General features: G+C 49.9%; 1 protein-coding gene across 1 annotated transcript; it reads right to left on the reverse strand.

The window, feature by feature from the left end:
* Positions 1-1,286: 1,286 nt before the first annotated feature.
* DUSP5 (dual specificity phosphatase 5) lies at positions 1,287-14,707 on the reverse strand. Its single transcript, XM_070432308.1, has 4 exons — positions 14,133-14,707; positions 9,448-9,596; positions 5,524-5,743; positions 1,287-2,786 (listed from the first exon to the last, which is right to left on the reverse strand). The coding sequence occupies exons 1-4, from the start codon at positions 14,509-14,511 to the stop codon at positions 2,380-2,382; spliced, it is 1,155 nt and encodes a 384-aa protein (XP_070288409.1). The 5' UTR covers positions 14,512-14,707; the 3' UTR covers positions 1,287-2,379.
* Positions 14,708-71,018: the final 56,311 nt, after the last annotated feature.

Genomic DNA, 71,018 nt, shown 5'->3' on the forward strand with positions numbered 1-71,018 from the left:
CAGCCTGCACCCAGCTTCCCACTCCCTGGCTCTCTCAGCTTGAGGCCCCTGCCGCCACTCAGCACCTGGACAGTCCCGAACAATGGGCAGGCTTCCTGGACAGGTTCCAAGGCTGAGCACAGGCTCAGAGATATGAAAACGAGGCCGGACCTCAGGCATCAGCTAGACCAAGCCTCGGAGAAGTTTGGTCCGGAGAGGCTGGAGATGAGCTCCAATGCCCTGGAGTTAGGGGTGTGTGAGGGCTGGAATCCAGGACTTCCCCCTCCCTGTCTAGTGTTCTTCAGCCCCCTTTCCTCCCATGGAAGCCCTGCGTGGACTGTGCAGATGAGATACAGTCCGAGTGGCATGCTTATCTTAGGGCTTTCCAAGGAAACTGGGAAGGAAAGACATGTGGAGAGCAAAGCCTCAAGCAAAGCCTTTGAGGTGAGATGCTTAGAAAGAGCTGGGCTACCTGGGCTTGGCCACCATCTTGGTATTTGCCGACATGGTGCCTGTGGGAGAGCGGGAGGCCTTCTTGGGCCTTGCAGAATCTAGGGGTACCAGCTCACTGAGATGGCATAAATTCCAGCCAGTTCCTGGTTCCCCCTTCTTAGGAAACAGGCCCCAAAGAGTTGGCATAGCCAGCTGTGGGAAGACGTTTAATACAGAGGAATACTCAGAAGGCAAGTCAACGCAGCCTTGGGTTTGAACCCACTCCTGAGTAAATTACCTGGAAGAATTAGTTCCAAGGGTAAAAAAGGCGGAGGCAGGCACTTAAGGTGAACCTTCATCTAGTTTGCTTCCCCATTCCTTGGCTATTTTCCCAACCTTTTCTGAGTGTCTGCCACATGCCAGGCACTGGAAGAAGGCTGACTACAAGCATGGCGCTCTGGTTTGCTGGAATCCAGGGTCTTAAGCTTTAAGAGACTTTTGGGATCATCTAGTTCCGTTTGCTCATTTTATAGATGAAGAATCTGAGGTTCAAGTCAAATTCCTTGCCTGGGCTCATGGAAGTGAGGAGCCCAGAGTGAGTGGACATGCTGATCACCTCACCGTGTGGCAGGCACCCAAGGACTTCTCTTGCAAGTGAGTTTAGGGAAGCCTCTCAAATGGAAAGCATCATATTCTGTATTATGACCGCTAGCTCGTGAGTGGATGCACAGAGTCACGTCTACAGCTACAATCCACCACCATCACCTTCGAGTTTCTTTGGAAATCAACCCAGTGAGGGCAGGCTCGTTGCCCCCTAAATGTATTTATTCCTCCCTTAACCCAATTCATCAACACAGAGAAGTTTTTCTTTTTACTATTTTTATTTAACACTATAAAAAAACGACGACAATGACGACCAATTACATACTGCTTTTCTTCACATTTGTATGGATTTTAGGAAATTATTGCCTTTTCCCCTGGAGAAATAACCTAGACAAAATATAAAGTAGTACCACACTACGAAATCTACAAATCCTAGAAGTCAACATCTTGAAGACAATCTCCAGGGGTAGGGGGGGAAAAAACAAGTGTCACAAGAGACGAGACAAGCACATATAAGGACGGCAAGCTGGGGAAAAAGACCGTGTCAATGACACTCACCCAGACAGTAGGTACCCTCTTCTCCTGGCACCCACGCCACCACCTCAAATGGGTGATTTTTGGTCTATGGTCTAAGGAACTCTCTTCAAAATGACACAAGAGTTGCTTTGAGTAGAGGTGTAACAAGGAAGGTTCAAGTATGAGTAAGAGTCATGCCGAAATCCAAAGTCAGGGAAGAACCCACAGTGAAAAGGCAACTCAGAAGTGTCAACATCTCGCTACTTAAACAAACTGCCTCTATGGGACCCAAGAGGGAATCTCAAGAAGATATGAGGGTTCAAATCAGCATATATATGGGGTCCCTACAAACCCTATAGGGTTACTTTCCTGACGAGATGATGAGCTTATTCCCTGAAGCGACAGAGACAGACACGGAGACTGCCAAAGTTCAAAAAGTAAGGTGGAAATTGTGCTTCCTTCAGAATGAATTGGCTTCTTGACTGCCTTTTCTCCAGGTCTAGCAGCTGCTTTCTCCCATGTTGCTGCAGGTGTTTATTGCCTTACGCTTGAAATGAAAAGGCGAACTTTGAGGTGCCAGGACTGGGCAGTCCTGAGAGGGCAGGGGAGTCTGGAAGTACAGTAGTCAGCACAAGCTGTGCTCTCATAATGGCTTGGCCTTCCTTCGGTCCCGAGAACCTACCCCGAGGTCAGTCTGAAGTTCGTTTGCAAGCCTGGGGACCCTTCGCTATCCCACTGGAGCAGGGGGACAGAGCGGGTCTTCAGTATTGCACAGGTATGAAATGTCCACCAGTTTAAAAAACAAAATCACAGTTGTTCTTGGGGCTGGGCAGGTTCTCCCATCCAGTTTTAGCAGGATGTGGCTGTGGCCATGGCGCTCCTGCTGAGCTCTGAGACCGTCGAGTGGGTGGGCACTGGCGCCAGCACCGAGGTAGGGAATGTGTAGTAGGAACCCTGTACATCAGGGCTCAGTGTCTGCAAATGGGCTCTGAAGGAAGAGCTGGCTGCCTCCCCTTGGCAAGAGGGAACCTGGGGGGTGGGCGTGGAAGGCAGGATCTCAGATTCATACTGCAGAAGCTGGCCCATGAAGCCAAAGTTGGGCGAGACCACACTCCTCCTCTGCTTGATGTAATCGAAGGCATCCTTTAGGCGAAACTGCCTGGTCTTCATGAGGTAAGCCATGCAGATGGTGGGTGAACGGGAGATCCCAGCCTCACAGTGGACCAGGACCTTGCCTCCCTTTTCCCTGACACAGTCTGGAAGAAAAGACAGTGGGATTGAGTTGGGATTAGAACCCAAAGGCAATGCCAAACACAAGAATTAAACACAGAAGTGACCTAGTTCTCAAACCATCATGACTGTGCAATAGCTGTAGTCCTACATCAGACTTCTGCCAGTCTTTAATCCCCACTGGTGAGGACAGAGCTTCTGGGGCCCCACCAATGTCTTTCCCAATGTAGGGCCTTTCCAATCCTTAGAGCTGCTTCCCAGTGCCCTGGGATACTTGCACAGATTCTACCACTGAAGGTTCTAGACCTGGAGTAATCCCTTCCTGAGGATGGCACCCTAACATGGATGGGTTTCAAGAGGGCATTGGAAAAGCCTTGAAATTGCAAGCCAATTTTCATCAGGTATGCACACATTTTTTTCTGAGAGAGTCCCAGGTTCAAAGACTGACTTAGAGAAGCAATTCCTGCCTCTCAGGGCCTGAGTGTAATGGTGATGACCTAGTCCCCCCCATCTTGGTAGACGCCTTCCGGCCTCCCAGGCACCCTGTCTGGCTATGCCAGGGCAGGATGCTTGGCTCAGCTCCCAGGGTTCCCACTTCCAAACATACAATATATAGTGCAGAACCACTAATTATAGCCCTGGTTAAGTGACGCTTACTAGATGGATATAAATGGCTTTTCGCAAACTCCATCTTGCACAACAATGGGAGTCATTGCTATAAAGCTACCACCATCAGTTAGAATTCTTTTAGCTCAATGACAAAAGGGAGGGTAGGGTGCCCTCCTCTTCTGTTCCACTCCTGCCCCCAAAGAGCTACAACTGTTAAAAATGGGAAGGGGTCAAAGGTTAAACATAAATACACATCAAAGAAAAATAAAAACCACTAAAAATATAGTCTTTCCAAGTCCCTCTCTTGCTACTAAAAAAACAGTTACATCACCGGAAGTTAGATGTACGTGGCACTATGTAAAGCCATGGTATGCAAAAACATTTAAGATTTTGAAGGACAAATAAAAAAATCAGCCCTCTCACCCACCTCCCTCCTCAAATTCAAGGAGTTTGCAAATGAATCTGCAAGAGCTGAAAGATCAAATTTCTGAGGAGTCAAAGAGGAACCCTGGAGTTTCCCCATTTAAGAACACCCCGCTGTAGCTTATCAGAGGTGCCCCCAATTCAGTCTCTGACTCAAAAGGAAAAAGACCTGCAAATTAGTTCAAAGGGGACCCCAAGTCCCTAGCATTACAGGGTCATGACTCTCATTTTTCCTTTGCTCCTTTGTTGGCCTCCTTGTAGTCTAGTTTTCAATTGGCCCAATACCACATCCAAAGAAAGCAAAAGGCCTTCTGGATCCCACTCTACCCCTCGGGGCTTGTCTTCCACGTAGCACTCCTGTGGCATTCCCCTTGGAAGGGGTCAGGACATGGCTCAGCCTCAGTCTCTCCTTCCACGAGCAGGGCAAGGAGGCTGGGGACAAGCATCCTGTGCTCTCATAAAGTTGTGGGTGTGTATGTTTGTGTATACAAACGGACACAATACACACCCAGGATGGGGAGGGAGCCTTCTGAGAAATGGATGGGGGCGGATTTCATGACCTCACTGAGTAGCTATCAGGCCGAGAAGGGCAAGGCATTCCCAGGGGCAGGGGGAACAAGTCAAGGCTTTCCCACCCTGAACCCACGACTGAGGCTGCCTCTCTGAGACTCCAAAGGAACCATCTCAGCCGAGTCGCTCAGGGGACAGGCTTAGCCTTTTGCCTCTGGTCAGTTTCTGGATGGTTTCACATGAAGCAGAAATAATGTGTGACGAGCAGAGGGGGCCATCATGTGGCTGCGGGGGGCCCTTTAATTGCTACCTACACTAAGAATTACTGCTGTGCCCGACACCTGCCTTTTCCCCGCCAAGATCCTTCCAAACAAGATACAGGAAAATCACATCTCAGCTGCAATAGCTATGCATGCTCAAGGGAAAGGAGGACCCTGGAACCGAGAAGGCAAGGCCACAAGGTTGGAGAGTGGGGCTTGCAAATTTGAGACAGAAAAAAAGTCAACCCAGCCTCCAAGGAGGAGGAATAGGGGAAAGAGATGTCAAAGGGGAGAACAATCAAGCTACATGGAGGAGCTGGAAACCCAAGGCCCAAGGGAACAGAGGCTACCAGGCCTACACAGCAGAGAAAATGGGTAACTGACTCACAGAATAGAGAAAGGACGCAAAAGATGCCAACTTTTCTGTGCACAAAGCATGGAGCTTGAGTCAAGTGCTATCTTTAATCCAAAATTAGCTGGAAATGCAAAACAAATTGCCCCCCAAAGCTTGTTAAAAACTGTGGAAAGCTGCCAGGGCCCTTGGGGCTTAGTGCGTAAGTAGTGCTCTCTCAATCCTTCTGTCTGCATTTAAAAATATCCCAACCTGCGTAGAAGCACAGCGAGGATGACTCTTTCTCGCCCCTGCTTCCCTTGTGTGGAGATTTCGCACGGACACGCTGTGCTTCCCGCCCAGCTAGAAACCGTAACGAGGGCGGCAGTTGAATACTGCCATAAAATTATATTAATTTATCGTGCAAATTAAAGCTCCTATTAATAGCAACTCAAATCTTCCCCTCTGCCTTTTGGGTGGCTGTCTCTCGTCTTGGCTCCAACTCTCGATGACTGCATATAGAAGAGACTTTTCTTCTCCCTGAGGGTAGCTGCCATCAGTCCATCAAAATCCAAGACCTTACGTCCCTACAAGGCGCCCAGAACAGCAGAGGGGAATGGCTGAACCTACCAATGAAGTCTATTGCTTCTTGAAAGTGGGAGCTAATGTCAGCCGTGTGGCTGTCCTCCACAGGGATCCATTTGTAGTGTAGGTGGCTCATGCAGGCCTCGGAGGTCCGCCGCGAGACATTCAGCAGGGCCGTGATGTGCAGGTTGGCGAGGAACTCGCACTTGGATGCATGGTAGGCACTTCCAAGGTAGAGGAACGGAAGGATTTCAACTGGGCCGCCCTGGAAGCAGGGGCAAAGGACAAGCAGGAAATATTGGATTAGCCTGCTCACCTGGGAGAGGAAACAAAACAACCCTGACCTATTTGTTTTCAGGTGGGAGGTTCCCTTCCTGGTTTCCAGGTAGAGAGAGTTCAGAGCCAAGGCCGTTCAACCAAGAGTGTGGGTGAAGCCTCCATCCCGGCAGGCTCTCTACCCCTACATTACTGCTGGTGACTCAGTGACGGCAAAGCCTACATGGTGAAGATTTTCATTTTCTTACACATAGTGAGAAGGTAGGAAGTGCCAGAGCCTTCCTGTGCAAATGAGGATGAGAAGCAGTGGGTGTGATGGGGGGGATGGAGATACGTGTGTTGAAGTTCTAGCAGACCCGAGAGCACCAGCGCAAGCCCTTCAACTTGGAGAGCAGCCTTGGTTTCTTTCTAGATAAAATGGAAAGGGGTTCAATAGGTGAGCTCCCCCGGCCCCTTACAGTCCTGACGTTTTGTATAGTGTATTTCATCAAACCCAGGACACTGCTTTTATTTTTTTTCAATTAAATTTATTGGGGTGACATTGGTTCACAGGATCATAAAGGTTTCAGGTGCACATTTCTATGTTACAAGATCTGTATATTGCACTGTGTGCTCACCACCCAAATCATCTTCTGCCCCCTTCACCACTACCACCACCACCAGCACCAGCACCTGCTAGGACCAGAGATGTTAAAATGCGCTCCCTGCCCTCCAAAAAGTTGCTTCTTAGAAGTGAAAATAGTCACTATCTACCCAGAATCCTCAGACAAAGAAAAGCTGTTAGGCCATGAGCAGAGGGGCTTCCCCCACCTCTGATCACCTTCATGTGGAGCAGCAGGTTTTGGTAAGAGATGCTTAGATCCTCTTTCTTTTGGGAGACCACCCGCATATCAGGTTTCTAGTTAAGGAGGACTCCACTGGAACCAGAGATCACCTACCTACCCCCTGAGGCAAAGCTAAAAAGAACTAGCTGGTCAGACCCTGGCAGTCTTAACATTTCCAGGTCTCCCATCTCCTTTCTTCCTTTTGTTGCTGTTGGCAACTGCTGGCTCAGGAGCATCCCACCCTGGTGTCTGGGTTCCACTGCCCTAGACAAGGGCTCTAGGACCCATTCTTGCACCCATCCACAGCTGGGAGGGACAAGGCTCTGTGCTGGATATTTAAGTTTAGGGGCCAGCTTCCTGGGTGCATAAATACTCTCAGTGTATAAACAAACAAACAAAAGTCAGCGGTAGCTGGAACAATGGGATTCCCTGGAGATTTAGAGGGAAACAATGGGCTGGAGGGACAGTGGCTGTCTTTGGGAGCCTTTTCCACATCATCCATCCGCTTCCTGTGTTTCCATTTCCTGTGCTGGAACAAGCGCAGAATGGAAACTCTGCCAGAGCCATACTCGGAAAAGGAGCACGGGACGAGGGCCAGCAGCAGGCAATGCTCACACTGCCCTGCATGTGGTATTTGCCTTTTCTTTCCTGAGAAGTCAAGTGTTTAGGCAAAGACCAGTTTGGCCACTTGGAAGAAAGTTCTAGAGCAGTGATTTTCAACTGGTGTGGCACAAGCATTTTTAAAACATGCCATACCTGTCTATTTAGTCAGGGGCACTGACCTGTCTTCCCTTAGACTGTCAAATAAAAATTGACAACAGCCAACACAATAGCCGTCTGGTGTGCACGCCCTGTCTTGAACCATAACTATATAGGCCATATTGCATCATATTGGTCACATCGAATAATAAGGTTGCATCTGACTGGTTAATTCTTGGTACCAGAAATCCTTATAAAGCACCTGATTTTTTAAAAAGTCACTTTGGAGAAAAAAAAAAAAGTAGGTAATTACCATTATTATTTTGTAAAATCAAAATTATACCTGTTTTTTGTCAGATCAGCAAAAAATGTTTTTTCGTGTGCCACAGAATTTTATTAATTTATTTAATGCCATGAGATGAAAAAGGTTGAAAATCATTGTTACAGAAGATTTTGCAAAAGGTATTAATAGTAACAATGACTATTTTTATTAGGACTTATTGTGGCTGCCCTCTGGGCTTAACACTTTAGTTAGATGTACCTATAGTCTCACCTTAGTGCCTGGAAAACGCTGACAACCAGGCTGGGAATCCTATCCAATTTCTTCTGGAGCTTAGCCCAACACCGCTGAAACTGTTTCTTTTCTTTTCTGAATCTTGTTTAGAGTCAAGGGGAAGAGGCCAAGGGCCTACAGAAACCCCAAAGGTTAACAGGGCCTCGCCCGGCTTCTAGGAAGCAGTGCTAGGGGGTTCCCCAGAGGAACCTGGAGACACAGCAGGGCCTCCCCAGTCATCGGTGGGCCAAAGGTCTGTGGCACTTTTACAACATCCTGCAAATTCTTGTTTCTCTTTCATTTTCTGAGAAACAAAGATAAAAAAAACAACCCAAACAACAAAACAAAAATAGAAATCTAGCTAAGCCGGATGCCCGTGGCTTGTAAGCTGAGGGTTCATCCCAGAGTGTATTTTTTGATAAAGGAAAACAAACAAAATAAAAACCCTGGCACCACACCAAGCTAATAGGCTTCCTGACCAACGATCCCATCCAAGGAAAGGTCACCTGGCTTTACTTGGAATTTATCCCCAGGGCAGAGTTCTGCTCATGGCAGGCAGCTGGCAGGTTAGGCGGCATTTGAAATCTTCCTTTTTATGATTTTGGATATGTTCTTAAAGGGGGTGGGGGGGGGGATTTTTGAAAAGACCCTCCCACCAAATCAGAAGGACCCTTTTCCAGAAGATGTGTGGGAAACAGAACAGGGCCCTGAAAAGAACCAGGAAGGGGAGTTAAGAGAAGGGGGAGAAGGGGGTTCTGGGTCTAGTGCTGCCATGGACCCAGCTGCAGGATTTTGGCAAATCCATTACACCTCACCAGCCATGAAAGTTTCTCCATCTGTAAAATTGGGAAGGTGGGTTTTGATCTCTGGTTTCTGCCAGATTTGGGTCTTTGCCTCCCTTTTCCTCACCCTCCTCCTTTCTACTTTATGCTTCCTTTATTGAGGTGTCACCAAGTCCAATTTTTGAAGGAAAAAGAAAGCCCACACATTTATAGAAACACGCAGTCCTCTAGTATGACTTGATCTCCTCTGGTTCCAGAATTTATGGAATTATAAGCATCAGAAACCCTTAGATGAGCCTGCTTGCTTAGCCATCCAAACTGTAGTTTCACTACAACCCTTCTTCTACTTCCCTCCACTCCCACCTCATTCAGTTAAAATACCAGTAAGACACACCTTGACAGGTACTAACTAACTGGGCTGGTGTGCAGAAACTGCAGGGCATGAACAATTACAAAGAACAACAACACAGGAAGCCTGAAAGTCAGCTCTGAAACATCTTCAGGGAAACCTAAACCAGTATTTGGAAGCTTCTCTGCACCTCCCAGGCCAACTAATAACAATACATCGTTCACTTCCTCTTTTCTCCAGAAACTGTCGAGCATCCTGTGGCTCGTTTGCTCTTGTCAGCTTGTTTGCTGGAAGGAAGCCCGTTTACTCTTGGATGGAAACTCAAGTTGGCAAGCAACAGAGGCTCTCTAAAGCTAGAGGGCTCTGCCAAAACCCTGATCCGCAAAACAAGCAACCAGGGCCGCTGAGCAGGGAGAGGAAGAAGAGTCAGGGTGCCGAGGAAGGAATGGGAGCCAGGAGCCGCGACAGCACTTCCACTCCACATACCTGGTCATGAGCTGGCCTGTAGCTGATGCTGAGCACTGGTTTCCCACACTGGCTGATGAGGGCTCTCTCGGTCTCAATCTTCTCTTGGGAGATGGGTTCTACGTCCACGCAACAATCAGGATATTCTGAGTAGAAAGTCTCATATCCCCCTACAAGAAAAAGAAAACAAGACAAACAGACATAAGCATTGATTTCTCAGACTGTCGGAAAATGCCCACAATTAATCAATACCCCGAGTGTGGAACAGTCAAAAATATTAGGCTGCCCTAGCTGGTTTGGCTCAGTGGATAAAGATGTTGGCCTATGGACCAAAGGGTCTCGGGTTCAATTCCGGTTAAGGGCATGTACCTCGGTTGCAGGCTCCTCTCTGGCCCAGGCCCTTGTTGGGGCGCGTGCAGGAGGCAACCAATTGATGTGTTTCTCTCACATCTATGTTTCTCTCTGTCTTTCCCTCTCACTTCCACTCTCCCTAAAAATCTATGGAAAAATATCCTTGGATGAGAATTAATTTTTAAAAAAAGGCTAATATAGATTTTGGATGAGCCAAACCAACTAATAGCTTTATAGAATATAAATGGGATCTACACACACACACACACACACACACACACACACACTTCTAAAAAGCTATAGGTCAGAGAGGCAATGATTAACTTTTTGTGTCTATCAGAAGCAGCTTAAACTGTAAAAGGAAATATATCCGACATCTGGAAAATATTAACCAAATCCCTCCAGAAAACCAAAGCTATTTTCTCTCTTGTTTATCTAAAATGCAGGTGTGATTATGCAGAATTTCATTAATTTTCAAGAAAGAGACTCCAAAACTGGTCTGTTTCTTCCCTAGCTCATCAGCTCTAAACTGAATTATAGAGGAAACCCCCCTCCACTCATAAGGGAATGGGGGCTAATATGAGGTTTAAACTCAGGGCAATAAAACAGCCCTGGCCTTTCTCACTCCTAAGGTGCTAAGAACACTGCTGACAATTCTCTCCGTAGATCCAATTTAGAGCAATCAATCTAGGTTATTACCTTCCAAACCAAACTGCAGGAATGGGGCCTTCTGAACTTAAATCTCAGCCCCCATAAATCAAAACTGTCCCCTGGATTAACACCTACCCTCCCTTTATATTTCCTCATTACCCTTCCCTCCTGAACTTTCTGTTCCCCGCATGCCCTCAAACTGCTGTACTGACAGGTACGATTCTGTAAACATTCTTAATATTACCTTTAAACTTCTCCAAATGGGTTGCTTAAGGTAAAAAAGTACCTCTAACCAAGTCACAGAAATATGAGTGTATGCATACAGATAAGGCTTTTCAGGCCCAGTACACTCAGTGGGGAAGAACCCAGTACAATCTGGCCTCTGGAAGTCTCAGAATGCCCGGGGCTGGTGGGTGAGCAGGCTGGCCTTGCTTGGGGAAGCACTTTGCTTCCAATCCAGAGCCTAAGGCAATTCCTACAGCCTCCAAAAACCGGCTTCTGCCATCTTCTGGCCCAGAGAATTCACTTGGGGGTCAAATCATCAATTAAAACTATGCATCCTGAGGCCATGTATTTTCCAGAAGCCTCCCTTTTTCTTCTGTCTTTCCCTGTTGTGAGAGCCCCACAGTGGAGCACATGGTGGCTTTTTAAAACCCCCGCGGTAGACGGATGGTTAATGGATCACATGGCAGTCTCCAGCTCCCTCCCAGAAGCCAAAGCCAATTCCTTGAATGAGTCATCTTGCCATTACTGCTTCCTCTCAGCTTGCTGGAACTGCTCTGGCCCCCTTTAGTACACCCAAATCACCCCTGTAGTCACGTCAACAAATCGCCCGTTGGGCCGCCCCTGATGAGCTTCTGGTCCTCCACAATGACCATGTTCCTGGTCATGAAGACAGGAGACCATGTGGGAGGGGGACGGAGGCAGGTATTCCTGGCGTAGTGTACCCCTCTCCCCAACCCTAGCCCCTGGCCCCCTTCTTTCCTGGGGGCAGAGAGAAGCCAGACTTACACTGACACAGAGCTTCCTTGGAAGAGGAAGTGAGTAAATCACTTCCTGTGCCTGTGCCTCAACGTTTTGGGTTCCAGGAGACAAACTGAGTGATCAGAGATGGGAATCTGGATTAAGAGTGGCCCAGGCCCTCCCAAACTTCAGGACGAGGCTTGGGAAAGAGAAGCCTTCAGGCCACCCCATCTCTTGGCTTTAAATAGAGCACTTAAGAGGTGGCTGCCAGGAGGACCGAAAGGAGGTGCAAGGAGGTGCGGGTGTAGGCTGGGTCCTGCCTGCCAGTTGACAAAATAAGACAGGCAGACAATGAGTCTCAGTGTCACTGGGGGACAGATAAACAGGGCCCTGCCTCCTCAAGCTGGGGTCAGGAGGAGTCCTCCAGATTAGACGGTCTCTGTCTTTCACCCACTCCCATCAGAGGCAGGGAGAGACAGAACATTCCTCTCTACTGCCTCACTTGAGAGCCTTGGCAATTCTTTTGGCTGCTTCAACTCTCTTCAGAGTGATTCTGTGTTCGATCACCATCACACTGCCAGGGGAGCGGAGCCAAGTGCATGGACACTATATGTAAATAAGCACCGACAAGGCCATTTGGTCACCAACTCCTGACTGAATGTGGGTTTTTTTTAGGGGTTGGGGGGAGATGAAGGGATGCTGAAGGCACTATCCCCCCCGAGATCTGAGATGCCACTAGATTAAACCTGAACTCTTAGGTGGACATGAGTTAGGTAAGGAAATAAAAATTTTCTTCAACAACAACTTAAGCTTTAGTAGTGTTATAAGGATCACACAATTTTTACTGGAATTTAAAATGGGCATAACTTTTGACCTTGCAAATCTCCAAATTCACTGGTAGTGCACCTGCAGAAGCATTTGGATAAAAGTATATTCGACTACACTGTTTCAAATAATGAGGCTAGCAGCAACCTATTGGCTATCACCAAGAGACTGGTTAAAAAAGTGAACCAGACATGAATGCTCTGATACAAACTAATCTCCCGAGATCTAGTTGGGTGAAAGAGGGAGGGACAGGAAATACACAAAATCATTGTATTTGAAAAAGAAACTGGTGCAAAATTAACTTTAAGGTTAACAAGTAATGGTTGATGGTTGTCTCGGGGAGTAGAACTGGGTTCTAAGGGTGTCAGAAGATGCATTGTTCATTGCATAGACTTTGTGCTGTTCAAAGTTTTACTTATGTATGTTACATTCATTACAAACATTTTGAAACGTTCATTTTCTTGAGATGTAAGTCACAGAGCTGCCTACTTCCTGTGGCCACAACCCCTAAACTGTCAGCATGGCCCTCCTGGAGAGGGACAGGGGGCAGAGATGGGACCAGAAGGGGTTTCCTGGAACCTATCTTTCATGCTAATGGGGAGGGAGAAGCTTTTCCTGTAGTCACTGCTAAGAACAAAAGACAAAAGCCACATCAGGAAGAGAAATCAGGAGCCATGTGTGAAACCTTTGCAATCTTGGAGGGCTTCCCTCCTTCATGGAGGGGGGTGTGTGGGTGGGACTGAAGCTGGCTGGAAAAGGAAGATTATCATCTGCCTTTGCCATCTCCCTGGGAACCAACAGGGGACGGTCTGCCAGCGGTGCCAACAGAGGTGGGAGCTGTCTGGCCTCAGGAATCTCTTGGCCTGGAGGTGTGTGAAATTCCCCAAATTGCAAGGTTTTAAAGCCAGGCCCTCACTCTCAGCTCTCCGCACGTGAGTTCTGAACCACATCACTGTTACATCTCAAGGTCTAGGCATCAGGGTTGGCAGGGCTTCCACACGTTTGAGGTTACAAAGAACTCACATACAAGGCATGAGGGAGCGGTCATAGGAAATAAACCAGAAATCGATGCTCTGGCGTTTAGCGCATCACCCACCCACCACCAAAAGTCAAAGTCCTCTCCCCAGCAGGTGCAACGGGCAGACTGGTGCAACGGGCAGACTGGTGCAACGGGCAGACTGGTGCCACCGCTTCTGGGGTCTCAAACCAAAGGCGACAGAATCCCCTCCACCGCCACCCTGCGGCACCCCTCCCAGGTCCTGGCTCTCCAGCCACCCCCGCTTGGCTCAGGACCCAGGAGGATCCCAGGCCGGGGAGGGAGGAGGTAAAAAACAGTGGGAAGGCTGTTAACTCCAAATTAAACTAGAGAAAAGTAAGGGAGGGGAAAGGGGAAGGCCGGAGGAAAACAATAAAAAGCAATAAAATGAAAAGGAAAGGAAGGGGAGGGGCTCGCCGGGGTCAAAAAGTCAAGAGGGGTCGGCAAAGACTCAGCCTCAAGTATGTTAATTGTCCAGGCAGGAGGATCCCGCGGCGCCACGCTCCTGGGGGGGAAGGGGGCCGCGACCTGCAGATTCCGTCGGATCCGTCTATCGGGAAAGCTCAGCGCCCGCCCCCGGGCCGCCAGCCCCCAAACTGCCAAGCAGCAGCGCCCCCAGCTGCGCAACCACCTCGCCCACCCAAGGCGGCCAAGCGGTCGGGCGCTTTCGAGGAACGCGGGTGGCGAGGGGAGCGCAGCGCGCCAACCCGGGCAGTGCCCACCCCGGCGCGCGTGGAGTCCAGTGTGCAGACTCGGCAAGTGGAGACTTCCCGCGCCCCAGGGCCGCGGAGAGCGCCCTGCGCCAGGAGGGGGACCCCGGAGCCGCCCGGAGGGGGAGGGGGGGGAGAGGACGGGGCACCGGCGGCCCCGACGCGCTCACCTTTGAGGAAGTAGACCCGCGGGCCGGCGGGCAGGCAGGCGAGCAGCGAGGTGAGCACGACGCGCGCGGCACTCTCCTCGCGCAGCTTCTGCCAGTGGCGGCTGCCCTGGTCCAGCACGACCACGGCCGCCACGCCGCCGCCGCCCTCCTGCAGCAGCCGGGCGCGGGCCGCCTCGTCGGGCAGCACGTAGCGCGCCGACACCGCGCCGCCGCGCGCCCGCCGCAGCACCACCGAGTTGAGGTTGACGTTGAGGGAGCCGCGCACGCTGGAGGCGGCGAAGGCCAGGTAGGGCCGGCAGTCCAGCACCACGCAGCGCGCCGCCGCCTCCTTGCGGAGCATCTTGCGCAGCTGGCGCCCGTCGAGCGCCGTGACCTTCATGTCGCCGCCCAGCGGCTCCGCGCCGCGCAGGTGCCCACGGCCAGGGTGCCCGCCGGCGAGATACAGGAGGGCGGCCCGCGGGGCTGCGGCCTGCCGACCGAGCCTCGAGCCGGAGCCGGAACGCTCGCTCAACTCTTCTTCCCCGCCCCGCACGCTCGGCGCCCGGCCCGGCCACTCGCCGCCCCAGAAGCCGGGGATTCCGCCGGCAGCGCCGCGTCTTAAGTGGACTGCGAGGCCGGTGACGTGGCTGCCCATATAAGGCCGGAGAGGGGAGTTTCCCCGCCCCCTCGGCCGTGGCCACGCCCCCGGGGCGGGGCGGGGCGCGCGGGGCGGGCGCCGGGGGTTAGTCAGCCCGAGAAAGAGGAAGTGGCAGGCTCCGCCCCGGCGCTCTCTGAGGCTTTGCGCGCAGAGACTCGCTCGCGCATCACCCGGGGCTGCCAGGCGGGTGTCAGGCGCGCACCGGGCCGCGGTGACCCACGCTGTGCGGGAAGAGGAGGAAGCGGAGGAGGCCGGGCCGGCGCCGCGCACGCGGATTTTCAGTTTCATAGACGTAGGTTAGGCACCTGCAGGAGGCCGTGCCAGGGCCCTGCGCTGGGTAGGGCAAGGGCGGGGTCCTGGGCCGGAGCTCCCCGATGAAGCAGAAGTGAATTCCGACCCTCACAGCCTTTACGCGAGAAATGAGGTCATTGTGGGGATGTGCTTCAAGGGTGGTTTATAGATGAGTTGAGATCGGGCTTGTATTGGTATAGGACGGTGAAGCTGGGTCATGGGAACCTGGGGTTTGTCACAGTTTCTCCACTTTTCTGTCTGTAATTTTCCATAATAAAAGTATCTACACGTAAAAATGGAGAGAGAAGGGCCAGCAATTAATCTTTCCAAATGGATTCTGCCCCTCAAAGGATTGACAGTCCTTTTCTCTGTCACACTCCGATAATAATTAGAATAATTGTTTTTTGAGGAGCCGTTTTTCTGGTCCCTGGAAAGCCTGTCGTGAAATCAGCTGCTACAGCATCAACATACATCCGTGGTCAGAGGTCTCAGTCCAGCCAACTGCGCAGGTGGCTTCTGGATTTGAGGGATTATCCGTGGATCAAGTATAATCCCAGGCTGTCTGCCCCCACCGGTCCCCAGCAGCTTCAGGCCTCCCATCCTCAATCTGGGGGAACGGCCGGTTCACCCTTTCAAGTCCAGCTGCAGGGACACTTGTGAGGGAAACATACTTCCAGCCCCGCGTTCATGACCAACCACTTCATCGTTAGCTAGTGGTGGGAGGGGCTGCTTAGTGGAAGGCAGCTTGCCTCCCCTGGAGGGGCTCATCTACCACCAGCATAGGGGAATGAGGTTTTTAGAAGGAAGCAGAGATCAAATTCTGAAATCAAATGCCATCAAACTGACACCAGTGAGCGGGCACTGACTCGGGATCACAGCTGCGTTCAATCAGAGGCCCTGTCCTCGCCCTGCTAGTGGGGTCCTAATGAAGACGTGATGTGGCTCAGTGGTTAAGCCTTGATTTGTGAACTGGGAGGTCAGGGTTTGATTCCCCGTTGGGGCACATGCCCGGGTTGCAGGGGGCCTGTGGGAGGCAACTGATCAATAATTCTCTCTCATCATTGATGTTTCTATCTATCTCCCTCTCCCTTCCTCTCTGAAATCAATACATATATATATATGAAGTGGGGGTTTTCTTTCTCTTTGGCGGGTTGTGTGTGCCAGCCTTTCCTAAAATCTCTTCTGCCAGTGTCACCAGTGCCACCCACCCCCAGACATCTGAACCCAGAGCCACGTATATATGGAGCACCTACATGGGCAGGACTCCCTGTCTGCTCCAGCTGCCGCCAGCCCAGAGAGGAGGCCCAGCCCAGCCACAGACCTCTTTAAGTTCCTGTAGTCAGTATGGAAGCCCATCCAGGGTATGTGGGTAGCTGGGGGAGCAAGGGGGGGAGGCGGCTGGAGAAGCCTCAGAGAGCCGAGGAGAGCTGAGGCAAACTTGGAAGAATGAGTTGAAGTTAGGCAGGCCTTGGAGGGGGAGGGGAAGGCATTCCAAGCAGAGGAAACTGCTTGAGGTAAAGAAAAAAACACAGCATGGTATGTGCTAGAGGTGTGTGGGAGACTAAGCACTTCTGGCATTTATTAGAAAATTAAGCAGGGTCATGTGATTGGGGGCCATTTAAAGCATTTTGATTTTATCCTGTGGCTGGAGCAGCCCTGGGTGAGGGGGGTCTTACTTGGGGACTTGGTCAGGTGAGCATTAGTGGGCCTGCCTGAGGCAGCACTGCGGAGGATGGATGTTTTGTTTGAGAGGGGGTGTGGGGTCCAGACGAGAGTCGGAGGGACAGATAGGAGGCTTTTGTGGGTAATCCAGGCCTGAGCTGATAACGGCCGGCCGGAACTTGGCAGTGATAGCAGCAACTGCAAAGGCCACACAGATGGGAGAAGCATTTAGGAAGTAAATTTCCAGAAGGGGTGTGATAGAGAGAGAGAGAGAGAGGAGGAGGGGGTGACCCAGGGGTTTTAACTTGGGTGACTGGGTACATGGTGACACCTTTAGATAGGGCCCTGCAGAAACAGGTCAGGGTGGGTAGCAGGGGGAAGAAGGAGGAGGGGGTGAAGTTTAGATTTGTTAGTAAGTTAGAGTTGATCCTGGGCCCAAGGGGGTGCCCAGTGTGCAGTGGGGTGGCCTGATAACCAGTACAGGAAGGCCATCTGTCCGCTGGATTGCTCCCTCACTTCTCATATCCAATAGATTTCCAGGTCCCAGGACTCTGCCTACCAGATCTCTCTCCGGCCCTGCCCTTCCCAGCCCTGTAGTCAGAGCCTCCTGCTCGGTGGGTGTGTGACCTATGCAGTGCACAGGACCCCACATGTAGAAGGATCCCATGCCTGGTTTACTGCTCTGTCACTCTTTAAACCCCTAATACTTTTTGGATAAGGGACCCTGCATTTCCCTTTTGCACTGGAACCCACAAATTATATAGCTGGTCCTGCCCATGGATGTAGTTAAAGGGTCCCACTATCCCCCACACTGGGCCCTGCTTCCCAACCCCCCCCCCCCCCTCCCCCAAGCTCTCTCCTCACTCTCGTCCTCTGCAATGTGATCTTTCTAAGTATAGGTCTGAGCACAGAGCCCACCTGCTCTGCTCAAAAACCTTCAGCAACAACCTACGCACTATCTGATAAAACCCAAATTCCTTAGTGGAACACCAAGGTCCTTGTTCTGGCCAATTAATCATAATCCACCTCTAACCTTGTTTTTCTCCTTCCTTCCATCCCTCCCTTCCTCCCTCTCTCCCTGCCTCCTTCCCTTCCTTTCTTCCTTCCATCCTTCCCTGCCCGCATTCTCAGGCTCCTTCCGGCACAGGGAGCTGCCTGTTTCTTGCCCAGCATTTTGCTTCTCCACTCTTTCTACAGGACCTGAGTGCTTCCCCCATTCCTTTGTATAGGAGCCCCTCTTCACCTTCACACACTAGCTTGGGAGCTACTGTTGTACCTACAAGAAGCCGCCCCTTAACCCCCCTCCCCCCCTCCCAGTCTCCTGGGAGTTCTCCTCCCCCAACCTGATGCATGAATGTATCTGTCCTGCCATTAGCCCGCAGGCTCCCAGGACTTATCCCACCATCTGTGACTCCATCAAATACCTAGCACATGGTAGGAGCTTAAAGCTGGTGGAATGGAATCCAGTGCTTGCTAAGACTTGAGAGCGCTGGCTTTTTGGAAGGTGCCTGGGAAGAAAGTTGGCATAAATCAGGGCCTTAGACCCTGGGTGAGAAGGCAATAGGACCCTATGGACGCACAGACCCCAGGATCAGGAACTACAGTTCATTGGCCGCAGGCCTAGGAGGAAAGGGAGGGTGTCTGAGACTGGAATTGTGTAAATAATCATGCCTGCCCTCCCTATGGCTTTGAAATGGAGGTAAAGGTGGGTTCAGGGGGGGAAAGCAGAATTTAAATTAACATTGTGAATCCACGAGGTAGGACCTTGTTCTCTGTCATTCTTTCCCCCTGCCAGTTATTCCCAAAAGGGGACAAGAAGACTTTTAGGTTTCTTGGACCTCACTTAACCAGGCATCCTAACTCTTCATTATTGTGAATGGAGGTTCTTACCCTTTGGAGGACTTATCCTTTCAAAAATGTTCTGGGCCTGCTTCTTGGACATCTGCACACACACCATTCAGCTCCCAATGTCAGGGAGTTTCACAGACCTGGGAACTCCAGTGTCTATCCCTGCTCATCCAGCCTCAGTGGGAGCCACGGGGATTCCTCTCCAGCCCTGCTTCCCACATCCAACCAAAAGGTGGGGGGCTAGGTGGCCTGCCGGGATGGTCCAGAGGCTTCCCCCAGGGCCCTACCAGCCCCAGCCCTCTCAGAAGGATGCCCTTTGCCTCCTCTTTTCATTGGCATACTCACTGTGGGAAATGTAGAGAAGTGAAAAAGGTGCTTTTCTAAAAAAGAGCGTTGCTTGCTCTGGCTTAAGATCCCATGTCAAGATCTGGACCCAATGCCGTAACCAGTTTGGCTCAGTGGATAGAGCGTCGGCCTGCGGACTGAAGGGTCCCAGGTTCGATGTTGCGGGCACATCCCCAGTGGGAGGTGTGCAGGAGGCAACTGGTCGATGTCTCTCTCTCATCGATGTTTCTAGCTCTCTATCTCTCTCCCTTCCTCTCTGTAAAAAATTAATAAAATATATTTTTAAAAAAAGATCTGGACCCAAGACTTGCTTCTTGTCATCTTGGATAAAGGAAGGAGCCCTGGACTAGGAATCAAAGATCTGGGTTCCTGACCAGTCTCTGCTATTTCCCGATTTTTTTTTCATTTACCTAATACTTACAGCATGCCTTTTGTGCGGATAGGTATTTTTCTCCCCAAGGTCCCCCCATCTCCCTTGTTCCCAGGATCTTAGACAGGAGCAGATACAGTGTTCATTGAGGGGTACAGACAGCACATGCTGTGTGACTGTTGAAAATCACTGAGTCTCTGAGAGCTATGATGGCCTCTTCTATAAACTGGGGACATCAGTGCCTGCCTGCTAATGGTGAGTGACAATGACATCATGTACATGAAGCTGTGTCGCATGACGAAAGCATCAGGTATTTTATGGTTGTTGTTGCTATAGTATTAGCCATCAGCAAAGCATTCATTCATTTACTCATCAAATCCTGATGACACAGTCCATTCAGTTTCCTCTTCTGTACAGTGGGAGTGAAAATAGGACTTAGCTCACAGGTTATGGTCAGGATTCCTTGAATCAATACATGTAAAGTACTTAGAACAGTGCCTGGTGCATATTAAGAACTCAGTGTTAGCTAGTTAAAATTGCGGCAATATTTGTTCCAGTCAAGAAGAGACTGTTTGCTAATGGCACAGGAAAATAAGACGGGAGTAGACATAGCAGAGGAGAGGGAGTTACTGGCTGTCTGATTCAGCTGCCAGTGAGAGATAAAATTATTAAAAGCCTATGAATTGTTCTTCTGAAAGCCTGCTGAGTATAGGGGGATGTTGAAAGAGTAAAAATCACCAGGCCCACATATATAGCAAGGTAGGAGAGACAAGGAGCCATTCTCACAGCAAGTGCTACACTGGATGGTTTTGGTATGGAGAGCTGAAGAGATTTTAAAGAAGAGAGATCAATACAGGCTGAAGTATTAGAGAAGGCGAGCCTTTAGATTTCATAAATAACCCCTCCAATTCTACGAGCAAGGACTTTGGAGGGTGACACCCTGAGGTTTAAGTCCCCGGTCTGCTATTACTGATTGTGTGACCTGGGGCCAGTCATGTCACCTCTGTAAGCCACAATTCTCTCCTCTGAACATCTACTACCAATGAATTCCTACTGCCAAAACCAGAATCAGGTTATCAAAACCCAGACACTATTGTCTCGAACAGAATGAGGGTGTTTTGTTTTGTTTTGTTTTGTTTTGTTTTGTAATGAGTCTGTAAAGTCAATTTCAGGAATGACAGAGGTAGCACTCCTATATTACAAAATCCATGAAGGTGATAAAAGACTGACATCTGGGAAACATCTCCAGATAAACTCATGAGAAGAAGGGAGAGAGAGAGAGATAGAAACATCAGTGATGAGAGAGAATATTGATTGGCTGCCTCCTGCACGCCTCACAATTCAAAAAAATAAAACAAAAAAATCTTAAAGGTTCTCATTGCAAGAAAAAAAGTTTGTGACTTTTTTTGAGCCATGCCGGCAGGGAGAAAACTTTATTTGCCAGAATTCTTTTCTTGTGGTCCCTGACTGAAACGGGAGTACAGCAAAGAATGTCCATTTACTCAAAGTTCAAAGGTCCTACAAAAAGAGTGGCTGTTAAGGGCCCTGGAGAGGTTGAGCAAACATTTGAAAGCGAAGAGATGCCTTCCCTCCCTCTCTACTGAGGAGCCAAAGGCTACCCTTGAAGAATGGGTGGGGGTTTTATCCCCAGTTCCAGCCTCCCCCAGGCAGCATTCATCTCTGGTCTGGATGGTGGGGGCATCCTTGAAAGCTACAGATAGTGGGGATGAGAGGAGTTTAGGGAGCAAGCTTTCCATCTCTCCAGCCTCAGCCCTAGAGACTCTGCCCAGAAAGATATGTCTGGTGCAACCTGATCTTGATCTTTTTTTTTTTTTTTAATGGGGAGTGTGTGCCCTTGAGTAAGCATTGTATTTGCTTCTACTAAGACCCTGGGGGCAAGGAGGATGAGGGCCAAGGGAAGAAAACCACCCTTACTTGAAATGTCAACAGCCTCTGGGTAGAGCTCTTCCAGTTTCTCTCTCCTTTCCTCTCTCCCCTCCCTCCTCCTCCTCCTCTCTCCCTCTCTCCCTCTCTCACGAGGTATCTGGAGATGTTTCCCAGACTTCAGTCTTTTATCACCTTCATGGATTTTGTAATATATGAGTGCTACCTCTATCATTCCTGAAATTGACTTTACAGAGACTCATTATAAAACAAAACACCCTCATTCTGTCTTAGACAAAGGTGTCTGGGTTTTGATAATCTAATTCTATTTTTGGTAGTAGAAATTCAACTACAGGACAATTAAAAAAAAAATAAAACAAACAAAATAATCTTAAAGGTTCTCATTGCAAGAAAAAAATTTTGTGACTTTGTATAGTGAAGGATGGTAAGTAGTAACTAGACTTAATGTGGTGATCATTTTGTAGTGTATACGAATATCGAACCATTACACTGTCTACCTGAAACTAATATGTCCATGATACCTCAATACAAAAATAACAAGTAAAAATAAAACAAAATATATGATAATTCAGTGGGAGACTTTCATCTGTGTGCCACCTACAATCATCTTTCCTGCCACCTGTACTTGGGGAAACAGTAATTGATTTCTGGAGTAATAGGGAGGCCCAGTCTCAAAATGGTCAGCATGTAGCCTTGGACAAATGGCTTAAATTCTTCTCAGCTACAGTGTCCTCTTGAGAAAAGTTGGGATAAATAATGAGATGTAAAGTAGAAACAAGATAATACACATAAAATACCTTGTAAAGTGTGTGAGATTTTCTTTTTCGCCAGTAATTTCCTTGCTTCGTGGGCAGGGGTTGGGGTTGGATGGAAGGAGGTGTCTGGAATCCTTTCTCCCAGGACTAGAACTAGTGGAAAAAACATTCCTACACCTCAGCAGTTCAGAGCAAGGGCTGTGGCCCAGATTTCACCAGAGCTCTGCATCGACTTGCTGTGGAACACACAGAGTCACTTCCCCTCTCTGCACCTGTTTCCTTATCTTTAAAGTGAACATACAGTCTCAGGAGCCTATGGAAATGCAAATTCTCATTCTAGAGTCTGGGATTCTGCCATTTCCAACCAACTTTCAGGTAATACTGATACTGCCACAGACCAAGCTCTGAGTAGCAAGGAGTTATAGTACTTCACTCCTATGGGAGTGTTTTCTTTAAGTATATATCATTGATTTCAGAGTGGAAGGGAGAGAGAGAGAGAGAGAGAAAGAGAGAGAGAAACATCAATGATGAGAGAAAATCATTGATGGGCAGCCTCCTGCACGCCTCACACTGGGGATCAAGCCCACAACTTGGGCAGGAATTGAACTGTGCTGACCAGGACTTGAACTGTGACCACCTAGCTCATAGGTCAATGCTCAACCATTGAGCCACGCTGGCTGGGTACTCCTATGGGTGTTTTGAAAGGCTTAAATTAGAGAATACATCCTAGACATTTAGCTTGGTGCTTACTCAGGGACTTAGCCAATAGATAGTGGCTCCATTGCCTATATTATAGTGACTGGTGTATGTGGTGGGTAGGGATGGGTTGAGAGGTAACCCCAGATAGAGCTGAGGATGATAATAAGACTTATTGCACCTGCATGGTTTAAAGAGAGAAGTGTACCAGGAGTCAGGAGACCCAGATTCAAGTTCTAGCTTTCTAACTCATGCCATACCTGTGTGAATTTGGGCAAATTTCTCTTTTTGAGCCTCAATTTCTTCCTCTACAAAAGAGGAAGGGGGTTTAATTAGATGGTGTCTAAGGATTCACTCAGCTTTAAATCAAAACTTGAGGCTAGCAATCCCTGCTCCACCCCCAAGCACCGAAAGACACCTAACAGGCCATAAATTGGCCTTAACCTTGGCCATAACCTTGAGCCGCATCTGCTGCAGGGATGGGCCTTCTCTGAGCCTGCCTTGACTGCAGACGTGATGAATTAGCTGGAGAGCCCAGCCAGGTGCCCTTGGCGTTCCTTGAGCTGAGGGTGACATCACCCCGGAAGCCTCCATTCCTGGGCCTTGTGCGCAGTTCTCCTGTTAGGGCAGGATGATTTGCAGCCTGAACGGGAATCTTCAGCGTGCCCAGAGAAAGGATGTAAAAGGAGGCATTTTTGACATTCCATCCCACTGCTTCACTGCACTGGAGGCGAAGATGAATCACGAGTAGACTCCTTGTAAGCATACATCACACCCAGTAAATTCCAGCCCTTCTGCATGGCCCTCCAGACTCTGGACTCGAGACCCTGCGAGGAACTTGCCTCTTGGTGGAAGAAATGGGCACCAGCAACCTATCCCATAAGCCAGGGGTGGGGGACGTCCGGCCCTCGGGCGGTAGAAGGCCCACAAAGTCATGGGGTCTGGCCCTGCCAAGCCATTAGGGGTGAGTTAATGAAATGTTTGACCAATATAGCAGGCTAATTTTTTTAAAACTATAGTTTAATTATTATTTTTAAATATATTTTTATTGATTTCAGAGAGGAAGGGAGGGAGAGAGAGAGAGAGAGAGAGAGAGAGAAACATCAATGATGAGAGAGAATCCATTGATGGCTGCCTCCTGCACACCCCACACTGAGGATCGAGCCCACAACCCAGGCATGTGCCCTTGGCAGGAATCAAACCCGGGACCCCTCAGTCCGCAGGCCGATGCTCTATCCACTGAGCCAAACCAGCTAGGGCAAGCAGGCTAATTTTCAAGTTGATAATTTTGTATGGCCTGTGAATGACGTTATATAAATATTCAAATTGCCCTTCGCAGAAAAAAAGTTGCCCCACCCCTGCTGAGGCAATCAGAGCAGGCCCGCTGAGATGCATGAGTCCCGTCGCTGCCAACACACTGCCAGTGCAGCCCCAGGCAGTTTATTACAAGTCTGTACTGAGCCCTCACCATGAGCAAACATTTATTGAGTGCCTGCTGCATGCCTCTGGTTAGGCAAGTTTACTGAATAACTGATTTAACCTTATCACATCCAAGTGCAGAGAGCCTAGTACAGATGGAGGCACCCAGGTTCAGAGAGGCTAAGTGACTTGTGTAGGTTCACACAGCAAGACATTCAACAAGTAGTAACCCTTGAGCACAGCCGACCAGTTTGAGCTGATCCCTCCCTTCTCTCTCTGTTGCAAACTTGCATCAAAGCCCCTGTCCTTCATGGTTACACTTGATTATTTATGTTTTTCTCTCTCCCCCTGACCCAGGGACCAGCTTCGAAGGCCCTTGCAGCCATTGCCCCCAGCCTGGCTGACAGTTGGCCCTAGAAAGACATTGTGCCCAATGAATGTAAGAAATGGAGACTCCGTTCCTAGCACCAGGCTGCTCAGCGCTGGGATGACTGGGGAAGGAAGAGAAGCCTGGCCTCAGGGGATTACTCTCTGGTTGTTAGGGAACCAAATCTGAATCTTGGAAGGGAACTAGGGTTGGCACATCAGGCTGTGTTTGGGTGATCAGTTCTAGGGGCCGGGTTAGATCAGTGGAAGGGGAGATGGCCCAACAGTCAGGGTGGCCTGGGAAAAAGTACAAGAACCGAAATCCAGGGAGGGCTTACTCAGGCAGAGAGGAGGAGGGCTCTGCAGCCGAAGGAGACAGGCTGGAAGGAAGTACAGAGGTGGGAGGAAGGAGGCCTCCAGGTGTCTCTCCCAGTCGTGAGTGAAAGAAGGTGCCGGAGGTCAGGTCTAGGAAAGAACACCTGCTCGGTGCAGTCAGGCGGTATGTATATGAGGCCTAAAAATGTTTCTTACCCTTTGACTTAGCAATTCCACGTCTGGGAAATGATCTTAAAGAACATCTCCCAAATCCGGGGGAGGTAAAACTATATTCACAACAGTGTTCATCACAGAGCTATTTATAAGAAGGTAAAAATGGAAGCAGCCAAGACATTTCTCAGAAGAGGATGGCAAAGGAATTGGTGTATCCAACAGCCATTAAATGGGATGTTTTCAAAGGCTGCAAATAACATCCAAAATCAATTATGTAAAGATGTAAAGGGAAATGGCAGGTTACAAATAATAATAGCTGCACTTATTGAGTGGTATTTCCTGGGCATTGCTTTCCATATTGGCCTTATTGTATCAATTACAAGAGCCCTGAGCGCGTGGTATCATTTGGAGACCCAGACTCCCCCAGATGTGGCTGGAAGAGCTGAGATGAGAGAACTGGTCACACTGGTGTGTTCTGATCACCACCTTCTATAAAATGACCACATCGTCCGGGAGACCCGAGAGAAATAGATCAAATGTTAACAGTGGTTCTTTCTCAGGGTGGGAGCTGATGGAGGGATGCTTCCGCGACTTTTCAGTATTTTCCAAATTTTTCCTTATAAAGTTAATGATACGCTGTTTGCATCCTTTCCTAATTTTCAGCTATTTATTCTGCATTTTTCTTTTCATTTGCCAGCAGGTCTCCGTGATCTTACCATCTCTGGAATGCTCTGAATTCTTTTGGGAAAAGCCTCAGACCAGTAAAAAAACAAAACGGGAACATGTGGCCCGCGGGCCGTAGTTTGAGGACCCCTGCCTCAGACGATCCCGTGGTATGGATTGGGTATAAGTTATTTACCTGGTTTCCTATTGATAGATATCCTTGATTACACCCCCGTGGGCAGAGGGTTTTTTTATTATTTTTTATTTTTTTATTTTTTTAATATTTTATTGATTTTTTACAGAGAGGAAGGGAGAGAGATAGAGAGTTAGAAACATCGATGAGAGAGAAACATTGATCAGCTGCCTCCTGCACATCTCCCACTGGGGATGTGCCCGCAACCCAGGTACATGCCCTTGACTGGAATCGAACCTGGGACTCTTCAGTCCGCAGGCCGACGCTCTATCCACTGAGCCAAACCGGTTTCGGCTCTGTTTGTCTTTTAAAACAGAAAAGAATGGACTGAAAAGAAAGTGCTCTGACAGGTGGCTTTGGCAGACTGGGGTTGGAAAGATTCAATTAGGTGCTCAGGCACGATCCGTATTGTAAAACGGCTGGCTGGAGCAAGCGGGCTATTTGAGGGATCAGTTTCTCTAGCGTCTCAGGTTTCCAGTAATAATATCTGCACACCCCACGGTTCTTTCAGGGCAGCTCTAAGGGCTGACCCTCCTTGGTAGGTGTAGGGTTCTCCTTTTGGGGGGAAGTTATAGATGAGGGTTCTCTGCCCTTGATGCATATCGGCAGGCAGCTTAAATCTGTTTGCTGTGGGCAAATCCTCGTGGGGAAGTCAGTTATGTCAGTGCCTCTGGGCGTTCCCCAGCAGGCAGAACGGACTCCAAGTCATTCTGAGCATCAGTTTCTCTTCTGTGAGATGCGGGTAGTGAGGCCTACCTGATGGACTGTGCGGATTAAATGAACTATTGGCACTAGTTTGGCAACTAGCACAGGGCTACCCCTGGAAGCTGAGGGATGAGTTATGGGCCTGATCCTTAAGGATCCTAAGGATGGAAGTGCCAAACCCCCTGAAAGGGTGAGGACCACACCCTCCATCTTGCCCCAGGATAAGGGCTACGCCCTCCATCTTACCCCAGATCCTCCATTTTGGGGCAGCCATGTGCTCGGCAAGGCTTATTCCCAGAAGCCCAAGCCTCTGCTAGCCACACCCAGGACTTCTTTAAACTAACCAATGACAATCAAGGGAAGTGCGCACCATAGATATGACCACATCCTGTGTAACAAGACACCGACTTGCGCCTGGCCAATCGGCAGGGCCCACAGTCCTTTCTCCTCCCCTTACTCCAACCCCCCTATAAAACCCCTCTCCACACAGAGTTCTCTCTCTCTGCCACTTGCTGCTGCGTCAGTAAGGAGGGTAGGGGAGCCAAGCCCGGGCTTGAATAAAGACTCTTATGCTTTTGCATCGGACACGGCTGGCTCCCTGGTGTGGTTTCTTGGGGATCCTGAAATCTGGGCATAACACCCCCTCCCCTTTAGCCCAGTCTCCAAAAGGGTACCCTGGGCTGCCCAGAAAAGCTTGTCTTTCCAGGCAAGGAAGCCTATTCATTTTTCAGCCAATGGGATGGTACCCTGAAGCCACCTGAGCTAAACAACAACAACAAACGATCAAAGAGCAAACACCACTTCTTAAGGCAGCTCCCGAACTCGGAAGAGACCAACTGCTGTCTGGCCAGCACATGGTGTCTCCCATCTGGCTTCATCCTCACCTTTGCCCTCATCACTTCATCCTTAGCCCCGTAGCCAGAGCATCAACCTAAAACTTCCCAGAGAGGAGGCATCCACTTAGTGGAGTTTAAAGGTGTGGTCCAAAATGTATTATTAGAGAGTGAAAACACTAAGTGGAACAAAGAGTCTGGCACTATTCTTTTGGAAAAGAAAAGAAAAAAACAAAAAACTTATGGGGGTGCAGCTTTATGTACACGTAGACCTTTTTGTATATTTAGATGCGCTCTGCTGGTATAAGAAGTTCTCCAGTGTAAAAGCATTATCAGCTAACACCAGCTCCTTTTGGGGAGTGTGGTGGGCTCTCCCTGTTTACTGTCTTTATCGTTTGACTCTCTGCTAATGACCCCATCTTTTGGGAGAGGCTGTTACCGTAGTGGTTAGGAATGAGGGGGCATTGGGGTCAGACCATCTGGTTTGGCTTTAAACTCAGATATGTGTCTCTGGATTAGATATTGCAGCCCTTGCCGCTCCTCTGTAAACGTGGATTGACAATAATAACAAAACCGACCTCATGGGGTTGTTTAGACTCTGAGGATTTCCTTAAACCAGCAGTCGCCAACCTTTCGGACTTCACAGACCACCTGCGGACCACTGGTAGGCGACCACTGGTGTAGAGGGTTAAGCAAGGAGACACATATGCTTAACACAGTACCTGGTGTTCAGAAACATTCAGAAAAGGTCAGCTGGGATTATTCTTTTATACCTAAAAACAACATATATATTTGCAAACCCCCCCCCCCCCCCAAAAAAAAAAACTGCCCCATGGATTAGAACTGGAACAGTGACCAGGTTTGTCCAGACTCTTGACCCAGGAGCTTGTGGGACAGGAAAGAATGAGAGCTATCCAATTCATTCACTCATTCCAGGAATATTTTATTGAGTGCTTGTTGTGTGACAGTCCTATCTCTAAACCCAAGGATACAGGGGTGGGCAGAGAAGACCAAAGCAAAACATCAAACAAACAAAATCTCATCATCAGAGAGTTTACATTCTATTGGAGGCAGATAGGCACTGAAAACATGAGTAAGACTTGTGGTATGCAAGAGAGAGATAAATGCCAGGGGGAAAATTTAAGCAAGGAAGGGTTTAGGGGATCATCGAGATGGGTTGCAATTTAAAATAGGGAGGGTCTTGATAAGCTGATAACATTTGAATAAAGACCTGGGAGGTAGTTGGCCAGTGTGGCTCAGTGGTTGAGCGTCAACTTATGCATCAGGAGGTCACAATTTGATTCTGGTTAAGGGCACATGCCCGGGGTGTGGGCTCAATTCCCAGTGTGGGGCGTGCAGGGGGCAGCTGATCAATGATTCTCTCTCATCATTGAAGTTTCTATCTCTCTCTCTCTCTCCCTTCCTCTCTGAAATCAATAAAAAACAAAACAAAACAAAACAAAAAAAGACCTGGAAGACAATAGAGAGCCCTATTGCTGTCTAGGCAGAAGGCAGAGAACTTGGGGTGAAGAAAAAACAGCAAGGAGGGCAGTGGGGTAGAATGGGCTGGGGTCGGGGTGGAGGGTTGACTCTTCCCCCAAGAGACATCTGGCCGTGTCTGGAGACACTTTTTGTTGTCACTAGGGCAGGGGTCCTCAAACTACAGCCCGTGGGCCACATGCAAATACAAATATTGTATTTGTTCCCGTTTTGTTTTTTTACTTCAAAATAAGATATGTGCAGTGTGCATAGGAATTTGTTCATAGTTTTTTTTTTTTAAACTATAGTCTGGCCCTCCAACGGTCTGAGGGACAGTGAACTGGCCCCCTGTTTAAAAAGTTTGAGGACCCCTGGTCTAGGGGTAGAGAGGCCAGATAGCATCTCCCCCACCCCTCAACCCCCACCCCCACCCCCACACACAAAGAATTATCCACCCCAACTATCAATAGTCCCAAGGTAGAGGAACTCTACTCTAAGGAAAAGTTGGCTGCAGATGTGGATGAAAAAAAGGGATTCTATGGAAAGTAACCTCACAGGGTTATCTGTCCATAAATTTCTAACTGGGCAGGTGGGTAGTCACACTACAGGCCTATAACTTTTTAGTAAATGGTTTATCTTTGCCTTAAGCAAGCTCAGTCATTGTTTCTGTGCATCTAGGTTAACATACCTTTGAAATAAACAGTAACTACCCTCAAGAGAGCGCCTAATCTTAACTACCCTGTAATCCAATATGCACATGACCACTTCCAAGAGAGTGCATAATCTTTTTTTTTAAATATATTTTTTATTGATTTCAGAGAGGAAGGGAGAGGGAGATAGAAACGTCAATGATGAGAGAGGATCATTGATTGGCTGCCTCCTGCATGCCCCACACTGGGATCAAGCCCTCGACCCAGGTATGTGCCCTGACCAGGAATCAAACCATGACCTCCTGGTTCATAGGTTGATGCTCAACCACTGAGCCACGAAAGCCGATGAGCGCTCATAACTTAAATACCATTTAATTCCATCCCTGGGTTGCTTCCTCTCACCTTCATGTATTCTTCCTTATCTTAATTTCAAATGCATAAAAGAAGCTGCAAAACTGTTGTTCTCTGGAGCATTTGAGATCTTGTTCCACGGCATATGTTGGCAGTGTGGCTCAAACAAACTCATAAAAATTCCCTACAGGTTTGGACATTTCTTATGTTGACACTGATGATGTCAGAGAAATAACAAGAAGTGAAGGGCTAGGGGATGGGGGGTGGGGAGGGAGATCACCAAGATCTTTCTAGGCATGTTAGGACTTTACTCTAGGCCAGATGCAAAGCCCCTGGTTGTAGGTGTAAACATAACTACAGTGTGTAGCTGGTGGTCCTTCATCTTGGTTCTAGGTCTGGCTCTCTCTCTCTCTCTTTCTCTTAATCCTCATTCGAGGATATTTTTCCATTGATCGTTTAGAGAGAGTAGAAGAAAGAGGGAAAGACAGAAACATCAATGTGAAACACATATATTGGTTGCCTTCTGCACGCACCCCGACCAGGGCCGGGGCTGGGGAGTAGCCCTTGACCAGAATCAAACCTGGGACCCTTTGGTCTGCAGGCCAATGCTCTATCCACTGAACCAAACTGGCTAGGGCGGCACTAGCTCTTTTGACTTCCTCAGGGTAGCCCTCACCTCAGTGACTAGAAAGTGGAAGACAAGAATTTTCCAGTCATTAAGTAAGAGTGATCAGCCCATAACACCCCTGCTTTGCTAGGAAGTTGTTAATCCTGATTATGTGAGAATAGCTTAGCCTTCCTCAATTATTGGGAACCATAGGCAGTCCCAGGATTTACTGAAGGCTGGTTGTAGGGTAAGGCTGATCTTTGGATGTAAACCTTGCCTTCTAGAAAATTTTAATGTAATGAGGGATGGGAGGAAGGGAGGAAACTTAACCCGCAAATTTATTCCTGGAACAGTTATGCAGCACCTGCTAGGCGCATACTACTTGCTGAGAGCTGAGGTTAGAGGGATGAATGGATGTAAGTGTGTGAGGGAAGGGGTTTGGGGGAGATGACATACCCACAGATCCCACACTATGGTGAGCTATGTCCAGGAGGTGGTGGTCACTTTGGTATATCCATGGCTTGAGTTGAATCAGAATCTCACAGTCAGGATCCCTGAGAAGCCAGATGCAAATAAGGACATGGAGAGGTGAGAGAACCTCTCAGAGCGTTGGTTGAAATGGAAAGCCTGAGTGTTACCAGGGCAGTCTCTGTGTATCCATTCCACACATTTTTTAGGCACCACGCTAGGCTAGGCATACAGTGGAGAAGCAGGTATCTGTACTCAGTGAGCTTGTATGCCAGAGGGGAATCATATAATAAGCAAATAAAATATATAAATCCGTATCAGAGGGGAAAAATGATAGGAAGATCATAAAAGAGGACAATAGGATGGAGGGCAGGGGAGTTACTTTTTAAACTAGGGTGATCAGAGAAGGCTGCTTTGAGGGGGTGACATTTATCCTAAGCCTGGAAGAGAGGAGCCAGCCAGTAGAATTCAAGAGAAGCATATCCCACCTGTGCAAAGGCCCTGAGGGGGAAAAGTGCTCCAAGTGTAATCACAGTGCCCTCTATAGTGTCCTCAACAAGAGGTCAGTTAGCCTCTGTGTGGGTGTCTGCACTGTCCGCGGGCTCACAAGTCTCCTCTCAGGGAGCCTGTAAGTTATGAATCATGGCATAGCTATCACTATGGCTATAACATTGATGGGGAACCTCATGCCGACCATAACCTCTGCTCATCTGATTGGAACCCTGAGGCTCAGAGAGTGAAGCAAATTGCCCAGGTCACTTGTTTGTCAAATGGCAGAACAAGGATTTGAATCCCAGGCAAACTCTTAAGCCCTGGGCTTGTAATGGATACGAGGCATTGCTGATTTGAGGTGATTTGGCACCGCTTCCCCCCACTACCAACCCCCGCCCCTTCCTACTTCTCGGTAAAGCAGGAACTCTTGGGCCTGGACGTCCCTACCTCTCCTTGGGCCATGAACATGGCCTCCAGGCCTGCTGTGCCTTGGTCCCCACACCGAGGGCAGAGGACCACACTCTGACACATAATAGCACAGGATGCTGAGAACTATGGTCTGAGGCTGGTGAGCCAAATCAACCTTGCTGGAAACCATCCCTCTAGGCAACTCATTCCAGAAGGAAGAGTTCCCGGCCCAGAGCTGTGCTCTGTTCCAGCCTGCCCCCTCCATGGCCCCAGACCTCACTGAGTCAGCCCAGGCCTGCGTGGGCGCAACCTCTGGGCTTCTGCAACATCCTGTGTCTGCCCTCTGTGTACCTATTTTTCATTCTCAGGGAATCCCTCCCATCAGGGTTTGTTTTTACTCTCTGGAGCCAACCAGACCACAGAACAATTAACATGACGGCCCCAGAGGCACCCAGGAGCCACTCCTGCACTACACAGTCTTCTACCTCCTGGGTCTGTTGGGAGCCTCCTCTCCTCCCTCCCCAAGGCCTCAAATTCTCCTCCTCCTTCAACCTTCACAGTTAGAACCTTCTCTTCCAAAGGGCCTCACTGCTGTCCCCGTAACCCTGAGCTTCTATCCCTTGCTGTCTGAGTCCTAGGAGTGGACATCGTGTTTGTCCAACATCACTTCTGCTCCTTCTTCTGATGACAACACTGACTTTCCTCTGGAGAAAGGCCCCTCCTCAGATTAGATGGGGCCTCCAATCACATAGTATCCTTTCTTCTGACCATTGTGATTGGCCTAGGGATGGGCATGTGACCCAAACCAGGCCAATTGGAATCCTTGCCTGGGATTTTGTATATGGAACATAGGAAGAAACACCTCTCTCTCTCTCTGCTTTGGATTTGCTAAATGGGTGATGTGAGTCAGGCTGGCACAATCTGCATCCTTTCTTCTCCCCTAACCATATGGAAGGTCCCCATCTACAGCGGGAGGAAGTGAAGCCAGCACTCAGAGAAAGGCAGAGAGTGAGGAAATGAGTGCTCATTATTAGAATGTTTAGAGTCCCTGGTCCTGGGCTCACATCAATTAATGGGCTAGATTTACTTTCTTACTTATTATTTACCTTTTTAAAAAATATATATTTTATTGATTTTTTACAGAGAGGAAGGGAGAGGGATAGAGAGTTAGAAACATCGATGAGAGAGGAACATGGACCAGCTGCCTCCTGCACACTCCCTACTGGGGATGTGCCTGCAATCAAGGTACATGCCCTTGACCAGAATCAAACCTGGGACCCTTCAGTCCACAGGCCAATGCTCTATCCACTGAGCCAAACTGGTTAGGGCACTATTTACTTTTTTAAAAATCCTCACCCAAAGATATTATTTCCATTGATTTTTTTTAGAGATAATGAAAGGGATGGGGAGAGACACAGAGAGAGAAACACTAGTGTGAGAGAGACTGGTGTGTCTCCCGCATGCACCTCAAACAGGGTTGGGGATCAAGCCTGCAACCGAGATACATGCTCTTGACCGGAACTGAACCTGGGACCCTTCAGTCTGCTGGCCGATGCTCTAACCACTAAGTAAAACCAGTAGGGCTACCTACTATTTACTTGTGCTTGAGCAAGTTTGAATTTATTTGTTTTTGGTCACTTGCAATCAATAGTCCAAATAAGTACAGTCATTCATAAGGTTCTTTCTGGTACTATGCCATACAAAATGCCCTTTTGGGGGGTCTGTGCTTCTGTCTTCTCATGTAGATGGCAATCTCCTTCAGAGCAAGAGTTATAAAGCTAAAAAATGTTTATTATGTATTTTTTTTGTAGAAACAAATATAGGCAATTAATAAAATATAATAAAATGAACACTTGTGACCTGCTATGTGGCCAAGAGCTAGAACATGACTGAGGTCACCCACGCTACCTGTCGGCTCCTTCCTGGTTCCATAATCTGTCTGCCTCGAGAGGTAATAAGTACCCTAAATTTTATGCTTAGTATTCCCTTGCTCTAAAAAAAAAAAAATTTAAGATACATTTGTATGATTCACTTAGAAAATGTTAGTTAGCTTTGCTTGTTTTTAAGCTTTAGAAAAAAATGATATGCCATATGTATCCTCTGAAACTCACTTTTTTGATGCATCATTTGTTTCTAAGAGTCATCATCATGAAACTAGAGTTCATTCATTTTCATTGCCCCATAATATTTATTATATTGTGGGAATCGACCACAATTCACAATTAATTCCTTCTCTTGATTACGGACATCTGGATTTTCATTAGTTTTATTATTACAAACAACACTTCTTTGAGCAGCCTTGTACACATCTTTCACACAAGTGCAAGAGTTTCCAGGGTATATACGTAGGAGAGGAATTAATTGTTGCTTATTGGTGTGTTCAACTCTACAAGCGAGTGCCAAATTGTTTTCCGAAGTGGTTGTACCTATTATACTCCTCTCCACCTTGTGTAAGAGCCACCACCGCCAACATCCCAGTACCACTTGTGCCCTACTTCTGAATCCTCACAGTGCCTAGCATGCTCTCTGATTTGTCATAGAATCAAAAAATGGCTTATTTACTGACTGCCTGAGAGAGTGAAATGGTTGGGTAAGTGGCATGGAAGATGGACTGTCAGAAAATTGAAAAAGGAGTAGAGACCATCTTCACTTAGAAAGATGAGCAACTGGAACCCCAATATCTCAGAAGGTCAGTGCTGGCCACAGACCCCACCCTGGGCTTCTTTGGGCTGATACCCTGGGACCTTCTTGGAGGCCTTCATGATTGCCTGGTTCTGTCCTCAGTGCTCAGCAAGTCCTCCCCTAATTAACACAAGCTCCTAGTCTGAGCCTGCTGTGGGGGCCTCCTGCCAGGCTCCGCCCACCTTGCAGCATTCTGTAGTGGGCTTTTCAGATTGCTGCTCAGCTTTTGCCATAAGCCTGGGAGGGAGGCTTTGAACACCACCTCTCTGGGGAATCCTATCTCTCTATATAAAAGCCGAATGTGCAAATTGTCCCCTCAGGAGTTCGACTGGGAGAGCGCAAGTTCAATTGTTCACTATGACATGAGCTGACCACCAGGAGGTGGCATGGAATGAAGAAGGCCCCAGCCAGCAGCCAGAAGGCCCCCATCGGCCCTGATTGCCAGCCAGGTCTAGGCACCCTACCTGTGCATGAATTTTGTGCACCGGGCCTCTAGTCTATCAATAATACCTCTCATACCCAGATGGGCCCTAATGTCAGTTTCAAAATTCTCAGATTTCCTGGCCCTCCTTACTCTAACATTTTTTCTTAAAAGTTTTTTTTTTTAAACAGGCAAATCTTCGTAACATGGATGAACTTTTTCACCGTGCTTAGCCACACCTGAAATTCATAATCTTCATACACACACACACACACACACACACACTCACAAAGTGCACATTTCTCGCTTCAACTCTAAGGCCTACAAGAAGAGTTTTCTGTGGAAGGTCAGCAGCTCTGATTGCATTTCTTTATTTAGAACATTGTTTTTGCTGAAACTGATTCCATTACCTTTTAGTTCACGGAAGTGGAGTCCATTAGAAGAATCAAGAGGCTCCCAAACAGGCTTAGAGAGTGATGCTAAACTTAGGTTCACTTGGTTACTGTGATTTATTGACAGGGATCTCTCTCTCTCTCTCTCTGTCTCTCTCTCTCTCTCTCTCTCCCTCCCTCCCTCCCTTCCTCCCTCTCTTCTTCCCCTACCCCCAACTTTAATGGAGTCTACATTTTCCTGATTTGCAACCACCAACCTGGTTAAGGTGGAAAGAAAGAAAACTTGGGGCTTTAGTCCCAGATGTCAACAACCACACTTATCTCTGCTCCTAAATTCTCTACTCCTCCATCAAGTGACCTACTTCCCTTGGCTCTAACATTGCTCATGGATGCCCACAGCTGGGCCTCGGGCTGGCCCAGGCAGGAGAGCAGAAGAGGCAGCACTGTGCCCTGGTCCTGGTGGAGTAAGTTTACAGACCTGACCAGTGACTGTGATTGCCAGAGCCCGAGTGTCTGTGGAGGTCACTGCTCCCTTGCCTGGCCCCCGCTCCCCAGCCTTTCCTATTCTGTTCCTGGCTGTGGTTTCACAGTAGTGCTGGGACCTAGCTTTATTCCTTGGGGATGGGGGTGGGGGGGGGGGGGTGGGGGGAGGAATGGAGCTCTCTGAATTGAGCTATCTGATCTGCAAACTAGGGGAGATCACGCACTACACCAATGAAGGTGAGCTTACACTTAACACATGCAAATGGTCAGGTGTCATAGGATTGGCAAAATGAAACATTTGGTAAATGCCTTGTATTAACATTGTGATGGGGATACTGTCAAGGTCAGCTGGGAGTGGGAGCAGGAAGAGAACTGGTCCAAATGCTCCAAACAGCAAGTTGTCAATGTTTATCCAAGCAGAAAAAAAAATGTAATTATTGTTTGAGCTAGAAATTCCTCTTCTAAAAATTTATCCAACAAAAATACCAAAAACCTACATATGAAGATGTTTGTTGTGACATTGGTTATAGTAGCCAAAACCTGGAAACCATCTAAATGCCTATTTTCTCTATGAAATAGCCATGCAATGGTATACTTTGCAGCCACTAAAAAAGAATGAAATAGCAAATTCATGGATTAATATAAAACAATCTTTAAGAAACATTGTTTGGTGAAAAAAAGTACAAAACAGCATTCTATGCTACCTCCATATTTAAAAATAGGATATGTGATATATTATGTGTGTATATGCTGAGAATAGTTCTGGAAACATGAAAAATGAACAGATAACAGGATATTTTCTAGGGACAAGGAGAGTGAAGGGAGAGTTCTTTTGCTGTGTGTTCTTACACTGAGCTTTTTATCACATATATGTACATGCTCAACAAAACGTTGAGATGTAAAAATAAATATAAGCTATTTTTATTCTAATTACTTCCAGATTTTTATTTCTGGAACACATATTTGTCACAGATAGTGGCTCCGACAATGACCTTGTAAGAATGGAAAGATACCATCCATACACAGGGAACTGAAGAAGGAGGTGGGGTCCCCAGAGTTGGTCCCTGCCTGTTCCCATCCTGGGGCTGCTGGCCTCCTGCGGCCTTAAGCCCAGGAAAAGCAACCTCCCCAGCTCCCTGTCACTGCCACCCAGCCTCCTAACCCCAGCCACACATCTGGCCCCCAACTCTGTGTTGAGTGTCACTTGGGGCATGCCAGGCTGGTGCCCGGGACATGTGTTTGCATCAAGGTATCTGCCTGCCTTCCACTTTCCTGCATCCCCACAGCGGGCACTGTGGTCCAGGCTGCCGTAGCTTCCTCACCGCTGCTTGTGCTCCTTCGATCTATTCTCTTCACAGCGGCCTGCGTGGTTTTTCTAAGTGATAAGTCATAACGGTCATTGCCCTGATTAGAAACCTTCCTATAGCTTCCAGTTGTTATTAGAATAAAATCCAAACTTGTTACCATGGCTACAAGGCCCGGCATGATCTGGCTTTGCCTCCCCCAGTGCTCCTCACTCTCCCTGCTCCAGCCACACTGGCCTACTTCCTGTTCCTTGAAGAGTCCAAGCTCATTCCTGCCCCAGGGCCTTTGCATTTGCTGTTCCCTTTAGCTGGATGCCTCTTCCTCCAACTCCTCACATCCCTATGTCTCATCATTCAGGTGCTGGCTCAAGGTTACCTTTCAGAGGCCTCCCTGACTAATCTAGGCAGAGCATGCCATTTCCCCTAAATCTACCCACAATTCCATCCCACACCCATATTTTGTTTCTTCATAGTATTCATCAGTGTCAGCATTGACTTTTTTTACTTGTTTGGGGTTGGATCCCTCCACAAAACGTTAGTGAGTGCCATTCCCCTTCCCTATGTCCCAGTGCTCTGACCGGCGCCTGCTGCAAGGCTGGGCACCATGGGTGTTAAATGGACGGTGCAGTAGCTGCTGTGGGATCTGTTGCTTCCTCGCTGTGTGGCCTCAGGACAATCACGATTTTGGCAGCTGTGAGATGGGGCAGGCTGTGAGTCCCCGGGACGAAACAGAGCCACTCCCTGCGTGGGGCTTTTTGTTTTATTTCTATGAGTCTATTATCCTAAAGAAGTGCAGAAACACGAGCTCTGATTTTCCAGCAGGGGCCATTTTCTGCCCACCTTCCTGTGCTGGGAAGCAACACATGGGCCTGGGAGACTCTCCCCAGAGAGGATTAGCCTGGAAAATATCCCTGTGCCAGGGGGAGGGGCACCTCTGAGGACACTGAACTGTCTCTCGAAAAAGAGTGTGGGAAGAGGAGGATAAAAGGACTCAGATGGAAGGGAGGTAGTGCAGGCGAACCCTCGGACATTGTCCCACACTCACTGTGTCCACACAGAAAGTGCTGAATGAATAATGAACGTGACTGTTAAGCATCACTATTACTAGACGGAGTACAGGTCCATGAAGGAAGGAACAGGGCAGACTATCTCAGATGGTGCCTTTCCACAATTCTCTGCCTCATTCACAGCAGCCCTTTGGGGCAGGTATCCCCCTCTTGGAGTTGAGGAAATGGAGGCACAGAGAGGGGGTCTTGTTCAAGTTCACACCTAGTTACAGAGCTGGGAGCAAACACATTCAGATTCTTGCTGCTACAATTCTGAGGTTGCTTGGGGATCCCCAGGATTTTTTGATGTTTCCGTGTGGTGCCAGCGAAAACAACCACTTCGAAATGAAAGGAGGCCCTGGGCTTGTTTGGGAGGGAACAGGGCTGGGAAGGAGGAGGGCATTCCGCCTGGCTCTGCTGGAGAATCCTGAGGTGGTCTCCAGGGGGCCCAGGGCTAAGGGAGTGAACAGGGCCAGATCCTGAGGGCCCCCTTTCAGCTTTGAGGCCAGGCAGCTAAACCTCCACGTAGATGTAGCTTACAAGGGGCCGTGGAGGAGCCTGGACCTCCTGGAAGGGGCCTCAGCAGGAGTGAGCAGAGACAGTTGCCCAAAGCAGGCTCCCTCAGACTGGGATTGCATCCTCCAGCCCTATCCTCACCCCTGGGGTAGGGCCAGGCCTCCAACCCCAGTCATTCCAGCTGTGGGACAGGCCTGGGCTGCAGGTTTTCCCTTCAGAGCCAAGTTCCAGGGGCCAAGCCCCCTTGAGTTAAAGCAACACTTGTCAAGAGTACCTGACTTCGAACCACACCTAGAGCCACCTGCCCAAGATTTGCAGGGCAAGGACCAGCCCCGTGTCCCGCCACCGTCACTCACCCTTTCCCCAGCATGACACCTCCACTCTCCCCGCGACGGCCTTCTTTGGGAGAAGCACGTGGGGTCCAGCCTGTTGCTTATGGTCCAGGGGAACGACACACAATCACTAGTCCCTTCCTGAAAACTGCTCCTTTCAAGTGCGTGGGAAGTGAACATGCTGTTCCGGGGGCTGCAGGGTTGGGGCTGGCCCAGGAAGAGGTAGGGTGGATTGCCCTGGGAGAAACAGGGTCCAATTTAGCCAGTTCAGGGCTTGGAGAACAGGTGGTAGAACCTGGAGGGAAAACGGAACTGAATTAGGTGCATTTTCATTAGACCATTACATTTTAGGCAACATCTCTGCTGGAGAGTTGATCTGCTTTAAAAACCAGATGAAGGCAGTGCTGTCAGGGTTTGGTGCTGGGGGGAAGGGGGAGGCCTCCTGGGGTCTGAAGGTGTCTTCTCCCCCCACCTCACCCCTAGCTCAGGCCCCCTGCCCAGCACCTCCCTCCCCACCAAGGTTCCGGAGCGGCCACCCACAGAGCAGCCTCGGGCTGAGCGCTGAGTCATCAGGCTGTGGTGCCTGCCAGGGGGCGAGGGTGGGCAGATGGCTTTCCGTGGGTGTGAGTGAGAGGGGAGGGCCACTGAGAGGGGCAGTGCCCCTGGGCCCAGTGGGGAGGGAGGCAAGAAAGTCGTCTGTGAGCTGGACTGAGTCCTATGCAAGCCCAGCTCCTGCTTTCTGGTGTCTTCCCTCCCATTCTCCAAGAATGCCACTGCTCCCAGGGCAGCCAGCGGCCAGGTTGTGGTGGGACGTGACCCTGGGGGCCTGAGACCTGAGGCCCAGGGCTTCCGCTCAGCCCGCCGGACCCGGCTGGCCTGGCCGTGGGTAGCAGAGCCTGGCTGTGTTTATCCAGGCCGGGTGCTTCCGGAGCAGATGGGCACCTGTCAGTGCTACCAGCCAGGAACTGGGCCAAGTGGCAGGTGACTCGGGCGGGGGCCTGGAGGGGAACATGTGTTTGGTTTTGGCTGTTTATAGGAGAAATCTCTCCCGGCTGAGAACTGCCTGCACCTGAGTGAGCACAACCCCGGTGTGTGTGGGACCCAGTGCTGACTGACCCAAGAGGCTGCTCATCTCAGTTACCAGGGATGCTGGGGGGGCTTTGGGGTCTCGCCGGAAGCCACTGTTGAGCTCTGCTTTGTGCCACCCCTATCTCGGTGTCTTCATGCCTTAGGGCTGCCAGAACCAAGCACCATGAACTCGGTGGCTTAACGGAAATGGATTCACAGTTCCGGAGGCCAGAATCCCTGCGTCGAGGGTGGGCAGGTGGGTCCTGCGGGAGACGGCTGCACGCGTCTCTCCCAGCTTCTGGGGGCTGCCAGCAACCCTGTGGGATTCCGGCTTGTGGATGCATCTCTCCAGCCCCCGTCTCCACCTTCCCGCGGCCTTCTCCCCTCTGTGACCTGTGTCTGTTCTCTTTTCTCGTCTGACAACACCAGTTCTATTTGATTAAAGGCCCACCCTATGACATCTGCAACGGTCCTATTTCCAAATAGGGTCCCCTTCTGAGGTTCCAGGAAGAACGAGGATTTTGCAGGGACACGATCCAGCCAAGCTGGGTTGCTTGCCTGCCTCACTCGTGGTCTCCTCTTTAAATTTTCCTCCCTCTCTCTCTGCCCCTGAGAGAGGGGGCATCCTGTGCCTAGGCCCAAGCTTGCAACAAGGGCCAGGCTCCATTTCCCCAAGAGCCGCCTGACTCCCCAGCCTGTGACTGAATTGGAAAATGCTCTGGAAAGGCAGGGATTACTTTACTAATACGCTTTTCTCCATTAAGAGGCAATCAACATACAGCTGTGGTTTTAATCCTTTGGGGGGTTTTGGAGGCCTTTGGGAGCCTGAGGGGGAGCTCTGGACTCCCACTCGGGATAAATGTATGTACAAACACGCACAACTCCTCCAGCTCCCAGCGATGACACAGCCTTCCGATGCCTGCCTGTCCCTTCCAGGGGCCAAGGAGGGTCTGCCCCGAAGCCAGAGGAGGCACCAGATCCTGGTGCCCTACTACTTGGGAGCTCCTCAAATCAGACCATTGTCAGTGTGTGTGTGTGTGGGGGGGGCACCCCCGTGCTCTGGGTAGGGTAGGCAAGGACTAGGGGGGATGTGGAGGGCCCAAGAAAAAAGGGGGTACTCTAAAGTGGTGCGAAAATGTTTTTTCCTCTTGCCCCAGTTGACAACCACACTCAAGACGATGCTGGGAAGAGGCCCAGAGCCTGTGATGAGCTATTGAATGAGGCGGGTGGGGAGCTAAAGCACCATAAACCCACCCTTATCCTGTTCATGTAAAAACACCCAAACCTCCACTTCCGTACAAGCATGCAAATGTACGGAATGTTCTGGAAGGACACACCCCACACAGCTAACAGGCCCTCCTGGGGAGGGGTCCAGCCCCGGGAAGGCTTTTCATGTTGCTCCCCCCTTTCAGTTTAACTCTTTCCAGTGACAATGTATTCAAATATGAATTGTGTATTAAATAAATTGAAAGCTTTTTTTAAAAAAAGGCTCTTGGGACTCTCCCGGAGGGAACAGCGGGGGGCCGTGGGGCTGGGGCGGGGGGCGGGGTGGCAGAAATTTTTTTAAAAATAAATAAATAAATAAAAATAAAAATAAAAAAAGGCTCTTGATGTGTGTGTGTGTGTGTGTGTGTGTGTGTGTGTGTGTGTGTCGGGGGGAGGGGTGGTCAGATCCCTTGGAAAAGCTCCTGGAAACTGTGGACCCCTATGCCTGCCACCAAAGACCCCAGCCTCCAGGGAAGCCAGACTCAGGGCCCTGGAGCCAACCCAGCTCCTCCCTGCAGAAAAGCTCACCTGTCGCTGCCAGCCAGGCCACCAGGGAGTCCTTCTGCCCTCTCCCCACTTCACACCCAGCCCCCCAAGCAATTCTGGCCCGTGGTTCTCACACCAGTGGCATCAGAATCACCTGGCGGCTGTGAAAGCTGATGGCTGGCGCCCCCCACACCAGGGTGGGGCCTGAGATTCAGTTTTCTGAGGAGCACCTGTGATCTCCCAGGGCCGGTCTCCTACACTGTGAGGGCCACTGCTCCCTGAAGGGCTCACCTGGAATCCAGGGTGGGGCTCCGGTTGGGAACAAAGGCCCAGCCCCTCCTGTGCCCCAGGAATTGCTTGGGGGCAGGAAGAAGGGGAAACCTCCCAGGGGTTAGGAGGTGCCTTGGATGGGAACACCTGCTCCACCCAGAGCCTGCAGGGTGCAGGCGAGCCCCCCACCAGTCCTGGGGGCTCAGTTCCGCTCCTCAGGCTCCCCCCCCACTCCCGCCTGTGCCCCTCCTGAACTTGTGACAGAGGCAGGGCAGGAAGGTGGCGGGTGGGCGGGAGGCCTCTGCAGTCCCTCGGCTTCCCCTTTGCTCCCTTCCCAGCTTTGTGCGTCTCGGCACTAAGAGAGAGTCTCACCTCACCCTCTCCTCAGGGGACTTGAGTGAACAAACCTGGGTGTCTCTGGCCCCTGGCCCGGGTACGCCTGCAGCCAGGGGAGAAGGCGGAGCTCAGCCCCGCCCACAGCGCTGGGCGCCGGGACAGGATGGAGGGAAAGGCCTGTGTACTTTTCCACGTGCTCGCCTTTCTGCATCTCCTCCCGCAAGTCCCAGCTCTTTCTCACTGCGTCCGGGGGTGGGGGTGGGGGTGGGGGTGGGGACAGGCTGCAGGACTTGTTTGCTTTCCCTGCAGTGAATGTGTCCCCCGTGGGAGTATTTTCTTCTTCATGAAGGACTCACACCCCAGTGCATTAAACCCTAAGGACGGAATGTGGGGCCTCAGGCCCAGTCAAGCTGTGCAAGTAGGGACTCAGGGGCAGTGGGTCCCAGTGCTCCTTGGGACCCACCCTCCGCACTCTCTTTAGCCCGCAGCAGGTGTAACAGAGATGCAAGGGGGGGAGGGGAGGGGGGCGGGGCCTGGCTTTGGAGGAAGTGCCCTGGGTCCACCACCTACGTGGGAGGATGGGGGGGTGGGGGGGAGGAGGTGGTGCTTCTGGGGGTGAGCTCAACAGCCGGTTAAAGTGTCTCTGTCTGCAAGACTGCCCAAGGGTGATGAAACAGGGTCAAAGGTGCCCGATTCTTCTAGCAGCTTCTGAGATGAGAGCTCCTGCCAAATCCAGGGTGCAGCAGCCTTGGCTCCCTGTCAGGTGACAAGTGGGCCTGAGACAGGGAGTCAGGTCTGCTCCCGGGAGCCTCAGTGTGGGTGCACCCGGACACACACATGTCCCCCAGTTCCTTTCACCTGCTGGGGGGCAAGTGGTGCTGGGCAGTGACTGGCGGACAGATGGAGGGGCAGGGATGCCTGGAGAGGCTGGCTGCAGGTGCTCTGTCAACCCTTCGAGGCCCAACTGCCAACAGTCACCAGGGACTTCTTAGATAGAAGACAAATTCAACTGCCTTTCTCAGGCTGGAGAAGTCAGCACCCCAACTAGCCTTTCGTTCCTTTAACTATCGGCCGGCTCTCACCCTGTGCTAGGCGCTGTTGGGGCTCTGGGCCCCAGGGGAATAGGCCCTGGTTCTCACACCAGCAGCTCCCACTGTCATGGAGAGAGAGCCCGGGCAACAGGCTGTGAGTGCAGGGCTTGGGGAAGGCTAGGAGGAAGGCAGCCCTCTGAATCCTCCTTCCACATCGACTCTACCTCTATTCTCCCATTTGACTAATAAATGCAACTCATGTCTGTGAAGCCCTGGCACTCAGAGAAGGGCTTCCCATGCATTCTGCATGCACCCACCCCCCCCCTGCCTCCCAGCACAACACAGGGAGACTGTGGACCCATTTAACAGAAAAGGAAACTGAGGGAGAGAGCAGCTCGGGAGCATGTCCCAGGCCACACACACCTTCCCTCCTTGATGCCCTTCAGTCCTCACTCTTTCTTGCATGTCAGTAAGATTCCCACTCCCCAAGGTTTGGCCCCCATTATCTTGCTGTCTCTTTTTGATCCCCCACTCCCCCCATGATCTTATGTCTGTAGCCTCCACCTCTGACTCCAGCACCCTCCAGACCTACACCCACATTTCTTTCCCCACCTTCTGGGCATGTCCATCTGTGCACCACGCCAGCACCTCAGCCCCATTGTGCCATGATTGAGTCTTGATTCCATGACTGTGTTAGTCAAGATAGGCTAGGAGAGGTGTGGTGATATACAATCCCCTAAATATCTGAGGTTAACCAATAAAAGTTCATTCCCTCCCACCCCCCCATGCTGCATGTCCCATGTGGGGCAGTGAGGGACTCTGCTCCACACAGTCACTCAGGGATCCAGGTGTTGGAGGTGCCATCATTTTATAGTTGCACCACCTGCACATCTTCACACTTTGCATATCAGGGAAAAGGAGAGACAGGAGAATTTCACTGCCTCCATTTGGAAATGACAGACATACCTTCGCTCATATTTCATTGGCTAGAACTAGTCACAGCCTCACAGGAAGCAGGTGGGAAACAAAGGGAGCACACCCACTCACTAGCTGTGTGTCTGTGGGTAAGTTATTCAACCTCTCTGTGTCTCAGTTTTTCCATCTGTTAACTGAGGATGATAATTGCTCCTTTCTTTTAGTGTCAGGATTAAATCAGTTTCTACAGTAAGTGTCTCAGTGAAGTTCCTGATATAGAAATAAGGTTAAGTGTTAATAGATAAGGTTATTAGGGTTAAAAAAGACTTAAATAGTATCAACACCACCTCTCCTTAGGTTCTCTTCTGTACAAACGACCCCTGCCCTTGTGATAAGAATAAGAGCATGCCGTCCTCTCTCTGCTTCCTGCTGCTGTGTCGGCAAGGTGGGGGAGCCGAGCTAGCTCGAATAAAGACTCTTATGCTTTTGCATCGGAAAAAAAGTAAGAGCATGCCGAGCCAGTGTTGCTCAGTGGTTGAGCATTGACCTATGAACCAGGAGGTCAAGGTTCAATTTCTAGTCAGGGCACATGCCTGGGTTGCAGGCTCAGTCCCGTGTGGGGCGTGCAGGAGGCAGCTGATCCATGATTCTCTCTCATCATTCATGTTTCTGTCTCTCTCTCTCTCCCTTTCTTTCTGAAATAAATAAAAATATATTTTTAAAAAAAGAATGAGAGCAAACATTATTCCATAATGATTTGATTTAGAACAAGAACTTAGAACTGAGTAATTTTTGATGCATAGTTTAATATCTTTGAACCTCAAGTTCATCCTCCATTAAAATAGATTCCTGTTTACCATTTGGGGCTCACTGGAGAGTCCAGTAAGAAAATGGTTGGTTAAGGAAATTATGCCTTCATGAAACTTGTTTTGCCGACCACAATGGTAAAAATGACCTACACATTTTAAAGATTTGCATCAGGGTTAAAGCCAACAAGGTTTTTTGGGGTTTTTTTTTGCAGCTCGCCCCCTGAAGCCGGAAACTCTGGGGCCCAAGACCACCCTCATGCCCAGTCCCTCTGTCTTGACCTCTCCAGATCTTTCCACATTGCCTCTTTAGTGTCTTACCAAAGGCATTCATTTGGGGAGTTTTTGCAGCGCAGCCGCCTGTGGGCACAGATGGTCTCTCTCAGCCACAGAAGGGGTAGCGGCACTGGCCCCTGCATCATTGTATTGGTCCACAAGAAACAAGATGCACTCATTTGGCCCTTCATTCATTTTTTTTCATGCAGTAAATACTGGTTGATGGCCTATTATTTGCCAGGTCTGTGCAAGTTGCTGGAATTCAGAAGCAAGCAAGGGAGAGCTGTCTAAGCGGGGTGGCGGGGGCAACAGACAACAAACAAATAAAAAGATAAGTGCCTTTGGGAACTTGTAAGAACCACAAAGAAAATAAAACGGGAAATGACAAGAGCGACATGGCAACATGGGACCGAGTGGTAAGGGAAGGCCTCCGAGAGGAGGAGGCTCTTGAGCTGAGAAAGACAAGAAGAATCCGGCCCTGCAGAGCATTCCAGGCACAAAAGCCCTAGGACAGGAATGAGGTGGTCAGGGTGCCAGCAGCCCTGTGAGTAGAGCATGAGGTGGAAGAGGCAGGCAGGGGCTAGTCCTTAGAACCTCCCGTTCTCACCTGGCAGGGCCCGATGAGTCCATGCATGTTCACCTCCTCCAGGGAGCCCACGCCGCCCTCCTTCCCCCCCAGGCTCACTGGTCCAGTCTCACCAGTTCCCCGGCTCCCTGTGGCGACAGGCTAGTATGGGAAATATGTGAGACTTGCAACATGCTTTGCCCTTGAGGAACGGGGAAGATAGGATTTATACGAACCCCATGAGAGGGTTGGCGTTACCGCGGGACAAGAACACCAGGTGAGGGCTGAGAGGGAGGAACGGGAGGTGTGTACGGCCACTGGGGCTGCAGGCAGGGGCATCAGGGAAGTGGGCTAGAACTTAGCCTCGGCCGGAGTAAGAACGAGATGGAGAGAAGGGGTGGGAATGGCACTCATCATAGGAAGGCCAGGGTCAGAGGACAGTCATGCTCAAGTCAGTTTGACTAGACCCAGGGGTTGGAGGAGAAAGTTGGGAAAGCAAGGAGGTTACCAGCTTGTGAAAAGGTAGCCAGGGTGGTGGGAGGGAGCATTCTAGCCACAAATGCCCAAAGGCAGGGATGAGGAAAGGACTCCAGCGCTAGACTAGTTGGGTGCAAATTTGGATTCTGTCTCTTACTAATGATGTGACTGTAATACGTTACTTTAACCTCTCTGTGCCTCGGTTTCCCCATCTGTAAAACAGTGGCAATAACAGTAACAACCTCATGTTATGCTGCTTCAATGGGTTCACATCTGCAAAGCACTGAGACTACATAGGAACCTGGGCCAGAGTGAGTGTGATTAAGTGACATGGATGTTGGTGAGCAAGTGAGGCCCCACCATGAAGGTGTCAGGATGCTCTCAGAAGGTTTATTAGGACCATGCATGGAGGAAAGGGTGCTTTCCCTGGGGCAGGATGGATTGCGGGTAGAGAGCCTGAAAGCAGGAAGGCAAGTTAGACCTATTGCAATGGTCCGGGCATGAGATGATGGGTGCGTGGTGAGGGGGCTGCCAGGGAGATTGGAGGGGATGGAAAGGTGGGCCTGGTGGAGGAAGTGCTCACGACATCTGGTCATCAGAGCCTGGAGTGAACTGGACGCTGAGGCTGAGTCTGTGGGCTTGGATGATGGATGAATGTGGGGCTGTGGTCAGAGAGGGAAGTTGGTGGAAGGGGGTTGCTACCTTTGAGGCAATGGCATGCCCACGGTGTTCTAGGTGATTTTCATCCCCTGGGTCGGAGGAAAGGAATCCTGTGGGGTTGGATTCTGGCTCCTAGAGAGACGTGGGAACACAGGTTTCAACTCAGGCCTCCACACACCTGCATGTAATGAGAGGAGGGAAAGGGTGGTAAATATTGAATGAGGCTGAGCCCACACATTCTCTGTGTACTGTACTCAAAAGACAATCAGGAAGGAAAGACCCTGCCAGACACCAGACAGGGACAGGGTCAAACCCCACCGTTCACGGGGGAGGGGAGCTAGTCTTGCAACTCAGCCCAACATTGACCATACCCATCTCGTGTCCCCACCTGAATTAGGGGCATCGCTGGGGTCTAGGGATAGTGGTTGGGATCAATGGCATTTTATTATTGGTTTTCTTTAACAAGTATTGACTGGGCACCTGGACCCAGTGAGTACAACAGATAACTATCCATTAACCAGTGGATGTGGGGCATCTACTGTGCTCAAGGCTCCGTTTAAGGTATGGGGCTCAGAGTAAAATAAAACGTTTGGTTCCAGAAACCACATTATCTAGGTTTTTGTTTTTCCATGTTTAATTATTAACGACAGCATCTTCAATACTGATGACAGAGGACTGTATCCTGCGTTCCGTCATGAAAATCTCAGCTCAGTCTGGCCTTTGTGTGTAAATATTCCCTCCTGTCTTCCAGAGTTTTTAACTATAGGACTAAATATTCTTCTGAATTTTGGGGGAGTTTTACTCAGTTTCACCAACTTCTCAATTTTTTTAAAGAAACATATTTCTTTTTTTTTTTAATTTCAGAAAAGGAAAATAATCCATATTCCTTTCATTCAGATGACCCCTTGCTTCTGCTATTCATTTATTTATTTTTTAAAAAATCGATTTATTTATTTGTAAGCCGCTTACATTCTTTATGGACCCATGTGACCTACAGCTTAGGGTATTTTTTGGTGTTGTTTTTGTTTGTTTTCATTTTGTCCCCCACCCACCGCCCCGCCCCCTTCTCACCTCTGGCAACCACCAATCTGTTCTCTGTATCTATGAGCTTGTTTGCTTTTTTACGATTCCACATAGAAGAGAGATCATACAGAGTTTGTCTTTCCCTGACTTACTTCACTTGGCATAATGGACGAGGGCATTCTGTTTCTGCTTTTTAAATGCATATGGAAAATAGTTTCAATGCTATAGAAAGACACAGGAAGAAGCAAAATATTCTCAGTGTATTCTCCCCCATTCCAGGTTTTCTTACTAAAGGCTCGTGCTATTGATGGTTTACTAGAAATCCCCCTAGAAAATGTTTAATGCACTTACCAGCATTATAAATGCATCACATGCACCCCATTCTTAGGAGGTCCTCCCAGGGGTTAAGAATGGTTGCTCTTTGATCTTTCAAAGTCCACTTTTATGCTGTTTTTTTGTTGTTGTTGTTGTTTTGTCCTATCTTATATGCATTTAAAAAATAATAATCGGGGGAACCAGGTTTCTAACGCTCTTCTGCCTTGGACTTGCTGGGTGACATCAGCAAGTTACTTTACCTCTCCGAGCCTCAGTTTCCCCATCGTTGAAATGGGGATTCTTGCGGGGATGCAATGACGGCGTGAATGCAGAAAGGCCTGGCTGGCTGGTCCGAGTGTCCCCGAGTCCCTTTTGGAAGGAGGTGGGGCTGCCAGTTATAAATAAATATTCCAGAAAAGCCTGTCAGCAGTTGCCCCTCAGAATGACCTGTCACTTCGTTTTCCCGGCTGCAGGAAGAAAAGCGTGGGAGTCTCCTGACAGGAGATGACAGGGTCACATGAATTGCTCACCCTCGGTGTCGGCTCCCACCCCAGGTGCCCAATCGATCTGTGTTCCAGGAGGCTGGTCCCATCTGTCCTTGGCTGGGAAGGAATTCCTGCCAACAGCTAGGACAGGCCCCTGATATATGGCCCCTGTCACCCTCCCCCTGTTTTCTCTCTGATCTCAGGTTTTAAGTCCTCGGTGACCCCGGCATCAGGGGGCAAACGACTCACAGGAAAGGTCTCGGCATCCTCCGGGGTCCAGAGGCAACGTGGCTATTGTCGGCAGAGCTGTGTCCAGCCCAGGATGTCAGTGGAAAAGATTCCAGCCCGAAGAGGTGGAGCTGTGGTGATGGCAAATGATGGCAGAGTGCGGACGAAGGCCACTTGTTATGTTCTGGGAAGAGTTTGTTCAGTGCTCGGTCCTTTTCAGGTGTTCTTGCTTGGCCATCCCAGCTGCACCCCCATTTCAAGATGAGGACACCGAGGCTCAGAGAACTGAGCCAACTTGCCAGTCAGTGAGTAAGAGACAGAGCCAGGACTGGAATCTGGCAGCAGAGTCCAGAGCCTGTTTCGGTCCCTGTGCCAAGTATGGATGAATATGAGGAAAGGGACCAAACAGGGCCCCCAGAACTCAAGACTCCAAAGTGGCTGCCAATTCACAGGCATGGTGACACTTCTCTGGGGGGGGGGCGGTGTCCACTTTTATTTGTCCTGCTCTCTCTGTATCCTCAGTGTCTAGAATAGCACCTGGCATATAGTAGGTGCTCAGGAAATCTCTGTGGCATGAAGAAAAGAATAGACAACAAAAATGATCTATTAGCCAACTAGATGAGCCCACCCTATATTCCGAGTCTGCCGTTCCCTAATTTGTCTCAGAGCCCCGTGACAAACGATGTGAGCTTAATACAGAGCCACCAGCGAGATTTCGGATAGGAGCACAGGCTTCACTCCATCCACCAGTCCCCTTGCCAGACCTGCCAGGAGAGGAGAAAGAGCAGCACCCAGCCGCGATGGGGGAGGTGCAGACCCTTCCTGCTCGGTGACATGAATTCGGGGGCTGAGAGGCCCAACGCCCAGGCTGCTGGAGGACCATGACCTGCTGGTCCCTCTCAGAGTGCCTGGGCTGGTCCCGGCAGGGAGCCACTGACAGAAGGATGGGGGACAGGAAATTCAGCAACAGGGTACCTTGTGACAGGTCTCACGCACTGAGGCTCTAGTTGGCCTCTTGGGAATGGGGGAGGGAGGAGCAGGCCAAAAGGTCACAGTGCGGTCAGCCGTGGTTCCTTCCTGCTGAGCTGTGGTCCCAGCTCACGAGGGAATCAGACATCCACAGCCCAGGCTGTGAGGAGCACATATTAGTAACAGTAAGAGCAATAATTATGGGGTGTTCACTATGCATTGGACACAGGTGGCTTCCACGTAATTGTCTCATTTAACTCTCACAACAAACTTGGGACCTCAGTACTATTTTATTTCGACGAGAAATAAAATCCAGGTGAGAAAATGGAGGGCCCCAAAAGTTAGGTGGCAAGTGGGATTTGAACCACAAGCCCGGCCCCAGAGCCCATGTGTTTGACCCCTGGGACCCACTGTCATGATCAGGGCCAGGCCCCTGGGTCCTTGCCAGCTGCCTCCTCCCGCTTCTGAGAAAGGCCCTGCAGCAGCTTCAGGCTCTGTCTGCCTATAGCGTCCAGGCAAACCCCTGTCACCTCTGAACAGCTGCAGGAAGAGCAGGGAAAGCCAGCTCTGGGGGAGGGACTGGCCACATGGACGATTGGAGGAAGGGCGCTCTGGGCAGACAGCAGAATGTGCGGACACAGAAACCCAGGGTGGATTTTGTGGAGTGCAGTTAGGTTAGGTAGAGAGTGGGGCACAAAGGGGAGGAGCTTTGAAGATAGATGTAGAAGGCCATAGAAGGAGCACTGGGCTTCATCACTAGCTGAGGTTGGGGAGGCCGAGGCTGGTGTTTTAGACACAGCAGCACCAGAGCGAGCTGATGGTCACAGCAGCCAGGCCCTGGGATGCGTACTGACATGCACATTCTGTGCCCACACCCTCAGGAGGCCCCACGAGACAGGGGGAGGTATTCTTCCTTTTTGGGCCTCATTGTCAAGGTGTTGCTGTAGGAGCCCGCAGATTCTAGGTAAGGAGTCCAGCTCCTCTGTTGGAGAGGCCATGTGGAGAAGCCCATGGAGAGGGGTGGTCCTGAGAGACAGGGAGAGAAGCCCAGCCATCCCAGGGCTCCAGCCGAGCCAGCCAGATGCAGCCACATGTATGACACCCCCAGTCCAAGATGAGCAGAAGAACAGCCTCAGCTTAAGGCTCTAGGAGCAGAGATGAGCGGTCTGCACCCAGCCCTGATGCTGCAGAATCATGAACAAATAAATGATCGTTGTTTAAAGCCACTACATTTTGGGGTGCTGTGTTACGTATCATAGATATGTGAAACAGAAATTGGGCAGGGAACTGCCCTTGTGATGTTGAATGAATGAAACCATCAAATGCAGGTGAGTCACTAAGATGCAGATGCGAGAAGCCTGTCCAGGTGGATTGGCCCCAGCCTGGCTCACCCCCAGCCTGGCTCACCCAGGTCACTCCGGTCACTTTTCTTTGTTTAGCTGCCATTAATTGACTCATTTGTGTCTGTTTCCTGAGCTCTGGTGGCTGGTTCCCCAGGGCTGAGGCCCAGGGAGCTGTGTTCTTTTGCTCTTCCCCTTCTTCCCCTCTCCCCCCCCGCCCCCCCCCCCCCCCCCCCCCCCCCCCCCCCGCGCCGGATCCTCAGCTAGAGTTCTGCACATAGTGGTGGCCCAGTTCCCACTGCTGTCTGACTCACCGGGTCAGCTTCTCCTAAGACAGGCCTTTATCCCAAGCCAGGTGGTAGCAGAGGAGAAACCCTCAGAGCCAGAGTGCCCGGTTCAAAGCCCAGCTCTGCCACTTGTTTGCTGCATGATCTTGGGTGACTCAAGTCACCTCTCAGGCCTCTATCTCCCTATCTGTGAAATGGGGAGAATTACCCAACCTTGTGAGGGTCATTTGTAAAGAGTGTAACACAGTCTCTGGCCTATAAGTACTCCCAATCATATTCATATTCCCTAAAGAGAGTGAGTAATTTTAGGTTCCATTGGTCCCCCTCCATAGGCCACCCTTAAAACCTCCTCTCCACACGCCAAGCTTGGGTCTGAACTGCTAGCACCAGTCATCATTTTTGGCTGAACTCTTCGTGCCCAATCGCAGTTCTGCTGGAAAGAGGCGAGTGATGGAGTGAGCCCCTCTTCTAGAATGAGAAGACCTGAGGCTCCAGTCCCACCTCTCTGCCTGATGGCTGGAGACCTTGGGCGAGTCCCTTGACCCTCTGTGCAGTGGGGTTCAGAGTTTCTGCCCTTGCCTGACAAAGTTGGGGACCAACTGCCCTCACCTGGCTCCAATGGGGACCAATGGACATGGAGGAACTATGCCATTGGTACGGCCTTGAGCATGCGTCTGGATGGTGACGTCATTTTTAGTAGGAGTTGATTCATTAGAGCTGTGCTATTCAACATTAAATGAAGTAAAATGAAAAATCCAGTTCCTCAGTCACACCAGCCACATTTCAAGGACTCAGGAGCCACATGTGGTTGCCATATTGGACAGCACAGATAGAGACTGTTTCCATCATTGCAGAAAGTTCCACTGGACAACACTGCACTCGAATTCTTCCAATAGGACAATAAGCATGCGAATGAGAGGGAGGCATAGAGACAGGAAGTCTGAGCAGAAATGGGTGGGTGGCATGAATTATTTAGTTTGTTTTCACAGACCCTGTTCGGCTGGCCAGATTCCGTGATGGCCACCACCCTCAACCCGCTCGTGGGCAGCTTCTCCAGAAATAGCACGTTCTCACCATGAGAAGAGGTAGCCTGAGGGCTGCCTCCAACAGGAAGTGGCCAGAGCAGGCTGAGACCATGAGTCCAGGCTGAGCACTGAGCACTGATTTATTCCCTGGACTGGCTGCTGGTTGGACGGGCCTGTGGGCTGCCAGAGAGCTCCTTTTCCTGTCCCCGGTGCAGCCTGCAGCATGCCAGGGAGCACGGACAGTAGTGCCAATGGTGGTGCCTGTGCTCGGGGCTAAGGGACCAATTAGCCAGTCATGGGGTGTATCTCATGGCCCTGCTGCCAAACCACAAAGGCTCCCTGAGCCCCGGATCCTCTCCCGATTCCAGGCCACAGCACTGAGAACCCAGTGTGGCCAGGGTCACCAGCACCAGCCAGTGTACATGATCAGCAGGCTCTGTGACAGCGAGGCCTGGAGAGCAGAAGGGACAGACCCGGAGCGTCCACAGTATGAGAGGCCCAGCTGGGACAAGACCCCCAGGAATCTACATTTCACAACACACAACCCATATTTGTGTATGTGCTCACACGGTCACACACAGCAGGCACCCAGACACGCAAAGCAGCTGTGCCCTCCCTGGTACAGGCACATGGCCATAGTTACACGTGCACAGGCCCCAGCTACCAGTGGGCCAGAATTCCCCCACCTTCCCCTAAACCAGTGGTTCTCAACCTTCTGGCCCTTTAAATACAGTTCCTCATGTTGTGACCCAACCATAAAATTATTTTCGTTGCTACTTCATAACTGTAATGTTGCTACTGTTATGAATCGTCATGTAAATATCTGATATGCAGGATGGTCTTAGGCGACCCCTGTGAAAGGGTCGTTCGACCGCCAAAGGGGTCGCGACCCACAGGTTGAGAACCGCTGCCCTAAACCAAAGACACCTTCCAGTAGCCACAAGTTTAAACTGTGTCTGCAAACAAGAACAGTTTCTTTCAGGAGGCTCCCTGGCCCTCCCTGACCACAAGTTAAATACCCTGTTATGCTACAAGCCCGACACACTGCACGTGAGCTTGGGGAGGGGGCCACCCAGCTGGACACATGACATCCCTGCTCTCAGCCAGCGGCCCCTTCTCTGTTGGGACAAGGAGAACGTGAGAACACAGCACCTGTTCTGGAGGTTGTCCCAGACACACCTGCTTCTCCCCGGCTGTCCCCTTCTAATCTTCTCAACAGCTTCAGTTTTCCCACGGCCCTTCTGGTGCCCCCCCGCCCCATCCCCTCCCCCTGCCACCGCCCCCTCTGCTCTGGAGCAAGCAAGCAGAATGACAGGTGACAAATCAAAAGTCATTGTCTTCAGAACAGATGTGCACCAGGGCTGGGGGGCAGGGTGGGGAGGCCGAGGTTGGGGTGGGAGTTTCTAGAGGTGTGTGTGGCCCTAGAGTGTCCTAGGCCTGGGGATGGAACCCTGTTTTGGGCAGTTAGTTGAAGCTGTGGCTGATTTCCTCCCCGGCCCCAATGCCAGGTTCACTTGCCACATTAGGCTTCATGAACTTTAGCCACCCATTCGGGGCCGGGCTTTCAAAAGGATTCTCAGAAAAGACTGGCTCCCAGCCTCCCTGCCCCAGCCTAGCAGACCATCCCTGCTCTCTGTCCCCAGGCTTTCTTGGCCCGCCCCCCGCTGCTGCTGCTGCTGCTGCTGCTGCTGCTGCTGCTGACCCCAGGGCTTATCCAAACCCTGACCCTACAGATACAGTTGCCCCCCTTCCCCCAGCTTTTTAACCCATCTGCCTCCAGGCTGATAGGCTATCAATAGCCTCAACCACATCCCCACTCATCTCTGAAACCACAGGAAATGTCCTGGTGCCAACTTGGAGGATTAACTCCTTGCTTTGTGCCCTCTCAAGATCAACAGAGCAGGATTTATGAAGTAATAACAGATCCTTTAAAAATAATAATTAAAAATGCGAACAGTTAACATTATTTACATAATAATAGTTCATTTAAGGATAATAACAGCTATCATTAGAATGTCAGCAACAATACAAACTCTGCGAAGGCAGGCATTTCTTGTCTATTTTGTTCACTGTTATGTCCCAATAGCCTAGACCAGTGCTTGGCCCATGGCAGGCACTCAGTGAGTATTTGTTGGATAAAGTGTACCAGGCACTCAGTGCTCTTCCTGTACTAATTCCTTCACTCTGTAACACGTTGTGAGATGGGTAGTATTATTCCCATTTTGCAGACAGGGAAACTGAAGCCCTGAGAAGCCAAGTAACCTACCCAAAGTCACACACCAATTAAGGGAGACTTTATGCCCAAGAGCCTGGCTCTAGAGCCCAGGCTCTCGACCACCATGTTCTAGGGCCTCTCTTGACAGAACTATCATGTTATAACACTTCTGCTATTTCATTGTTTTTTAATAATCATTTATTGATATCTCTCTCCCCCACCAGACTACTATATCCCTGTGGAGGCGAGCATATCTCCAACATAGACAATGGTTCAAAAGTTGGTGGAATGAATGAATGGAGTTTCCTCCCATCTCATTGTATATATGTCACTCACCAAATGTCTTGGAAATGATTAGGGGTGGGGAGGAAGGGTGGGGGAAGCAGTGGAGAGCTCAGTAGCTAAAAGCACAGACTCCAGGTCCAAATGGCTGGGTTTGAAACCCCATCTCTATCCCTTTCTAGTTGTGTGACCTTGGGCAAGTTACTCAACCTCTTAGGGCCTCAGTTTCATCATCTGTTAAATGGGGATAATAATAGCTTTTGCCTTCTAGAGTTGTTGTGAGAATTAAATGAGGTAATGCTTGCTCAGTGCTTGGCACACAGGATTGACTCCATAAATGGCAGTTATTATCACTGTTAATATGGTGTTGGTGTAACTTCTGCTTGCTCTGAATCTGATGTGAAGTCAAAGCCTCCTATTAGCTCTTCCTCAGGCCATAGCCAGTGGCTCGCTGGCAGGCGCCTGCAGCAGGGGTGACCCACTTCTCCCCATCTGTCAGGGTGAATCCTCTGCAGGTTCCGGTCAGAGCTTACAACCCACTATTAGGTTAATTAGATGCGACATCTTTCCAAAGATACCCTGACTCCAAAGCCAGCCCTCACATCTGGTGAGGGCGGGGCTTGCCAAGGACTTGGGGAGTGACTAGTTCTCACGGAGGGCTTCCAGTTGGAACAAGTGGGGTGGCGGGAGTGGGGGGCTGGAGGAAGCATCCATTCCTTAGGGATTGTTGGCTGGCACCTGGGGTCTTCTCTGGGTAGCATCCCCTGATAAAATACAGGATGTCCAGTTAAAATTTGAATTTTAGATAAGTGCCTTTGTTTTTTGTGTTTTGTTTTTTGGTATAAGTATCAGTAAGTCCCAAATGTTACCAAGGGCATTCTTATATTAAAAGAATATTTGGGCCCTAGCCAGTTTGGCTCAGTGAATAGAGCATTGGCCTGTGGACCAAAGAGTCCCAGGTTCAATTCCGGTCAAGGGCACATGCCTGGGTTGCAGGCTCAGTCCAACATGTAGAAGGCAGCCAATCAATGATTCCCTCTCATCATTGATGTTTCTATCTCTTCCTATCCCTTTCTCTCTGAAATAAATTACAAAAAAATTTTTTTTAAAAGAATATTTGGCCCTGGCCTGTTTGTTCAGTGGTTAGAGCATCGGCCCATGGACGGCAGGATTGTGGATTCAATTCCCGGTCAAGGGCATGTACCTTGGTTGCGTGTTCAATCCCCAGCCCCGTCTGGACATGTGTGCGAGGCAACAAATCCATGTGTCTCTCTCATGTCGATGTTTCCTCTTTCTCTCTCCTTCCTCCTCCTCCTCCCTCCCTTCCACTCTGTCTGAAAATCAATGGAAAAAATATCCTTGGGTGAGGGTTAAAAACATATATATATACGGTGTTTATCTAAAATTTAAGTTTAAATGAGTGTCCCTCCCCTACCCCTGATCTGGCAATCCTATCTTGGGGGCATGCAGGAGAGGGAGCGGAGAAGGGGAGGCCCAGGTGTTTGAAGGAGCAGGAGCAGAACTTGGTGAGGCCCGGCTCTCTCTGCTGTCCTGGCACCGGGAGCTCTACCCTGGCCTCCTGGGCCTGAGGTGGCTCGGGGACCTATGGGAGCCAACCTCCTGCGCGAGGCTCAGCGCAAGGAACAGGGGACCGCTGCCAACCCAGGGTTGTTTGCACCTGGCTGGCTCCCTGGAGCACGGGCCCCTTCCTGGCTAACATCCTGGCTGGGAGGACCAAGCACAACAGCCTTTCTCCCCGAGGCATTGACACGCAGTCCCAGGAGCGTGTCAATGTCACACAGGGAGTCGGTGCTGGAGGTAAACCTAGAACATGGTCTCCGGGCATCTCATTCCCGTTCCTCCATGCCGACGTGGCCACCTTTCTGTGCCTGTCAGGAGGGAACAGCTGTGGCCAGAACAATTTCAATTCTCACACTCAAAGTAGACCCTCTCCAACCTGCTGCTCTGCCTGGTTCCACAGCCTAGTACACCCCCTCGCCCATGCAAACTAGAAACTTTAGCATCATCCTGGGTACCTCACTCTTCCCCTTTTCCTGTAAATCACTGAGCCCTGTGAATGCCACTCCCTCTGTAGCTCTGGAATTCGCTCAGCTCCTTGCATCACCACCACCACCTGAGACCAGGCAGCCACCATCTCCCACCCGGACTGTCGCATCAGCCTCCTGACTGCTCTCCCAGCCCCTCTCTACTCCTCTCCAATCCATTCTGCACCCTGCAGCAGGCAAAACACAACTCTGTGCTTGTCTACCCCTGGCTCATTATTATTTTTAGGATCAAAATTGGCCTTCTTAACATGGCTTACAAGCTTCTGTGTGCTCTAGCCCGGTCTGACTTTTCCATCGTTAATCTCTCCATGGAAATCCCTCCATCCACAGAGCAGTGGACCTGAACTTCCTTCACTCCTTCCATGAACCAAGCTCTTTTCTGCTTTGGGGCTTTGCACGTGCTATCTGCCTGCCTCCTCCCACCCTGCCTTCTCCAGGCTAACCCCTGCCTGTCCCACCTGTTCCTCACACCTCCACCCTCGCCAGAAAACTTCCCCTTCGCTCTGCCAACCCTCAAAGGCTGAGGTGGGGGCTTCTGCCACGCACCCTCATAACACTCTGTGTTATAATGATTTGAAATAATACTAGTCTGTCTGCCCCACTAACCCAGGGGCCTTGCGAGGGCCAAGGCTAGCATATTCCCTGCTACACTGATGATAAGCAAGGTGATGGTGGGCACATAGGAAGGGCTCACTAATTATGGTTTGCAGTTGTTATTATAAATATGTAGGTAACGTCAGACTGCAAGCATTGGAGGAGAAAGGAGAGGAGTGGAGGGGCCAGCCCATTTTTTCAGTTCTAGTCACGCAACAGAATGGCCTGGGTTGTTTAGTAGAAATATCGATGCTCAGACACCACTGCAGAGATTCTTAATTATTTTGAACTGAGGTGGGCCTGAGCAGGAGTATTTTTTTTAAACCTCTTTAGATATTCTAATGTGCAGCTGGGGTTGAGAGGCCCTGGGAGAGCTCTAAGTCAGGGCATTTAGTCTCAGCTCAGTAAGTTCTTGCTGAATGGTGTCCACCTCTATTGCTAGTGGGAGGGGGATCCCCAGACATGGACTCCTAGCTTTCTCCTCCTCCTCCTCCTCCTCCTCCTCCTCTTCCTCCTTCCCCTTCCCCTTCCTATTCCCCTTCCCCTTCCCCTTCTTGTTTTTGTTGTTAATACTCACCAAGAATATTTTTCCATTGATTTTTAGGGAGAGTGGAAGAGAGAGGTAAAGACAGAGAGAAACATCAATGTGAGAGAAACACATCGATTGGTTGCCTCCGACCAGGGCCAGTGCAACAAAGGTATGTGCCCTTGACCGGAATCGAACTCGGGACCCTGTAGTCTGCAGGCCGATGCTCTATCCACTGAGCCAAACTGGCTAGGGCCCAGCTTCCCTTCTTTAGGGAATGGCTACCTGGCCCAGGGACCAAACCCCCTCTGTCCACTCTCTTACCATACATACTCTTTCCATGGAACCAGTCGGGCAGCCCCCCATTGGTCCTATGGGGAGACAGCCAGGCCCAGGGGGAGACAGGGATGAGGATCTAGCCCAGCAAGCTGGGTCTTCCCCTCAGTCTCCTGCCAGAGCTGGCCCCGGGGCAGTTCAGTTGGTTCAACAAATATTTGCTGAGCACCCAGTCTGGGCCAGGTACTTTGCCCATGGCTGGGGACACAGAAATGGATCCGGTAACCCAGTGTGACCACAGATCAGCCCTACATCCGGCCCAGGGAGGGGTCTAAGAGAAGCCGGTTGGGGAGTGGAAGTGGCGCTGGCTGTTGGCACCGTTAGTCCCCCAACACACGCCCATATCACCCAAGGGAAGGGAAACTGTGGTCATCATGTCCCCACCCCCTCTGCATTCAAAGTTTACCATGGCCCAGTGTGGCCAGAGTTGTTGCATCAGAATCCCCTGGGAGGTTTGTTAAAAACACAGGTTCCCGGGCCCCACCCCCAGGAAATCTGAGTCAGAGGTCTGGGGTGAAGCCCAGTACTCTGCATTTTCAGCAAGCTCCCCAAGGGATTCTGATGCAACAGGGCACTGTGATTCCAATATGCAGCTGCCTTTAAGAACCACAGCAATCTCACTTCCCCTTATGGGTTTATGCATTTTGAGGGGAAGGAGGTACATGAATAGCACAGTGTTTCCCGAGCCTGGGGCTTAGCCACACCTGACTCTGACTAAATTCGCAGTCATCATTCCCCATCATCCCCCAACATTCTCCAAATGGGTGCTGGAGGCATTGGGTTGGCGGAGTTGCATAATCCTTACCCCATCCAGGAAAAGGTGGTGTTATCCCCGTTTTATAGACAGAAAAGGGCAGGTTCCTTCCCAACCTCATAGAGCAAAGACAAGAAGAGTCAGGGTTCTGGCTCTCAAGTTGCTCACAGACTAAGTTGTGCAAACCACCAGCAGCTCTGGGCAAAATGTAATTGATGCAGCAGGAGATGTACATACAAAGCAAGAGCAGAGAAAGAAGCAATTAATGTCTACTGGGGAGGCCCCGACGGCGGTGGTGGCATTTGAGTTGAAACTTGGTAGATGATTTCAGCTTTGACATTCAGAGGAGGAGGAGAAAGACTATCAGGCAGAGGATACAGCACCAGAGAAGTCACTGATGAGGGGAAACAAGACAGTAGGAACAGTGGGTGGCCTGATGAATTGCAGCATAGGGTGCATGAAGGGACATGATAGTGAAGGCACAGGAAAGGTTGGCCAAGGCCCCTTTCCCTTGGTGGGCACTGGGAAATGGCCAGAAAGGTCCAAATAGAGAAATAAGACTGCTCTGCCTTTAGGAAGGTAAATGGAGACAGCCGGCGGGGTAGAGATGATTAGACCTGGATAGCAGTGAGTCACTCTACTTTTCTGGGTCAGTTTGTTCATTTTTAAAATGAAGATAATTGTCTCTCTTTGACATCTGTCCTAGGTTTGTGAAAATGGAAGATGGGAAAAGGTGTTGGTGAACGCCCCCCTGGGGACAGAGGGAGAGCCAGAATCAGGAGGTTGGGGGCTATGTGTGCAATGATGTAGCTTGGCTGGAGACCCAAGTGGCAATGCTACAAGACACAGGGACATCCAAAGACAATATAGGACAAGTCAAGGAGGAGGCATGTGTCCCCTGAACGAGAGAGAGAGAGAGAGAGAGAGAGAGGCACAGTTCAAAGCTTAATCTGAAGCAGTATGACAAACTGACCTGTACCAGCATGGAGACAACTGTGGGAGAAATTGCAGCCATAAGGGCTCAGGGCCCCTTGGCGGAGTGACATGAATACAACCTGGTCCAGAGGGATTTCAGGGTGTCCAATTCAATGTCCTGCCTTGGATTACCCACCATGTGAACCCCAACCCCGCCCCAGCCCTTGATTTTTAGCCATTCTTCCAACCCTGCTCCACTTGGGGCTACTGCTTAACCCATGTTAGCACCTTTAAACCTCATAGCTCTCAGAAGTAGTATTTTTTAATGCTAATTTTCCCAATGAGGAAAGTGAGCCTCAAAGAGTCCATACAACCAGTATATTGAAAAGCTGGGATTCAAACCCAGGCCTGGGGCACTAAGGGCTGGGCTTCTCCTGCTGCATCTCTCAGACAGGAGCTTAGGCCAGTCCTTTGATCTGGAGGTCTAAACAGTAAGAAGCTAATTATGCAAGGGCAAGGGCAAGGTGTGAGTTGGTGAGCTCATTGGAAAATGCTTCCTGGAGGAGTCAGAGCGATTCTGGAGGACGGAACCTGCAGGTCAGTCTGGAGGCCTTGGCTTACTGGGCCCAAGCTCTGGGCCTGCTCAGAAGTAGGGGGGCTGTCTTTCTAGAGAGACATGGTCCTGACCCAGACTTGGGGGCGTGAGTCCAGTTCTCTGCTCCTATGTGGATTCCTTCAGCTCTATGGGTGTTTGGTGCTCAGGGGTCTGGAAGAGAACATATATAGGCCCCTTGTTCTCAGAATAAACTGATGTCATATTCATGCCCTTCAGCCCTTCAGGCCCATAGGCTATGACATCCAGGGGTCCAATGTGTTGGCCTACCCAGCCAAGGATGGTTGAGTCCAACAATTCACATTGCTCAGTGATACACTGGCTTCATGGCAAAACTTCCTCATTTGATGGAGAGACCACATCTTTGTTTTATAACCAAAGGAGCCATTCAATCACCTCCCCCAATGAAAGGCTAGAGATCTCAGAGGAGTAACCAGGTTTCCTTTTCTTTAGATCTCTGTGGAATAACCAGGCTTCCTATTCCTTTTTTTCCCCTTTTGGTTCTTCCTTTTTTTTTTTTTAACCCAACCTTTCTACCTTCTCATACCCACACCAGTTCTAAGTGAAGCAACCATTCTAATAATCTCTCTGCCAAAGCTTTTGGTTTAGCGCAGGGCCCATCAGCTTTGCTTTGTTTGATTGACAAAAGGATCCCCATCTCTCAGGCCTCCATTTTCTTGATCATGATCCATTCATCTCCATCCCACTCCATCTGGGGTCAGAATTCTCCTTCTTGCTTTCGCTTTGGATTTCATTAAAACTTTCTTTTTTAATTGAAGTTGCCCATGAATGTAATACGAAGAGCCAAAGATTTCTACAGCTGGTCATGGACAACTGCAGCCCTGATCCAGCTCAGGTGCAGCCACTTTCAACTCTTGAAATTGATTCTTTGAAACATTCACTTTCATATCTCTCAATAATATCTCATTCTTGGTCTTGACAGTTTTAGGGATAATTTATTGATGTCCTGCCCTGGGAGATGAATTCTTTCACCCCCCCCCCCCCCCCCCCCCGTATACCTCACCTCTACTCCCTTGCCTCTATCTCCCCAATATAGTAATATATGGTAATTTTTGTTATTCATTGTTGACCTTTTATAACTATGCAAACACTATGGTCAGTTGAGCCACATCATGGACTAGGATTGTTTTTTCCCCACCTTTCCTTAAATCTGGGCAGCATCAGGCATCACAGCCTAGTAATTTGGCTCAACTGACCCCAGCCACTGACATCATCATACTGAGCCCTCAGCTTCTTCTTATGAAACTTCTGCAGTCAGGCTAATGGTGACTTTACTAAGAAGAAATGGTGCAAAAAAATAACTGGTGTCTATTTGCTTTATGTGTCACTAAGAGGCCACTAAATGGTGGCTCTGAGGTGGATTGCAGAGTCAGAGTGTGTGGGTTTGAATTTAGCATCTTCCCTCTGAGGCTGTGAGAACCTCAGTAAGTTACATGTCTCTCTGAGCTTCAGTTTCTTTACTTGTAAAATGGAGTTAAACGATGGAACTGCCTGATTGGGATAACATGAGATGATACATGTACTATACTTAGCACATGGAAAGCATAACAAATGGTGAGTTTTATTTTTTTATTTTCTTAAAATTTTAAAATATATTTTTGTTATTGACTAGAGACCCAGTGCATGAAATTCTTGCACTGGTAGGGTCCCTAGCCGCTGGTGGCGGCTGGCCGGGTACTCCCTCCCTTCCCCCCTGGCCGCCTGCCGCAGCTGGCCGGCCCTGCCTTCTGGTTGCACTCCCAGAAGGGGATAATTTGAATACTACGTTTTTATTATATAGGATTTCAGAGAGGCAGAGAGAGGGAGAGAGAGATAGAAACATCAATGATGAGAGAGAATCATTAACCAGCTGCCTGATGCATGCCCCACACTGGGGATGGAGCCCACAATCCAGGCATGTGCCCTTGACTGGACTCAAACCTGGGACCCTTCAGTCCACAGGCCAAGGCTCTATCCACTGAGTCAACCTCAGTGAATAAAGCTGGGTTAATTATTAGTAGGGGCTCCTTTAGTGGGTATCCCAGAATAAAGGAACAGAATGCTTCAAAATGTCCAGGACTTAGAGTGGCTAATGGTCAAGCCCGCTGTCTCCTGAAGTCAGCATTCCTGCACCAGCTTCTCTGAGGAGCACAGTCCCTGAGAGCTGTGTGGGGCCTCCGCCGGGTGCTGGAGGAGGGAGGTGTAGCCTGGTAGGATCCCTGGTCACCAGGGAAATGGAATTGTCTTTCTCTTCCCCCTTGTTTTCGTGGACACCCCCCACCCTTCACTTGCTCAGATTATTGTTGGGATATCACCCTGCACATGGACCGTGTCATGTTAGTCTCACTTTCTCTGGTTGCTCCTAGAAAAAGGTTGACCACTTGACCCTCTCCAGTTTCTTTCTTGTTTATTGGTGTATATGTATGTGTATGTGTGTGTGTGTGTGTGTGTGTAAAACCAGATTTAATATATGCTCATTTTAAGAAACTCAAACAGTGCAGAAGTGTATAAAAGAAAAATTTTAAATCTTTTTTTCCACCCTAGAGGTAACTGCTGTTAGCAGTTTGCTTTGCATCTCTAGGATTTTAGTTTCCATGCTTTAAAATGTGTGTGTGTGTGTGTGTGTGTGTGTGTGTAACTGGTTCATGTACTACATTCAGTTATATTGTAAAGGCATATATAGTGATAAACTGAGATCACATCATACATTAAAATCTGCTACTTGCTTTTTCACATACTAATGTATCATGAACCCGTCCAGGTTGGTCTAATACCTTTGGCAGCATGCTGGGTATGTTTTATTTTGGGGGGGGTGACTTCCCATTTTTACCAAGACAAGCAGTCTTGTGATGAGTGTGCTCTTGGGGTATGTCTTTGTGTACCTGTGCTGTTATTTTTAGAGCAGAGTCCTACAGGGTGAAGATGGAAACTGTTCAGGAGCTACTCCTCGGTGATCTCTCTGGGCCCTTAGCCCCTGAACGATGACCTCCTTCAACGCCCCCCCCCCCCCCGCCCCCAAAGCCCCCCCATCCAGCAACCTACCACTCCTTCCAGAAAACTTCTGTCTAGTCTGGGCCAGGCTGAGGCAACTGGATCATCTCCTGTGTGTGGCTGGTACCATGGAACCCACCACTGCTACCAGTTCTCATGGGAAACAAAAGGGTTCTGCCAGTTGGGATTTAGGGGAGCATGTCTTGCTTCCAGTCCGGGCCCAGGCTCGTACCACACCTCCATCTGCAATGAGGCGAAAACTGCCTGCAGATCAGAAATGACTATTTTTCTTGCCTTTGGCCTTTTCAGAGAGTTCTCAGATTCATAAAACGAAGAACCCGAAACCCAGAAAGGAAGTGGTCTACCTAAGGCCTGCCCTCAGCTGCTGGGTCAGATCTGGGTCTCTGGACACAGAGGAGGTGGATGGGAGTGTGGAGGTGGAAATAGCAGCAGAGGTGGAGGAGGGGAGCTATGTGCTGGGCCCTTTACTAAGTTACTCCATTCAGTCCCAATAGCCATGCCAGGAGATGAAAGCAGGATCATTCCCATTTCCCAGGTGAGGAAACTGAGGCAGATTTCCCCTGTCCTCCCTCTTCCCTTGACTCATAAGTCTGAGATCTGGTCTGCAGCTCTCAGATGTTCCTGAAACCCCAAAGTAGTTCCAGGGAAGATACCGAGTCTATTCTCTGGAGGGTCCAAAGCTAAAGTATCCCAGCCAGGCTGCTGAGGAACCGTCTCCCCTGGCCACCCCTTCACACATCCATTGAGACTCTCAGGCAGCCTCACTGCCCCCCAACCCCTGCAGGATCAGAACATGAGGGTTCCCAGCCTCCCTGTCCCTTGGTGAGCACCCCTGGTGGCTTCTCAAAGACCACGTAGCAGAGTAGGAGCCAAGTGGAGGGAAGAACTGCCATTCCTTCCTTCTGCCTCCCCTGGCCAGCAGGTCAGCCTGTACCATCTCAAGGAGGCTGCCTAAAGGGCTGGGAGCCAAGGGAACACGCACCTCAGCTCCATCAGCCACCCTCTCTCCGTGGAAGCTGGGGGCTACTTGGGCAGGGCCTTCCTCCCCAGGACTCCAACCTCCTGCTAAAACAGCAGCCCTGGTTGCTGGTCAACAAAACACTCCCCACAGGCCTCGCTCTTGCTGGGGATTGAGAACCAGTCTCCAGGGGAGGCCTCATTTCCCAAGCGTGGCTCAGAAGGACAAGGGGGGTGAGCTGGGAGGGCAGCACCTGCTACCTGAGTGCTTGGAACACTTGTCAGGAAAATGTGCCTCCTTCCAAGGCCTACACACCTCCCTCCTCCCCTCCCCTTCCTATGTGATGGTCTTGCCCCCCAACCAATTCAAGAACAGTAGGGATCAGTGTCTGGCCTGGTGTAGAATACACTGTAGGTGATCAATAAACATTCATTGAATAAGTAGACACAATAAGTACTAGTTTACCAATTGCTTATGTGGGCCCAGCACAATGCTGGGTACGGGGGGACACTCAGTGGAATAATAAGACAAGGGCCAGTTCTCATAGGCTGGGGGGTGGCGGCACACCGGGGATGGGAGTGGGGATTTGGGTAAGTGCTAGGATGTCATTTCAAAGGGTTACAAGGGTGTGAATTTCTAGGTTCTTTTATGATATGGTTAAGTCATTGCCTGATTGTCTACTCTTCCTGTTAAACACAGACCCATGGAGAGAGGGGCCTTTGCTTCTATTTCTGTCTGCTGCCTCCCTCCTCACTCCCCCAGGCCCCACCTCCCTATTAGGCCCAAGGCTGAGGTCTACAGACAGTGTATTAAAAGGATGGATGGCCGAAACCGGTTTGGCTCGGTGGATAGAGCGTCGGCCTGCGGACTGAAAGGTCCCAGGTTCGATTCCAGTCAAGGGCATGTACCTTGGTTGCAGGCACATCCCCAGTGGGAGGTGTGCAGGAGGCAGCTGATCGATGTTTCTCTCTCATCAATGTTTCTAACTCTCTCTCTCCCTTCCTCTCTGTAAAAAATCAATAAAATATATTTTAAAAAAATAAATAAAAGGATGGATGGATGGATGGATGGATGGAATTAGAGCTAAAAAGCCAGCAGGACTCGGAGATCCCTTATCCACTCTCCGATATTTAAAATGGGGAATCTGAAGTCTAGAGAGGTGGAGTACATCTCTCATCACTTCTCTTTGAGAACTTTTCACTTCAGCCTATAAACATGTTGAAATACCCTGCAACCCAAACAAAACACCTCTTTCCCTCTTGTCTGCAGTATCTCCCCGAAGCCAGGACCTCCTCTTTTTGTCTCACTGCCAAACTTCTTGAAAGAAAGACTTGTAAACTCCCCTGTGGACTTCCTCATCTCCCACCACGCCTTGACCTCTCGGCCTCTGCCTTCCACCCACATTGCCATGGCAACCGCTGCGAAGTTGCTACTCACCAGGGACCTCTGTGCCCTGAGTCCTTCCTGGGCTCTGGGCCATGTTTGGCACCATCACCAACTCTTCCTCCCAAAACCCTGAGGCCCTGCTCTGCCCGGGGCCACTCTCTTTCTCCCAGTGCCCTCTGCCACAGATGGAACCTCAGCTCTTTCTTTGCCCTCATTCAATAGTCTCTCAACAATTATTTCTGTGTGCCCGACACCATGCGAGGCCCTCGGCTGTGTCACCTCCTGTAGTCCTCATGCTGGCCTTCTGACTTGGGTGTATTAGTTTTATCTGCATTTTGCAGATGGCGAAGCTGAGACCCTGTGAGGAAAATTCAGTCACCCGCAGCCACACAGTTGGGAAGTGGTGTCTTGAGGACTCGACCGATGTCTTACTATTTCCAAGTTTATGCTAAGCCACACCTTTCTCCTGTCTCATTCACACTCGGGCCTCATTTCTCCTTGTGACTCCCAAGTTACCATTTTCAGAGGTGACCTCCCTCTGGAACTCCAGGCCTGCACTTTCAAATGCCTATGAGATTTTTTCTTAGCCATTCCTCTAACAGCTCAAAGCCAGACTCCTGAGATCTCTTGCTGGGATAATCTTACCAGTCCTGTGCTCAAATGCCTGCAGGGGCTCCCCTATGCTTACTGATCTAGGGAAGGCCCCTCTCAGCCACTCTCGAATTCACCTGCTATATGATTCCTAATCTGTCCCCTGCACACCCCCCCATCTGCCACCATCGCCTGTCTCTCCTGCCTCTGACTCTGTTTTCTGAAAGGGTCTAATGCCCCTGCAGTGCTTCCTCTGACCTTTCCTGTATGTCCTTCCTTCATGTGCCCCGTAACCATCAGAATCCTTTCTACCTAGAAAACAGACTGGCAGAGAACGGACTGAACATTGATCTGGTTACCTCCGGGTGAGTGGGATCCAGGTGGCTTTTATTTGCCTATCTGTTCAGTGTTTTCCAAATTTCCTATAATGAGTACATTTACTTTATAATCAGTAAAGAACTTGTTCAAATAATTTTAATAAAGAATCTTATTCTTCCTCCCTGCCCACTTCCTCTTTAAAGCTGTTCTGTAGCATTGTTCACCTGAGCCCTCCCCAAAGATCATGGGTGGGGCTGCCTTCCCTACCTGAGAGCCGGGCCTTCCCTCAGGCACTAAGATCCCCCTTGTCCCCTGCGGCCCCCTCCCCAGTGCCCTGAGTGTATCCCAGAAATTCAAGAGGAACAGGGTTAAAATAGACATAGTCATTGAATTCCCATCCACAGGGACCTGGTTAATAGTTCACGGTGGTTCTAGGGCTCACCTGGAGCTGTTACAAAGAAGGACATAGGTCCCAGCTGTCAATGTGAACCAGTATCCAAAATATGTCATTAAGTGAAAAAGAAGAAGACATGTGTACTTTGTTACATTTACAAGAAACAAAAGGATAGACTCACATGTGTGTGTGTGTATATATATATATATATATATAATTTGAACTAGTATATGCATAGAATATCTTTGCAAGAACATCCCCCCAAACTGGTAACAACAGTGGCTTCAGGGAAGAAATTTGGGGACAGGGGAACTGGGTAAAAGAGATCAGAGGAGGCATGAGTGTTATTTCTGTACCTTTAAAAAAGAAAAAAAAAAGACATAAATGGAAGTAACTATCTGGGAGTACACAGCTATGCAGTAAGTCAGAGGGCCCTTAGGCACTCTGTATTCCTTCCCACCTCCTTTCCGATGGGCCTTCCTGAGGGGTGAGGGGGTAGAGAGCAAACACAGTGGAGCTGGACCCTACTCCAACAAGGGCCCGGGCACTGAGATCCAGCCAGGAGCCTAGGCTGAGAGCTGGGGGGGGAGGGTGGAATCCCCTTGCTGGCCCCAGGCCCATCGCAGGTGGGAAACAGCTCCTCCCCAGGGCGCAGGCAGGTCACCACAGGCCTGTCTGCCGGGAGCTCTGCCACACCCTCCAAGGGCACCTTTCTCAGGGCGGGCCCATCAACTGACAACAGGAGTGACTCTGCACCTGGGCAGCTGCTGTCCCACAGGAGGAAGTGTCCCACGTGCCGGGTGTGGTGCTTGGGATGTGGTGAGAAAGGCAGCAGGACGCCCTGGGCATGGCTCGAGGCCAGGGCTCAGGGCATCATGTATCTTCTCCTGCACAGGAGTGCTCTCTGGGGGGCAGGGACCAGACTGGGTACAGCCCAGCAGGCTGCTGGCTAGGGTGAAAATTGTCATCAATGATAATATTAATTGCATTTCTTTCGAGTCTTTTTTTTTTTAATATATTTTATTGATTTTTTACAGAGAGGAAGGGAGAGAGATAGATAGTTAGAAACATCGATGAGAGAGAAACATTGATCAGTTGCCTCCTGCACATCTCCTACTGGGGATGTGTCCGCAACCCAGGTACATGCCCTTGACCGGAATCGAACCTGGGACCTTTCAGTCCGCAGGCCAACGCTCTATCCACTGAGCCAAACCGGTTTCGGCTTCTTTGGAGTCTTTTATCTCAGGATCTGAAAACTCAGGTACTGTTTGCAGAGTGAGATTTAGCTGGACCAAGAGCTTAGCCACTAAAGGTGAAGCAATCCAAACCTTTCCAGCGTCATCGCTTCCTGCTCTCAAGTGGGGCCTGCACACCTACTACCTTCCTCCCCGCAGGCCTTGGGGTCTGGTTTTGTTCCCATCACCCACCCCTCAGCCTCAGACACCGAGAGCCATATACAGCCATCATCACTTAAGACCAATTTGGCCAATGGCCAGAGCCACATGTGCTGGTCCCCAACCCTGTGATCAGCCCATCCCACTGGTCAGGCAGGGAACGTGGATAAGGAGCACTGACCTGGGACTTAGTGAGCCTGGGTTCTCATTGCTGTGGTCACTCACAGGGCAAATCCCATCTCCTACATGGGCCTTCGTTTTCTCACCCCATTAAAGGCCTTTGGAATTCTCCAGGCATTGCAAATTGGGCTAAACAAGATCCTAGCATTTTTCAGGGGAGCTTAGCAGTTTTTCTCAATGCTCAATTCAAGTATAATTTCCAAAATGTATTTTAAACTACTTGAAAATGTGTAACAAGCATCAACATGCACATTTAGAAGCAATACGTGATTTTCACTCAACGAAGCTCACTTGTGTTCACCCTGATTTTATAAGTAACACAGGAATATGTTGGCAACTTGAACTTAGAAAATAAACATAAACGAATAGAGTGCAGCTGTATATATCAGGTCTCAGTCATGAGGGAGAGAGCGAGAGAGAGAGAGAGAGAGAGAGATTGGACTTGATGACATCTCGGTGCCTTTCCTACTCTGACATCCTGTGATCGATCACCTGGGGGACCTGGGGGAGGCCAGAGGTCAGTGTGGCTAAGGGTCAGACAGCTAGTGAGTTGCCTGGCTTCACCAGTCTGCTGGACTCCAGGTCCTCACCGTCCTAGCTCTCAAGCAATGGCATCTCAAGGGTAGGGAGATTGTGGGAGTCCCCCTGGCACAAGAAGGGAACATATTGTTTATAGAAAAGTTAAAAACAATAATAAAGCCAACTAAAAATGATGCACAGGAATTCTAAATGATGTCAGTAATAATTTACTTTCTGCTGCCGGGCCAGCATGGCTCAGTGGTTGAGCGTGAACCTATGAACCAGGAGGTCATGGTTTAATTCCTGGTCAGGGCATATGCCTGGGTTGTGGGCTCAATCCCCAGTGTGGGGTGTGCAGAAGTCAGCCGATCAATGATTCTCTCTCATCACTGATGTTTCTCTTTCCCTCTCCCTTCCTCTCTAAAATCAATAAAAATATATTTTAGAAAAGTACTTTCTGCTGAAGGTGGGCTGCTCTCACTGCCGACCCCCCCCTTGGTGCCACCCACTGCCTCTCTGCCACACGCAGTGAGGCTTCTCGGAAGGAGAGGAAAGTGCCCGGGCTGGGTGGGAGGGTCCACTGTGACGTGGTCCCCACGCAGCCACATCAGCTGTGACAAAGAGACACAGGGACCGCAGTCGGGTGGCTGCGGAGCTCATTTACCTCGGGCTAAAAATAGGTGCCCCCTTGCAGCAGGTGGGTGACTCAGCGAGCTCCTGGCGGAGGAACGTGCTCGAGGCCCGGCTTACCTCAGGTGCCAGGACAACAGGAAGCGGCTGACGCACAGGGACCGAAGCGTAGTAGGCGTTTCACAGCTCTTCCTGGGTCAGCTGACGTTTTCTCTGCTCCCCTCCCCTGAACTTGCGTTTCAAAAGCCACGGAATTGCTGGTCAGGCCAAATAAGAGCCACAAGTCCTACTGTCCAATCTCAGGGCACTCTCTCCCAGGATTTAATGGGAGAGGCTAGAGAGGAGGTGCGTGTTCGTGTGTGTGTGTGTGTGTCACGTGTGCATGCCTATGAGGTGTGCACACACACCCTTGCATCCATACCTGGCTGGTGGGAAAAGAAGCAGCCACACAGTGTCCACACAGGGGTCTGCCTTTGTCTCTGACTCCAACCCTGGCCCCCCTCACATGCAATGGAAGGAGGGCTGCTGAGGCCCTGATCGCTCTGAGGTGCTCTGTGCCCAGGGAAA

The sequence above is a fragment of the Myotis yumanensis genome, unplaced genomic scaffold (genome assembly GCF_028538775.1).
Source record: "Myotis yumanensis isolate MYYU_CA2020_CCGP unplaced genomic scaffold, mMyoYum1.0.hap1 SCAF_13, whole genome shotgun sequence".
Taxonomy (NCBI): Eukaryota; Metazoa; Chordata; class Mammalia; order Chiroptera; family Vespertilionidae; genus Myotis; species Myotis yumanensis.

Excerpts from the sequence above, each read along its gene's own strand:
- DUSP5 (XM_070432308.1), bottom strand. The coding sequence starts at position 14,511 with ATGAAGGTCACGGCGCTCGACGGGCGCCAGCTGCGCAAGATGCTCCGC. Across the intron at positions 9,597-14,132 it reads GCGGGTCTACTTCCTCAAAG|GGGGATATGAGACTTTCTAC; the intron begins GTGAGCGCGTCG and ends TTTTTCTTGTAG. Across the intron at positions 5,744-9,447 it reads ACAGGCCAGCTCATGACCAG|GGCGGCCCAGTTGAAATCCT; the intron begins GTATGTGGAGTG and ends CCCTGCTTCCAG.